Source organism: Alosa alosa, chromosome 16 (assembly GCF_017589495.1).
Source record: "Alosa alosa isolate M-15738 ecotype Scorff River chromosome 16, AALO_Geno_1.1, whole genome shotgun sequence".
Taxonomy (NCBI): Eukaryota; Metazoa; Chordata; class Actinopteri; order Clupeiformes; family Clupeidae; genus Alosa; species Alosa alosa.
The window spans coordinates 24,154,118-24,217,738 of NC_063204.1; the positions used below are offsets into that span (position 1 = coordinate 24,154,118).

A 63,621-nucleotide genomic window follows, 5' to 3' on the forward strand; every position below is an offset into this window, starting at 1 on the left:
GGTGGATGACTGTGTTTTTTGCAAGCGAGGCTCCTTTGTCTTCCAGCGCGTGCTAGAAAGAAGTGCTGAGATGCATGGAACACTGACACACTGACACTCATAAGAAGAATGCAACAGGATTGCTCTCCAACAACAAAGGCTTGATTTTGAAGCCTCTGCCACAGTGAACCACTTAGCTGTGGGCCATAGACCATAAGAGTGAAAAAAAGATAATCAACCTAAAACACAAACACATAACATTCAGTTTGAGATCAAAGACTTTGCTTGTTCATACTCTTGCTCCAGACAGACACACTATACAAGAGGCATTATCCCAAAAAAATAAAAGAATCTATGTGTAACACTGCTTCTGGAATACCACCTACTGGTGATGGCAGGAACTACAGCATGTAACTGCTTACTTATTTTCTTTCAGTGCACATTGTGCATCATTATTCCATCAATACAGGCTGATAAGGACATTCAACAGTGTCCGATGACCAGTAAGCCACTGTCAACTGGTAATTTACAAAAAGGTATGGTGTGTCGTGCAGAGAGAGAGAGAGAGAGAGAGAGAGAGAGAGACTATTGCTTATGAAGCCTGCAGCACAACGAAAAGTACACCCTGGTGAGCTTATCATTGATTTTGCGGTGCTTACTTTACTCTCCATTTTAACCTTCAGTAGTCCCTGAGTCCCTTGAATTAGAGGGAACCACAATCAATACGAATCCTAACAGCAAGGAGCAAATTGTTGTGTTCAGTGGTGAATAAAAAGTTGGTGCTCCCTCAATAAAAAATTAACCAATATGTTTGACAATCTTACATATAAAATGCTAAAATGGACAAACCACAAACAGAACAATCGATTATTTGTTCCCCAAACTTAGGTAGCCTACCCCTATCCATGTCCGAGTCTTTTTTTTGTTGCTGTGTTTTTTCTCTGACCTGGAAACCTAATGACGACCATACAGTACAGTGTGGCTATGTTAGATTTGAGAAAATCAACCAGTTAAGCGAATTCGTCAATGCTACTCTAATTCATATTAGACATGACTGACCCTTTGACCAAAGCGCTGTGAAGATGTAGCTTATTGGTACCTTGCAACTTGAAGGCTACACGAGTATTCTATGATGGCACTTGCAATTGGTGACCCATCGCAACTTAAAGGTAATTAAATGCACTGTGAATGTGTGTGTGTCCATTATAACAGGAATGTGGCGCCAGTAACATTTCATGAATGAGGTGTCTTGCTAACACATAAAAACATTATGCTCAATGGATAGGCTATCACAGACGCCATTAAGTAGCCGATCTGGGAGGGAGAGCCTACCGTAGCAAGCCTAAATAGACTTGCCTATTAGTACTTGTCTTTGGAAAGATACGATATGTCTTTGAGAGAGGGGGGGTGTACTGATGGATATATTTGCCCTCCGATGTAAACCTAATAAACTAGGCAACACAAAAACGCTCATGGGCATGTCTGCTTACACACATGAATCTGTCATTTATTCCCAACTTTGATATTTGCAAGTTTAACCAATCCCCTATTGTTGAACAAGACTATGGTCATATTCGCGTTTATTACTTTTAGGTGACATGTGCAATAGGCTACACATAGCATAGCCTTCTGCTGCATAAGATATAGCCTTCTGTGGAACACAGAACGAACGTTGTTGTCCAACGGGGTGAGAATGTCCATTTCCAATCATACGTCTTTTTTTGTACAAGTAACGTAGGCCTACTTGTAACTTATTAGGAACTCAATACACAGGATTTTAATTTAATGACAGACTGATAGGATTTTTTAATCAACCGTTTCATTAAGTTTCGTGCCTTCATTCAAAAAGCAATTAGCCTGCTCATTTACGAAATAAACTGGCACCTCACAGTTACAATTTCACCCCGTCGCCCCATACCCTGATATGAACAATGATTGCCAAAGTTTATAATATATTAACCGGCGCGGCTTCTACAATGACACTTATTCTGACTGATCGGTGTTGTGTGGGAGTTGTTCCATCTCCAAGCTCGTTTGACGGCGCCACCGGAGCCGCGTATAGCGCTGATTTTAAGAGTAACACATATTTCACCCTACCTTCATTGTCTGGGTAATTCCTCAATCCTAGGCACGGTCTGACAGCGTAGAGGATAAAAATGGACGGATATATCCAATACAAAGCCATGATCAGGCTTCTCGTCGCGCCCGCATCCCTGAGCGCAAAGTTGCGTTACCAAGCCTTCAGCAGCGCGAGTGAACTGGTAGAGCTGAGCCAGTGGCGCGCGGAGCGAACGAACGTGGAGAAGGAGGATCCATCACGAGCCCGTTGCACTGTCAATCACAACAGGAGTGGCCGAACATGTGTGTGTGTGTGTGTGTGTGTGTGTGGTGGTGTGTGTGTGTGTGGGGGGGCTGGGAGTAGTGAGGTGAGAGAGAGAGAGAGAGAGAGAGCATACGATTTGATATAATTTCCTAAATGATTTTTCGTACTTGCCATTGCAAAGTGCACTAGGTCATTTTGTCTGTGCACTAGAAGTATCAAATGGTTTCATCCTCGGTTTTAGTACATTAATGTGGCTGTGTTGCTGCAAATTAATTACACAATTACATTGTGAAATGTCTCATTTCAATGAGGAACAAATAACCATTATTCTAATAACTATATTTGTGTAGCCTTGTTGCCGATATCATGTGCATTAGGTGCAGGAAAAGAGAACATTACATATTTTTCGGCTAGAATCACAACCTCAGGTTGCATAGTGCATGGAATATCCCTTTGTGGATGAACTGGCAGACCCTGACTGACTGCGAGCAGCGCATCCACTTGGGAGAGGTAGAGCCAAGCCAGAGATCGCTGTTTGCTTTGCCATTCTAAATAATGCACGCAGTTTCTGGGCCGGCCAGAGCGGCGCGTTACGTCAGACTGTGTCAGGGGCGATTATGCATGCGTTGATAACCACGAGTGTGTTTGGGTTGAAGTCACTCTCGCTGCCTCGCGGAGTCTTTCCGTAACAGGGAGTGAAGTTCAATCCAGAGGAAAGTCGCCTATTAGGCTACAGCTCCCAAGTTGTAAGAGCGATCGTCTTGGTTAACTTGAACTATTAATCTAAGTTCAATTTCATTCATAAATTGAAGCAATTAATATTTGAAATATATGTACATATAGCGTTAAAATATATTAAATGTATTCTATATTTCCATTCAATGTGTACTTCATATCAACAAGCTGGGAGTCTGAATGAGATGTCTCTACTGCATAATCCCCCCAAACAATGTCTGACAGAAAATCAGCCTGGGGCCTCAGGTGTGTGTGTGTGTGTGTGTGTGTGTGTGTGTGTGTGTGTGTGTGTGTGTGTGCGTGTGTGTGTGTGCGTATGTGTGTGTGTGTGTGTGTGTGTTGTCATCTTTTTCACAGATATCGCTGAGGTTGATGCATATTTAAAGGTGCTCTTTAACCTCCTTTTTCTTTCTGCTCCAGCAAAGCTGACAGCAGAAGATTCTGCCTTAAGTGGGAAAGACTAAAACATACAAGGGGGGTGTGGGTGGAGTGGAGTCAGGAAAGCTGAGAGTACACTGTGTCATTCTGCTATGAAATGTCACATCCTCCACACCAGTCCTCTCAGCTTCATGGTCAGTGTCCTCTCAGCTTCATGGTCAGTGTCCTCTCAGCTTCATGGTCAGTGTTCTACACTGTCTCTGTACATAGCAAGCAGTACCTTTTATCTGATGATGCCACCATGCATTTATACAGAAAAGAGGAGATCTCTATCTTCCTGAGCTAGTCCAAGGTGCTTGATGGAATGATTTATGTCAACTAGTTGCTGAGGGCCTTTTGCCCTCGGATACGCTGGCTTGTCACTAAACAGTCCAAGCGGCTTCGATTTGGTGCCTCCCGTGAACTGCCTGTGTCTGTCACCTGCCACCTTGGGCTGTCCATCTCAGATCTGTTACCATGGCGAGGAGGCTGTAGGTGGTGGTAGAAATGGAGGGAGTGAGGGTGATTTTTGAACCACACTGTCTTTCAAGGCTGTCCGTGAATCAAAAAAAACATTTTGCCTCCGGTGTGAGAGATCTGAGGAAGTTCTATGAGGAAGTTCTCTGAAGAGTATATGAACGAAGAACCGAAAATCCTACTGTTCCATTCAAAAGTCCATTGTGACAGAGAATTCATCATGACTCATAGGCCTCATCTCCCGAACACCTGAGCTTGCTCAGGGCTGGAAGGAGTGCATTCATGAAGTGATGTGGCTGAGTTTGGATGTGTGTGTGAGTGTGAAGTGAGTAAGTTCAGACTTTCATCCACTGGCATTGATGACAGCCTCGAGGGAGGGAAGAAGAAGCCAAAAAACAAACAGAATTTCACAGCTTCCTCTTTCTCTCTCTCTCTCTCTCCCTCTCTTTTCCTCTTTTTCTTTCATCAGTTTCTTCCACTTTGCATTCCAGCTGCTTCCACCCTCACTCCATTGTTTGTTTATACTTTATTCAAACTGTGCCTGTCTGGTCTGTTCCTGTTTTCTGTCCTTGTTCTCTCCTCTCCTTTCCCTCACACTTCAGCCGAGCCCCGTTGCTATGGTGTCACCGACTACACGGAGACTCTCTGACATTCCTAGGTGTTGAGAAAGACCAAACCGTGACAGCTGAAGGCCTGTCAATTGTATAAATATTACTGTCTATCGCACAAGTTCACTGTCACTCACACTGCCAAGTCCTGATTCAGTGACTCAGTGCTGGATAGTTTGGTTAGCAGACCTCAGTTGTGTTCCAGACCAGTTTATCCTGACTTTCATTCTCTGCATCAGACGTGGGGACAGGTCTGAACACTGAGCTTAGCACATGTTCACAACCTCGTTATCACCCCCAAAAAGTGCAGCGCCCGTTCAGCGCACCAAGCCTCTGCCCAGTCCCCCCTTTTTCTTCCTTCTCCACCCCCCCCTCTCTCTTTCTCTCTCTCTCTCTCTCTCTCTCTCTCTCTCTCTCTCTCTCTCTCTAACCATCTCCTAACTCCAGACACTTTTCACAAACTCCGCACACAAACCAAACAAAAACAAGACAACCCCCCTTTTGTGTCGTCCTCATCCTCTCCTCCTCCTCTGTGCCTAACCGCGCTGCCCCGCTGGCTGATCGCTGGCCCCCGGCAGACCCCTCCCTCCCAGAGGTGAGAGGGAGTGTGGGAAGAGACACCCCGCACAATGGGCCCGTCAGCGGAGGGGCGGAGGGGGCCCCACTGTCAGCTCCCAGCCCCCGGGCAGACGGGGCAAGGCTCCCATTCAGATCCCCGGGCCCCGGGGTCACTGCCAGGGGCCCCTGCCAGCTCCGCGAGTCTGCTTAGAGCTCACCGAGCATTGGGTCAACCCTGCCCAGATGGCTCCCTTTCTGCACTCCAATTGAGCGCGGTGATCCCGGGGAGCTTTAGAGGCCCATGAGCTAAACGTGACTGAGCCAGTGGAGAGCAGAGGCCAAGTTCAACGTGCACCCGGGGTTGACAGCCCTGACGTGAGGACATGCACACAGAGCACTGGCACTCAGCACTGAATAAGGGCTATGACAGCCGAATAGAAAACTGACTTTCTTTGCAAACAGCTGTAAACAGCTCTGTAAAAACAATTTGTTTTATGGGACTAGTTGAAAAGACTTAAGTATTGCTTTAAGTAATTCGACCAGGTTGCACTTTTGTAGCACAAGCCCTCAGGATGTGTTAGGATAGGTTAAGTCACATAGGAATAGTGACTGACAGAAAGAGCCTGAGGTGATCTCACTACCTTTGGTTAATTGGCCATACTATATCTGACCTACGCTGCAATGGTTAAGCCTGCATTTGCAACTCCTCCATCTGGGCCAGCTGTGACATTTTGCCTTTGTATTTGTTTATCAGTGATACACTCTTGGCAGTACAGACCAACATCAACAACAAAAAAACTGAACTGAAACCTGAAACGACTAGTGTTGACTGCTGGAACAGGCCGTGGATAAGGGGCTGTAAGACTAGTCAGTTGGATCTGAGCGAGCTGACGTACGTCCACACAATACTCTCAGAAGGTAGTCATTGCCAGACGTTTACTGTACATCTTACAAGAATAGCACACTAAGGGTTTCTTAAAATGTCTATCTATTCTCTATTCTGAAATGTCTATATATTGGCCTGGTATTAGGTGTACACACTCACAAAGACACACAAACACACTTAGCAGAGTCAAAACAAGAACTTAAGGAGGCATAACGACCAATACACAAAACATCATCAGCCATGCAAGGGAGCTGTCAGAACCGTTCTCATTCATGTCTGCCTTAAGTTTGAACCCTCAGCAAGCTCTAGAGAGGGATGTGTGTATGTGTGTGTGTGTGTGTGTGTGTGTGTGTGTGTGTGTGTGTGTGTGTGTCCAGTTGTGACATGTGTGTAGGTGAACAGTTCTGTATAATTCTATTTGTGTTCTTGACTGTCATGTGATTGTGTGTGTGTGTGTGTGTGTGTGTCTGCATATATGTTATTTTTTAGTATCAATTGATTTCTGTTAAACGCAAGAACTCACAAACTCAAGCTACTTTTTTTAAGGTTGAATGCATTGTATCATGCCTCTCCTGTGTGTACGGGTGGATATGTGGGTGGATGTAAGTGGGAGAGAAAGAGAGACAGAGAGAGAGAAAGAGAGGGGGAGAGAGAGAGTACTGAGAGTGTGTGTGTTTTTGAACAGCCTTTCCTGAAAGAATCTCTATTGTTTCTGTCATTACTGAGGCATGCAAAAGAAGCTAAACAAATCAATCCCAAATGTTCTGGCACCAGCCAGCCTTCAAAATTACTCTAAATCTCATTATCAAACAGCTGCTGAGGCTAATTCAATCAATACGTTGAGATCAGATATAATGTGTGTATGCAGAACGTGGGTAAGGCCACCGGCGGCGCCTGCTTTTGTTGTACTGATAACACAATTCTATCCATTTAACCTGCTCGTATTCTGTAGAAGTAGAAGGGGGTGGGGGATTGGAATTTTCAGCTAATTAGAACTGACTCCTATCTTCAGAAAGAGACGGAGTTCAATGTTTATATTGACCATAATATGTTTAATATCGCCTTTTAGAAATATAGCCATTTTTGAAAGTAAAACAAAAATGTTTTAAATAAATCATGTTTATTGTTTGGTGCGATGACATGTACTTGTTATTAAAGTAAGTTGGTGAAGAATTGAGAAAAAAACATTGTAACAAAACATTAGCATCTTCTGTTTTTAAAAACCTAAAAAAAACATGTAGAAAGACATGTAGACAGCCTTGTTTTGAAAGTGTCACAATGGTCAATATGTCCACAGCCTAAAACCTCATGGACATCAGTGATAAGGTGGCATGTGAGTTAATCGTTGGGCTTAAACACAGACGGAAGCCAGACTCTATCTCTCATTTAAGACCCTGAGGGGTCACCAGGGTCAGGGCCTCTCGGCTGACACCGACACATTTGCTGGGGCATGTTACCAAACAGAGTTAGATCCAGGTCATACGCTAGGTCAATCCTGGAAATCCTCACTGCAAACAGGGAGGCTTTATCATAAACATACAGAGACATATGCGAACACATATGAGATCAAACACATGCAAACATGCCCACAAACACACACACACACACACACACACACACACACACACACACACACACACACACAAGCGAAAAGGTTTTCACTAAAAAAAAAACAATGCTGTCCTTTGGGAATGACCCCATTTAACCTCTTGGCACCCCAAAGACCCCAGATCTTTTTGGCACAGCCATATCTCTGTTACACAGGTTTGAACCCACCTCTTCATGCATGCAACTCCACTTTAATAACCACATTACAAACATTATAGAAACTGTGCACGGTGTACAGATTACTTTAACAGCCAATTATCGCTTAAGCCAACACCACAGCATTTTAACCACAACATATCTAATTGTACAAAGCTTGCTTACTTTGTCCACTAGAGGAGGAGAGTGGGCCATTTATGTAATGGTGTCTATCTGCTCAAGCAGAATAAAGCAGCACAATGGATTCTTGAATGGTAGAATTAGTACGCCAGTCTTTCATGCTGTTTCTAAGACAAGGCTTTATTATATAGGAATATATTAATGAAAACACAGCAAAGAATTCATTATGAATGGGGGGTGGGTGCAGGTATCAACCCATTCAGCTCTCTGTTGTATACACATACACCACAGGTGAGTTAAAACTCAAACCACTGTATGTTACACACTTGCACCCATAAGTACACAGCCTAGTATTGCCAATCCTGGTAAGAGATGACTGGCCATTTAAGAGACACCAGTGTGCCTGTGGTTTGTGGACCTAGTTTCAAAACACACCGTAATATGCTGGATGTATGTGAAAAGGTCTCCGTATTGATCTGTGAAGCTGGTTTCTGTGGGTCTGTTTGTCTGTGTGTATGTGTGTGTGTGTGTGTGTAAGAGAGAGAGAGAGAGAGAGAGAGTGTGTGTGTGTGTGTGTGTGTGTGTGTTCATGACATTACTGTCTTTTCATAGATAAAGAGCAGACTTTTAGAGTCAATATTAAATTTACTACAGCTAAGGCTAAGGTTACTACAGATTACGGATTTTTTTACAACTGTTTACACACCACACATTTTCAGATGTACGTACATTTGCGAACGTAGCGTTATAAGCGCCATGGACAAACCACAGATAGCGAAGGCTGTCGGACTCAAGTTTACATCGTATTTATCAAACTTTCGATTCATAGTGTAATCTGCGCCTTTCTCCGCCCCCTACCGCAATTTACGAACGTCCACAACTGAACGGCAGAGCTATACATACAAGCGCAGTTGAATGAAGTTAACTGATGACAACATTAAAAAGAAACAAACGTTTAGCGATCATAAAATAATACCATACATGATAAGCAGGGAGATAATGGAGATCAGTAGTTCAAACTACTTGTGCACATAGGCTATGGAAGATTTGTCAAATCTAAGTTTAAGTGAATGATGTGAAAGTGAAAGTAAGACATTCGAAAGGCCAACGAAAGTTAAGGTTGCTTTTGATATAGTACAAAGACACAAAACTATATATTCATAGACCTATAGACCTTTCAACTGCAGAAACATACATGTGTGTTCCTAAGTCATTTCCAGAGGCACAGAAAGATCATTGAGCTAATGGTAATGGGGACAAACAAAAATAAAAAAGACAAGTTTTTAAGGTTTTTAATTGCGCTGAAGTCATTTTAATTTCAAAGTACCTGCATTGGTTTTAAACATTTCAACCGGAAATCCTCTAGGAACAGATTGAAAGGGTCTATATAGCCTATATATATAGAGTATATCTATTCATAGGCCTATACTAAGGAAATGATCGGATGATGTTCAGTAAAGTAATGAGGACTGAGTGTGAATAAGTGGCAAATTTGTGTTTGGTCACAGGTTGTGCCTGAAAGACGAAATCAAGTTACCATACTTCCTGTTAGATGTTTGTGCATTAGGTAGAAAACTGTGTGTGGTGCTTTGCAAAATGTGTTTTAGGATATTAAAAAACTGAGTCAAACACTGAAAATTAGTGTACAGTTTGGCAGATTTGGTGCGGGGTTATGGTTATAGCAAAGATTTAGAGTAAGCAGTTGAAAAAAAATGAATATGTGTGCATAGTTTGCATGAGTAAATAGCTTCTGCACACACACATATATGCTTGTGTGCATGTGCCAGTTTTGTGTGTGTGTGTGTGTGTGTGTGTGTGTGTGTGTGTGTGTGTGTGTGTGTGAGTGTGTGTGTGTGTGTGTGTGTGTGCGCGCACACGTGTGAATGTGTATGCCTCGGTCTATGTGTGAGGAGGCATGTGTGTGTGTCTGCAGTGTATGTGTAACAGTGTGTGTGTGTGTGTGTATGTGTGTGTGTGTGTGTGTGTGTGTGTGTGTGTGTGTGTGTGTGTGTGTGTGTGTGTGTGTGTGAGAGAGAGTGTGTGTGTGTGTGTTTGTGTGTGTGTGTGTGTGTGTGTGTGTGTGTGTGTGTGTGTGTGTGTGTGTGTGTGCTTCTGCTTGAGCGTGAGGGAGCAGGTGTGTGATTCTCAGAGCATTACACAGGTGATGATGAGACCAGACACCAGCAGCAGGTGTTTCATTTCACTGCGCTCCCTGCTCCACAGACACCGCACCTACACACACAGTTCCCATTCCCACCCTTTCACACATTCCCCTCTCCCACCCTCTTTCCATCTCACTAGCACATTGGTGACACACACACACACACACACACACACACACACAAACTGATATACACAACATGTAGTACTCACATGAAAGACAGTGTTTACATTTTAGGTATCATTGCAAGCAATAAGTGGATGAACCTATTTGCACAAACAGTCATGCACAAACAAACAACTACTCAAAACAACACAAACAGACACACACACACACATGCAAATAGCTCACATGAACACACATACCAAGTGAGACCTCATTCACCACAAAACCCACAGCAAGTTGATTTCCTGTAGTGTAGGGGGTCTTTCTGTGAAAAAGAGGTGGGCTCTCTGTGAGCCGAATGAGCAATGGAAAAACAAAAAAACAAAAGCAAAAACAACTGCCACCTCTCTAATAGTATTTAGAACTATTTAGAATAATTTCCTTCTTTACTGTTTTCTAAAACCTTTTAAATAGGAAAGGTACAAATGACGAAATGAGCCATGTTTACCCTAGTTTGGCCCATTGACACATGTGCTAAAGGACAGTTCAAGACTGTGGAATGACATTCTCCCAATTGAAAACACCTCTGTAGGCCATGTCATAATAATTCATACTTTATTTAGTCTTTGGCTATGTAAGCTCATTCATCACAACTTTAAAAGTCACACATTTTGGGGTAGACACTCCCAGCAATAGACAATCCAATCAGTTTGTGGTAGTATATTTCCCCCTGGTGGGTCCTTTGTAGAAGTACCAAGCTGATGTTTTTAAAGAAGTCAGTATTTTGTTGACAATTTATATCATGAAACAAAATTATACAAAAGGGGATAATAACCAATTTCTCAGGCCATCACTTATCTCAATATAGGTCATAGCAAAGTGGTTGGTTTACTGGTTTACAAATGAGGCCTCCACTGAAGTGATGACAAAAATGGTTGTCTATGAAAGGACAACCGCATGCTGTGGTTTTCAGTGACCTTGATTGTGCTATGCGCTGAACTAAACGCTACACTCTACCCAAATAGTTCAATGTAAATTGCCTGCTGTACTGAAGAGACATGAGTAGATTATTTCAGTAATATATAGAAAAATATCTTTATTAATGGTATAGAAACAAATACATGACCAGTGACTGAAACCACATACACATTACACAACAAGAAGATGAGCATTTATTTGATATGTTCCTATACAATATATATATATATATATATATTAAGTTTTTTATAAGTATATACTGTTCCTATACAATATATATATATATATTAAGTTTTTTATAAGTATATACTGTTTTGATCCCGTGAGGGAAATTTGATCTGCATTTATCCCAATCCGTGAATTAGTGAAACACACTCAGCACACAGTGAACACACAGTGAGGTGAAGCACACACTAATCCCGGCACAGTGAGCTGCCTGCAACAACAGCGGCACCCGGGGAGCAGTGAGGGGTTAGGTGCCTTGCTCAAGGGCACTTCAGCTGTGCCTACTGGTCAGGATTCAAACCAGCAACCCTCTGATTACAAGTCTGAAGCGCTAACCAGTAGGCCACGGCTACCTTACATCATAGATATATAAACAGAGATATGTTAAAAATATAAAATGAGGGTACACAAGCAGCACACATCTTCACACACTACTGTGTATGACAAGTTGTTGTAAGATAAAAACTGGTGTCATGCAGGAACTTTGTGAGAAACCACAAAATTGACACAGAAATCCACAAACACCTGATTAATATCATAAACACATTTAGCTTTTCAGAGTAATTTTGTACATGAAGAATGTCCATATATTTCGAAGTCAATACAGAGGCAAGGCAAGACAGAGAGACAGAGTATGTGTCCATTTGTGTGGTCAGTTGGGCTATTGGGCCTGCTGCTTCCGTGCCCTCCGACCGCCGTGCTTTTTCCCTTTTCCTCGTCCCCTTCCTTTCCCCTTTCTCCGTCGCTTTGGGGGGCCGTTGCCTCCAGGCTGCGGAGTGTTGCTGGACTCTGTATTCGCCCCTGACTTTGCTGCCTCCTTCTTCTCATTCACTATTCTCATGGCGTCCTTCACCCATTGGCTGTCGGGGTCAGCACAAATACGCTTGCTCTTCTTTGTCACTAATCTGCATGGACAAGAAAGGAGGACTGGTCAGACTTCTGTGAGACAATGTTTATGTTAACAAATTGCAGTCATTGTTACATATTGTCATTAAAAAATGTAAAAAGATCTTCAGCTTAGAAAAATCTCTCTAGACTCGTTTTCTTCTACGAAGACATAGAAGCATGAAAGAAAAAATAGCAAAAGACCACCAAGAAGAAGAAGGCCAAGTCCATCTCCTTGTCAGGGCTTTTTTCACATTATTTTATCTGTTATCTACATGTGTTCATTTTGCTTAAAGAGCATATGCATTGTGTCTTCTGTTGCTTTGTTGCAATCAGTAACATCAGTGGTTTTAGAAAAGATCCCGCACACTGTCCATTCCACATGCACCTGATGAAATTTACCTGACACAACGTTTCGGTTAAATTTACCTGATGAAGGTCTGACACCGAAACTTTGTGTTTTATTCAAATACTGTCCATGTTTGCATGCGGAATGGACATTGTGAGGGATCTCTTCTAAAACTCTAAAAAGATTCATGACACATGGTCTTCTCCAACGCACCTATCCCCAAAGTGTGCAAAAGCTTTGCCACTTTGCAATCAGTAACATGACATCAAAAGCGTCAACCTATAAAGGTTTTGTCTGTAATGAAAGATTATACTCACACCACTGCATTTATGGGGCAGATTCCTCCCTGTTGCTGAATGTGGTAGGTTTTCACATTACTGGGCTTCAGTCGCACCGAAGACAGAGCGAGGCAACAGTTTGTGGCTGGGCTGCTCACTGTAAGACAAAAACATTAACAGAGATTTCATTAACAACATATGTATTACAATCTAAGCAAAATATTAGTATTACACTTTATACATATTATATAAATACACTAGTATATTTTATGTTTATATGTTTCAGAACTACATTTATATTATATAATGAATTTTCTTGGAGCTTGATTCTTACCAGCTGGTAAGATGAGACATATCGAGATAAGGCAGCAAACGGAGAAAGTGAAGATGTTCATCTTGTCTGTCAGCCCCTCGTGTGAGTTTAGAGCACTGACTCACCTCTGAAAGACAGCAGTGGTTTTTGTAAGCGACAGGACTTTCCATTAGCCCACAAGCATTCGCACCCCCTACCTCACAGAAAGACAAAAATGTGTAGGGGTGGGGTTGAGGTGGGGGGTGTCAATGTAAATGTGGAATTTCTTAGACAAGCTGATCTTACCAATCAGTGGTCATGACCACCCTGTGTCCTTTCCTGCAATGACCATTTTAAACAGCCCCAATAGAGATTTTACTCAAATTTCCCCTCATAAATGAGGTGGGTGAACATCACAACATGACTAGGTGATATGCAAAGGAGTTCAAAATATGATTATAGATATGAGGATAACATGGCTCAACCTGCTTTACTGGGACACAACAATGAAGTTTTCCATCACAAAGTTCTGTATAATTATAAACAAATATAGTTGTGCACCCACCAGCAAGCATAATACCAAAAGTCTGATCCATAACAATAAACCAACTCTTCAAAATGTTCTGTGTCCGAGAGAGTTTAAAGTTTAAAATTCCCATACCATCAGTGATCCATTCAGTCAGTTGCATCCATTGCATCCAAAAACTTTAGGGCTTATTGGTTAACTTCTCAATTGCAGAAGGAGTGAAGAAGGCTTCATTATTTCAATGTAGTATTAGCCCGGAATGGTCTTACCAGATTGTCTGAGGCAAGCTATTTGCGCTCACAACAACCCCGTAATTGACGGTGGATCACCACATCACCAACCTTTATATCCCTGCCTGGGATATAAAATCTCGGGTGCTTTCCTCTTGCGCAACATCAGTTCACTCAGGTCACTCCATAGTAATCTTTCTTTTTCTCTTGGAGGAAACTGCACCCTCCACGCCCAATCATTAAGCACTTTTGGTGACATGTAAACAGGCTATGCTAGTGTAACGGAATGTCACGGGTGTTTATGTAAACTCAAACCTATAGCTTCAGTTATAAGGGACCGTTCGGTATTTATGTCAAGTCAAGTCAAGTCAAGTCAAGTTTATTTATATAGCACATTTCATACACAGAGGTCATTCAATGTGCTTTACATAAACAAAACCAAACGATAATAACAAATAAAAGCATAGAAGGGCAATATAGTCAAAGAATAGTTAAAAGGTAAAGATCATAATAAAAAGAAAACATAAAACACAAGGTAAAATCATTTAAAAATAAAGAATAATTAGTAAGCAAAAACAAAGGCAAAAGTAGTAAAAAAAAGTAATAAAAGACAAAGTAGAATAATTATCGAGGCAGATTCAGAATTTGTAACTCGGCACAGTTAGCAGAAAGCGTCTGAGAACAGTTTGGTCTTAAGTCTAGATTTAAAACTGGCTTACAGTTGGGGCCTTTTTAATGTCATCCGAAAGTTGGTTCCACAGCTGAGCCGCATAGCTTCACCATGTTTAGTTCTAACTGTAGGTTTTACTAGCAGGTTTTTCACCTGGGACCTGAGAGGACGAGAAGGTGTGTACTGCTGAAGCATGTCTGACAAGTATTTAGGTCCTGCTCCATTTACTGATTTATAAACAAGCAATAGTGCTTTAAAGTCAATTTTGTGACTTACTGGAAGCCAGTGCAAGGACTTAAGAATTGGAGTAATGTGGTCAGTTCTTTTAGTTTTTGTTTTAGAGTCCTAGCTGCTGCATTTTGTATCACCTGAAGCTGTTTAATAGTCTTTTTAGGAAGGCCTGTGAACAGTCCATTGCAGTAATCAACCCTGCTGGAGATAAATGCATGAATGAGTTTTTCTAAGTCATGTTTTGACATCAGCCCTCTGAGTTTGACAATATTTTTGAGGTGGTAAAAAGCTGATTTAGTTATTGCTTTCTGGAATTTATGGAATGGACCACCGGAGGAAAATAGGGGACGGTCATGTCTTTTTATTCTTTGTTGAGGGGAGGGTCACCCATTTTTTTCATTCTAGGAGGGAGGGTCACCCAACTTTTGTATTCATGAAAACAGCAATATTTGGCCACCTGGCCAAAGATGACATTAAGCGTTTATTCTTTATTAACGCCTATTGTAGCCTAAGCTAAAAAGCTTAACGTGGCTTAATGTCCAAAAACAACAATCAGTGATCACCAAATTTCTCTCATATTGTTCCTCATAATCACTAGAATCTTTATGTTACCTGCACGTGACAGCATTTCTTCAATCTCCTTCACTGACACATATGGAAGCAACGTCCCAAAACAACGATCAATGATCATCAAATTTCTTTCTCATATTTCTCCCCATATCCCGAAGTTTTTTTTTTTGTCTTTTGGAGCACGTCCGAATCCCAGGACATAACGCACTGTAGGCTACCTCATAATAAGCTCGAGATATAATTCAAAAGGGGGCAGATAGACCTAGGCTACACTTAAAACTAAAAAAGATGAACTTTTAAATTGCGATCAGTGACTGGCATCGGGTGAACGAAGCTTTTCGAAGTTGAACATGCTATTAAAAACTATTTGCGCACCTCCATGTCACAGGAGAGACTAGGGCCTAGTCCACACATACGAAACCGATCTTTTTTTTCTCCGTCTTCCCTGAAACCGCATCAAGAATATTTGCGTCCAAACGGATCCATCTCAACACGACTCAACACGTTACTTCATCCCCCAGGCCTATAGGTGGCACTGTTTCTTTACAGAAATTGACCAAAGTTTGTGCTTTACAAACAGACAGAATAGGCTATGACGAAATAGCTAGTGTAAGGAAACCAGAATTGTTTGTGTGGACTGATGGTGAACTGTCAACTGTAGTCAACTGTAAAACTAATAAACTTTATTTTCACGGTTTGTGAAGGTGCAGTCCCGTCCTTTATTTGGCTAACGAGGTAGGCCTACTAATCACCTTTACTTTCTTTGGTTGTAGGATAGTCCGTGATTCACATTAGTTTTGGCTATCACCGCAATTAGGCTACTAAACGCGCAAGGCTTACCCAAGTTCTAGGCTATTCTGTCGCCACATTTATAATATTGCTATAAAACCTTCGTTAGTAACAGTCAATACGTTTGCCTGCATCAAATCGCGCATTTGCATTCAGTGTGCTACCATCGGCTTAACATGAGTTCTAAGCGTCTTTGTATGCTTATATCTGATTTCACTCGACTGAATGCATGTATATATGTTGTAAGACATGTAAAATAAATGAATGACAATGGCACTACCCACAAATTAATGTAGCCTACACGCGACTTTCCTAAAACTTAAGTTCTCTGGCGTCACTGACAGTAGCTAGAATGCATTAAAAACACCGGAAAAAACAGTGTTCAGTCCACCAAGTCATAAGCTATCGGGCTCGCGCAGCACCAGTTGTGATATTTATCTTAATGGAGTGTAATCGTAGGTAATGTCATATATGAAAACTAGTATTGTTAGGCAATACTATAAGTGCAAGTCCAGGGCAGCTGAGGTGTGGCGATGACATCATCGATACGCAAGCAGGATGTGCGGTTTCGCTGTCTAAACGAACTCAAACGGGCTACGGTTTCAGATTTCTCCACTCTGGAACCAGGTTTCAGAAAAGTGCGGTTTCGGGCAGTGCGTTTACAGGATTCGTTTGGATGCTCGGCCAAGACGAAGCAAAACCTCTGCGTTTAACCTAAAAAGCGACTCCGTGTGGACGGGCCCCTAGGGCTAGCCCTTCTATGAATTCAAAAAGACGTTAGGCTATAGGTCTATGGGTCAAGCTGGCCTATGATTTCATGGCTGAGTTTGCAGCAAAGTAAGCAAGAAAACGTTTTTTATTCTGAGTCAGGATATGGCGAGTCAATGTAATTTAAATGTTAGCCTACAGACCAGTTTCCATAGTGCATATCTTATCAATAGTTTGAATGTCGAGTGTGTTTCTGCTCATTGACAAATAGCGTTCAGCACAATGATTCAGCTAATGTTATAGGCTATACAATTCCCACTCTTAGACAAGCTGGTGTAGCCTATAAAATGCACCGACAGGTAAAGTAGTAGGCTACGTGTAGTAGGCTATCGCATGATTTCATGCAAGTCAAAAGGCCTCGCACCAAGTTCACGACGACCCTGCTCCTCCTAAGACGGCGGAAAAAAAGTTCAAATACGTGACAAACCTGGAACAAGTTGACAAGTACACTGTATGTTTCAGTCCCGGTGAAGTGATTATTATGACCGCCGCTAGCGAAGCTAGCTAAGCGGTCATATAGTGATTGTCAAAGGGTTTTTTTTTTTTTTTCGTCATCTACTTCCTGAATTTTTGGTCAACGATACCCGGGACACCGAAACACCGGTGCACATGAAATGTGGTGGGTATGTAGCCATACTAGACTTTTACGGGAAAATTTTGTTTGGTCCCCAGGGGCCACTCCTCCGTGCTGGGCCCCCCGAAACCCAAAAAATGCAGTTTTTTGTAAAATAACTACCTGAACCGTGGCACCGAGGATGAAGAATTTTTTATGGTATGTTGGTCTCAAGGGCCCACATCAGCCTGGCCCATAATCACTCATTTGTGATTTGCACAGTGTTATGGTTAGGGTTTTAAAAAAGGGTCCTATGTTCCCGGTCCCATACAAAGCGGGGAACATAGGACCCGGGGAACATAGGTACATACGCTCCCGCTGCTTTAGCAACACACCTTAAGCTAGACTACTGTGTAGTGGGTCCCATTTACAAGTGGCTACTTCATTCGCGCTTTCTGTGATTCATGGAGCTGATGTGGCAGCTTAAGTCCACTTGATACTGTAAGGCGTAAGCCATTGGTTTCCAAAGGAGATTTTATTTGTGTCGCCAGCATAGACAATTTATGTTGTAAATAGGCCTACCTTATACCTGTAGCTTAGGGAAGCTAACAGCTTTCTATTAGGATCTAGTTTGTTAGTTACAGTTTTGCCATAACTCCCTGATGCATTTTTGCATTTAAAATAGCCAGAGCGTGGATATCTCAATCGGAAAATTAAACAATATCGGGCGCCTACCATGGACTAGGCTGGGTGAACCCACCCTGATCTGCCGGCGATTTATTTTTTGATTTCTTAAAAGATTGAGCTTGGTCTGGTGAAAGCCAGACTAGCCATGGACCTCAGTTACACAATGCAAGGGAACATGAATCAGCCTATATTTGCACGAACAATAACGAACAATAGCTCTTCAACTTGGCCCGTTAAAATGTGTATGAACAGTCTAGCGACGCATTTCATGAAGGCCCATTTGGACATATCAGTTATTTGCATCACTGGTTAGATATAAAACTGCATTTCGTTTCAGACTACTAGAACTTAATTTGTGCATTGACAATAAAGTATCACATGAACTAGAGATGAATAAAATCCTATGTAGAAGAAGAAACATTCACAAAAAATCCATTCATCCAAAAATGACCTTTGTTTTTGATAGCTGTTGAAAACTGCATGGAAAGAGATGTTTTTGTTAATAAATAAATAAATAAATAAATACAAATATAAAATTATGCTGATACCTTCTGCTTTTCCCAAAAACAATGTAGCCTACAGATGTAAGTGACCTTTCATCAATCCAGTTGCAATGGATGAACTGTGAACTGCCCTACTTGTGATTGTTTAGAGATTTTAAAGGTTTTATAACAATGCTACAACTCCTTTGCTATTCTACAATCTATTCACCTTTGCAGCACCAGTAGGCTACTTTCTGTGCACACACACACAGGCAGGCCAAACAAGCATACACAAAAGTTTCAAGAGTGGGCGATGGAGTAAAAGATGGAGACAAATTGATTAGTGTGATTTATTTTCGCGGAACGGATGTACAGGACTGAGCGGCAGTCATATTTTGTACAGCTATGCGGTACATCTAGTTTGTGAAATTGTGCAAACGACAGCCTTTTCAAGGCATTTCAAGGAAGGAGTGGTAGCATGCAAGCTCCCTAATTGACCCAGTACGGAAGGCATCAATAAATTGTTGGGGAGGGTCATGCGTTTTTTCTCAATCACTTTGGAGGGTCATAGAAAAATTTCTTGCTGGCGAGGGAGGGTCACGTCTTTTTTGACTAACGCTCCCAAAATTCCTCCGGTGGCCCCTTAAATAAATAACGAACAGTCCCTAATAAGAGGGAACAAGTAGAGGCGGAAATCATTTGTTACACCATGTATCAATCTGGAATAAAAGTAGTCTGGAAGCAGGGAATAAATAGTTGAATATACCATAATAATTTATTACGCCAGGCCAGACCTTAGTACCTCAAACTAGGAAACACACATTTAAAAAAAGAAACTAAAAGCAAACAAATTAGGCCTACACACGGGCAAAACAGCAACCAGCTGATGGCACCCCTAAAACACAGACACCCAGATAAACTTGACATAGGGAAAGGCAGTCAACATTATAATTAGGCAGCAAGGAATCACTGCAATCTTATGGAGCATATTACCTGAGCCGTCAATATCTACCCACACAAAATGCGGAAGTGTAGCTGCCAATGAGTCATCTAATGAAACAAAGGAGGACAGTATAGAGACCTGCTGCTGAAACTTAAAGGTGAACTGTATAGACCCTTTCAACAATAAAAACAAAAACAATGCTTGAACGTTCTATTTGGGCCCCAATCTACTTCCACTGCATTAAGATAACATATGGAATGTTAAAAAGGAAGTCTTGTGGGGCCAACTATGATGCTGATAATGGAACTCTCTTGAAAGGGTCCATAAATACCTACATCAAAGTCTGTGATCGATCTGATGCCAGTAGATGCACACCTCTACCGCCATTCACCTCCGTGAATGCGTTCGTGCTAGAGCGCCATAGAAGGAAAATGTCCTACAAGTGGAGTACCAAGGCTGGTTTAAATAGCCTCAATCTAACAAGCAATCAGCTCATCCCTCCCCCAATCAAGGTTGCCTGCTCGATTATGCTACTATGCAGTATTTCACTACACTAGCGTCATGGTAACCCAAACAGGACAACAGTGTTTTTTAAGGACATCCCACTCTCTATACCTGGCAATGAGTCACAGTATCAACTGCCCTGAACGTAAATGGGAAAATATTCCAATTACAATGGGCTGTTAGCTTCATTCTGATATTTCAAATTAGAGCGCAACCAATTTTAAAGGGGGAATAAAGGGATTTTAAGGGCCGATATACCGACTTCGATGTTTGAGTGTGTGTGTGTGTGTGTGTGTGTGTGTGTGTGTGTGTGTGTGTGTTTGTGTGTGTGTGTGTATGGCGGTGGGGTTATGGATCCTGCCTTTCTGTTAAGATCTGACCACAAGTCTTTGTCGACATCAACAGGTGATGTCCTCATGGGCTAGGCAACGGGGAAAAGATCTCCTTGTGTGCCATATCCACCCTTGAACTGACCTCACCTCAATGTCTGCATGACGTACTACACTGTGCATGGGTACTCAATGTAAAAGTATAGACTTGAACAGGTACAATAACTTACCTGAAGTATATTTGTAGTGCTAAGCCTCAGACTGATTCGTGTTCAGTTTTCTCTGTAAGTGTTTTCAGGTATGTGTGTGGGTTTCACCAATTATCAGATGTGCTTGCAAGTGTTTTTCCAGTGATAGTATCTAATGTAAGAAGTGTGTAGTGGTTCACAATAAGTGTGTTGCAGAATTGCAAATGATGTGCAAAGCAGAAAAAGTGTATAAGCTATGTTTACACAGTGTTTAAGGTACTGTATGCTACAAGTTTAGGTATTGAGGCTTTGGTCTAAGCATTCGTTTTTACTGTGTAAGCAATGGACAAAACTGCAAAGGGGGAAATGGAGGCCGCATGTGTATAAAGTAGCAGAAATTGGGTGACCACCCACCAGACTCTGAAAGTAAGGACAAATTGACAAAAATGAGGACACCCTCCAATTTCTGCTAACTGTATCTTTTATCGCCTCTTGTTTCTATGTCTGATTGTCATGTCTTTCTGTGTCTGTGTTCTGCGCCTATGCCTTTCTGTGAGAACTACACATTGATTGGCAGGGCAGACAGGGAAACTCCAAATAAAATGTCAAAAGTAAAATGTTGAAACTAGGCCTATGACAAAAACTCTTGTTTATGAAAGAGCATTTGCAGCTATAAGAAATGTTTAATGACACGTCATAGTGACCACATGAAAGTAGAGTTTAATGTGAAGAGCTTCACTGCAGGATGTTGCAAAAGACCAACCGTGCCATATCCATCAGTAATTCTTTTGAGGCGTCTAATAGTCTCACCTTGCTCAAATAAATTGCTATTGGAGATGAGACTGCATATGCACTATTTATAAATAGAATAAGGGTGTTGTAGGCTGCAGTGGGTTTTCTTGTCGTGGAACAGCTAAATCAAGTGGGTTACACACACTCATCTGCAGTTACACACCTCCCATTCCTTTAGCACTTGGGCTAACCCACGACTAAACCCACACTTACAGCACTTTCACTCTGCAGCTACAATTTTGCATGATGACCCCCCCCCCACACACACACACATAGACTCAAGTGTTCACGTGAGTGAAAGAACAAGTTCAGACCCAAGAACCACATACGTTTTAACAGCATCGTTTATTAATAGGAGCATTCTACTGCGTACAGGATAGAAGCTAACAAAAGAGACATACCACAGTGAATGGAAAGGAACCGGTAATTAAAGGTGCATGTTAAACTTTCTCAGAATCCTTTGCGTATTATGTGAACTTCCGGCTGAAGGCACCGGACATACATCATGGCCTAGGGTTGTAGGACGTAGGTGGAGAAGTGCACTCAGTGGAGCCCTGAGGTATTTCTGACTACCTGACCACCAGCACCCCACGCTCTGGTTAACCAGAAGTTCAGTGAAAAACTTGTCAAGATGAGTATTCTAGTGGTTGACCAGCTCTCCCAAAAGCTTCAGAGCCTGAATGCACATGGAAATGTTGAGGCTATACTCTATAGTTAAAAAGAAGTATGGGTAGGCTCTTATGTTGGTAAAAAAGACAATGAAAACATATATATCTAACATATATGAGGTATATATATATATAAACCTTTTAAAAGCAGCCCACTTTTGCTATGATGACAGACTCTTGGCATTCTTTCAGCTACTTGAGTTAGCACCTGGAATGACTTTCCAACAGTGCTGTAAGAGTTCCCATGCATGTTGAGCACTTGTTAGCTGCGTTGTGTAACATATGTAGTTTATTTTTGTTTCCATCAAATTAAGCTCTGATGTACCTAACTTGTAAGACTCTACCACACGAAAGATGTTTCACTGAAAATAAATGCCACATGGCAGGAGCACACATTAAGACATAACATTGCAGATGATTGAAGGATGCTGGATGTAACATGGTGTGATATTTAAAAGTTGAACCCAGTACCCAGTTGGGGTTCGAGTGCTGATTTATCTAAAGCTTTTTTTATCCAAAGCATCTTACAACAATCAAGGTACAATAAAGGTACAATAGGGGCACTAGGATATTGTTGTTGTTGTAAGTTGTTGTAAAGTAATAATAATGATGATAACTTAGATTTATAGAGTGCCTTTCAAGATACCTATGATCGCTTAACAAAAAACAAAAAAGGAGGGGTAGGGAAAGGGGGTTAGAGGCCAAAGGCCTCAGTGAATAACTGTGATTTTAGGAGTCTTTTGAACACGACTAGGGAGTGGGCACTGTGTATGTTGAGGCCTGGGTAGTTTGTTCCATAGTGGGGACAGCAGCACAGAAGGCTCTGTCCCCAAATGTCTGATGTGGGGGGTGGTAAGCTGATCCTTGTCAGACGACTGCAGGGAACGTGACTGAATGTAAGGGTGGAGGAGATCAGTGAGATACTGGGGTGCAAGTGTGGGGTGCGCAACTTGACTGGCATCCAGTGAAGCTGCATGAGGATGAGTGTGACGTGCTGCCAGGGTTTAGGCATGTTGCACATAATGATAGCATGTGTCATTTGCATGTTAGCATCACATGAAATAGTTAAATATTGAGTGGGGATTTCCTCATGTTTGTCCATTGATCTGAATAGGTTAATTCGGTTGCACATGTCCTCATTCAACAGTAGGCCCTTGTAGTCATCCCTTTCATTTACACCAAGCAACCTACTCGTCAGGTGGTCCAGTCCAATTTGAAATCTGATGTGTTACTCAACTATATTTTAAGACCTGACCTGTCCAGGACCACCTGACCTTCCTTGACCACCTGGCTGGAGTAGAAAATGACTAACCAGGTGCCAATTAAAGGAAAATTCCGGTATTTAGCACTTTGAGTCCCTTTTCTGGTTTGTTTTGGATTAACTAGAGTGGTGGACACCAAAATGTTGACAATTGGTCCTGTGAGTGATGAGTTTGAATAGCATGTGTTTGAGTTAACATCACAAAAATGATTGTGGCATTGTGCTAGGACAAATTCATAATTTAGACTTAAGTATTTAAAAGTATCCCTAATTTACAGTAAATGGAACCCCAATCTTTTATCAGACGCACAGCTGACAACAGCACTCCTGATGACACTCGACAACATTAAATAGTAGGGACACTTTCATGAACAAGTACTATAATGTGGGGATGGTCACAAGTCACGTTTTCCAAACTCGTGGGAGCATAGTGTAGTCTTTCAACAGACATACTGTAATGAAATGATTACAATGACCCTCAATGTACTGTGTCAGTGACATGTCCATGCTATCCTATTGCCCCTAAAAACACATTGACATTCAGGAATTCAGCAAATGTGTACATTATAGATAAATTAGCTATTATTTCTTTACTTTTGTCATTGTCCTTATCTGCAAAGGGCTCTCTAGTACCCTTGCCAATGATTTTAGTCATGTTTGCCAACATGTCCCTGATCAAACGGGTATTTATGTGAGAGTGCCAGTTTTCTTCAGTCAACTGATGACAGGAAATGACAGTGATGTACAAATGGTTCTCTGTAGAAACCTGACTTTAATCAAACACATTACAATAATGAAGTAGCTTTCACAAAGCATAAAAATAAAATTTATAAAAAATATTATATACAATACATTTTTAAAATGCATTTCAATACCAAAAAAAGGTGTATGTGCAAAGAACAAGTTTGGGATTTTGGAAACAGGTTTAAGCCTCAACCCTTCAGTAAGAATATGCCAGCTGCTAAGATCTGCTTCCATCCCCCAAAGTGCAAATTTTAGGAAATCCCAGTAATTAATTTACTTTAAAAGATCTGCATACATGAACAGTATACAACACGTTTCCTGAGGACACAAAACAAACTCAGGATCTAAACTTGTTTGAATGCAAAATTGTATATTTGTCACAAATGATAACTGATGTTATTTTAAGCAGCACTTTCACAAAGCGCTGTTACATAGTGTACATCTGAATTATGTTGTATAGTTAGAGCAGTGAGTCTCTTCTCCTGCACATAGCAATGGCATTGCTGTGGCATTCCTTGTTGACTCTGTGCCATTGGTGGACAGAACCTCTGTTGTCACTGTTGTAGTCTGTGTTGTAGCCTGTTGTTTCTTTGAGTCAATGTACTTCAGAGCTTTTTTCACCCAGGGCTTCTTAGGGCTGGAACAGACTCTGATACCTTTCACTGTGGTGAACCTGAAGTATTGAAGACACATCAATATATTAAAAGTGTTATCCTTTTCTTATAAGATATAGCCTATATTAAAATGTTTCATATAGATAGGCTATAGTACATTATATACAAAATGGTTAGCTCTGTATGAGTTCAAGTATGTATGATTAAAACTATGTTTGTAACTTACACAACAGCCTCAACTGGGCAGATTCCAACTGCCTGCCTGTGGTAGCCTACAATATTGGACTGGCGCAGAACTGTTTGGGTGGTTCCCTGACAGCATGCTGTGGATATGCCTGCTGGTAACAAAAAATAAAAAATGTATATTATAACATAAGAAAATTAAGAAAGTGAAGGCACACTATTCACAAGACACAAATTATATTGCATTGATTGAGGCCTGAGAAAAACAAAAATATATACAAGGTGTAATAGATCGGAGCCTCTCACCTCTCCCCAATGTGGCAAAGAGCAGCCCGGTGGCAAGGCAGAGACAAATCATTCTCAAACAGCTTTCCATCCTTGTCAGGCTGAAGACGTACCTCCTAATATGATCAACTTTGACATGTAGCAGTAGTTTTTTAAGCATTCAGCAAGACAGGAAAAAATGCATCACAGAATTAGTCTTCCGACCTCAAAGTACCTTGTAGTCACCCACTAAGCCCCCCCTCTCAAACCTTCCACTCCCCTCTTCCTGTGGCAACCCACACAGCAGTGAGAGTTGGCGGTAGGTTACTGTGTGTGAAAGGCTCATGAGGCTCATGTTAAAATGTTCCTAAGCACAACAGTACTCAAAGAAATCAAATAAAAGATTGATAAATGAAATTGATATTACACGATTACATAAGAAATTAAGATAATAGAAATTGATATTACACGATTACATAAGAAATTCAATTTTTAAATATTAACAAAAGTGCTTCTGAAGCACAGAACCCTGTTAACAAAACAACACATTACTAAAACAACACTACTGGGCATGTTATGTATGTCAGCACACCTTTATCTTGTCTCTTATCTCTTGTCGTGAGCAACATGGTGACAAGAAGCAAACAAGGCTTCCGCTTGTGTGATCAGGCTGCAGAAGACAAGCTCAACATGTGGTCAGCAGGGCCATGAGCGGAAGAGACGCACATTTTCTAAGAACCCACTGCACTTAGCACAGTATTGTGCATTTGGTATTAATGTGATCTAATAGCGCTTGACGTATCAGAGACATCAGAGAATGACACTTAGTGAGTGAATAAAAGTGTTAAAAGGAACATATATGACAATAAACTACTGACCATCATAAGACAGAAGATTTTTAGATTATCAGATAGATAGATATTTTATTTATCCCCAAGGGGAAATTCAAGACTAAAGGTTAAAGTAAACTTGTAAACTAAAGGTTGGACCATAAAGTAAAGACTCAGAAAGCAGAATCCAATCCATGTTCAGGTGTTTGCAGACTAGGTCAAGACTGGACAGGCAAAAGCTAAGCTACAGCAAGGAGCAACAAAGGCACTCACAACAGAAACAGTTAACAGTCTAAAATCCCCTAATCACGAGTCATGAGTCTATGTGTAGTCCATCCCTGTGTATTAACCTCATAGCAGACAAACATTTAGCAACATCAATGTATAAACCTTGTTTAATAGGCAGGAAATGACAATATCAGGCATATGTGATGGCCCTTGTGATTAGGGTTGCCAACTTCCTCAACCCCAAATAAGGGACACTTCACTTCCAATGCAGGATAAGTATATTAAGTTGGTATAAACATCCTTCATTCCTGTGGAAATAGAAGCTTGTAAAGATGCTAGCTTGATATTTTCTGTTTGCAATTAAAAGCGAATTATGAACCGATAGCCACCTAGCTATCTGAGTGGAAAATGTTTCAATTGGCATAGCCTATTCATGTAAATGCTTAGTTTAAGGGAAACAGATTATTGAAGACTTCGAGACTCACCAATTCAATTCCATTACACAAAGGCAAAGACCACTCTTCATATTCTATCACAGTGCCTGCAGCCTATGTCAAAGTGCCTTCACATTTTATAAATGGTCAGTAGCCTAGTGTGAACTGGATAACTCCCGCAATCTCCTCGCGTTGTTTTTGTTGTTCTCATGATTTCCTTTTAAAAGTTTCTTATATTAAAAGCTGAAATCAATTACCATCAATGACAAGCCAGCTGGAAACTCCAACCCTCTCTCCCTCTCGTTCCCAATTAAAATGAGTAGCATAACAATCAAGTTAGATCTGGTGCATAGGCTAATGGGGACTGAGAGGACCCAAAAAGTATCATTATTACTGTATGTAAGATGCTGTTGCTGCGTTTTGACATTGTAATCATTCTCTAAGAAGAGTGAAAAGCAGTTTGCAGTAAAGCTTCTCTGGCTAAATTGTGGTGCCCCTTCTGGGCACTTTGTTCCAGGGGCATTTACGGTAGCCTAGTTAACAAGCCCGATGAGCTATGATTGAAAACAACCAGGAATGAAGGGAAAAACCTGGACTAGGGAGCCTTGGCACGGGATCAGAGTGTAGCATAGATAGAATCACTTGTAAATGTGCACAGTGCCATGCTGACTTCCAAAGAAACTGTCACCTATCTTGAATGTTTATGGGCCCCTTTATGTTACCAAGCTTTGCTCTTTTTTCTGAATGTGCAGAAGGATAGACAGTGATGGCCTTGACTTGAGCAGGTGACATAATGCAGTGTATGGGCTGCTCTAGGTGATAGCAAAACCATGTGGCTGTATTTGTTCATTAAAGATGTCATACAGCTACTTTTATGTAACCTGACTCTCGCCAGATGAATTTCGTTCCGCCTAGCTCCACTCACATCTATCTGGGATTGCTTCCGTTGAGAGTGATTTCGGCATCAGATTTTATGGTAGAGCCAATCAGGACGCAGGGCGGGAGTTTCATAGATGTGAAGTAGCATAGAAGCGACTGTAAGACTGTTCTCAGCGTCACGGGTTGGCTTCGATGTGAGTGGTTGAAGTAGCACGTCAATAGATGACAGACAAGTGGCTTATAAAAGTCAAAGTCAAAGTCAAAGTCTGCTTTATTGTCAATTTCTTCACATGTCAAGACATACAAAGAGATCGAAATTGCGTTTCCTACTATCCCACGGTGGAGACAAGACATATTTTACCAATTAGGTCCACAGACAAACATAACATTCAAGTAAACAATATAAAAAGTAAAAATATAAGAAGGCACATACAATGAAGAAATAAGAGCAGCAAAATTTGGTAGAAATTGTGCAATTGTGCATACAGTAGACAGTCAATATAATAGTGCAAAAGTCAGGCCAATAAATGGCTTAGGTAGTTTTGTTTGACCTAAGTATGCAAGTGGCATTGTGGTGCATGTTATGTAAGAGCAGCAGAAGTGTGTTCAAGTTGCAAGTGTGCAAGTGTATAAGTGGAGTAGTGCAAGTGGAGTAGTGCAAGGCAGCCATTGTGGGTCTAAAAGTCCAGGATGTTATGTAGCTGAGGGTGGAGGGGGGGGGGAGAGAGTTCAGGATCCTAACAGCCTGGTGTATGAAGTTGTTGGTGAGTCTGGTGGTGCGGGAGCGCGAGGCTTCTGTACCTCTTCCCAGAGGGCAGTAGATAAAACAAATTGTGTGGGGTGACTTGCATCACTCACAATTTTGGTCGCCTCTTGGGTGAGGTGGGAGGTGTAAATGTCCTTCAGGGAGGGGTGAAGCACCAATAATCCTTCCAGCTGTGTTCACTATGCGCTGCAGGGCTTTCCTGTTGTATTCAGTGCAGCTTCCCCCCACATAGCGATACAGTTGGAGAGGATGCTCTCAATGGTGCCTCGGTAGAATGTGGTCATGATGGCTGGTGGAGCACTTGCTCGCCTGAGTTTCAAGAGGGAAGTACAGGCTGAGCTTGAGCCGCCAGTGATGCAGTGTTGGTGGTCCAGGAGAGGTCTTCACTGATGTGCACCCCCAGGAATTTGGTGCTGCTCACTCTCCACCACAGCACCGCCGATGGTCAGTGGCAGGTGTTGGGTGTGACCCCACGGAAGTCAACAACAATCTCCTTGGTCTTGCTGGACGCTCAGCAGGAGGTTGTTGTCCCTGCACCACGTGGTCAGAAGGTCGACCTCCAACCTGTATTGAGTCTCGTCGCCCTTGGTGATGAGACCCACCAGAGTTGTGTTTCAGCAAATTTCACTATGTGGTTGTTGCTGTAGGTTGCAGTGCAGTCATGCGTCAGCAGAGTGAAGAGCAGCGGACTGAGCACGCAGCCTTGGGGGGCCCCCGTGCTCAGTGTGATGCTGCTTGAGATATTGTTGCCAACACGTACTACTTGACGCTGTCGGCAGAGAGGCACAGGGGCTGCTCGTGTGGAGGGGGAGGGGTCTTCTGTGGGCAAGTGCTGTTTTGTGCTTCAAAGCGAGCAAAGAAACGGTTCAGATTGTTAAGCAGAGGGATGTTGCTCTCACAGCTCTGTGGCGCGGGCTTGTAGTCCGTGATGGCCTGAATGCCCTGCCATAGGCTTTGTGCGTTCCTGCTGTCTTTGAAGTGGGTGGTTATCTTGCGAGTGTATTCCTTTTTTGCTTCCTTGATGCCACGGGACAGGTTGGCTCTCGCTGTTCTCATGCCAGCTTCATCCCCAGCTCTGTAGGCTTTGTCTTTGTTTATCCAATCATATGCAAGGATTTTTGATAAGGCCCAGCCTTCTGAAACACCACTCCAATGGATCGATCCCAGATGGATGAGTGGAGCTAGGCGGAACGAAATTCATCTGGCGAGAGTCAGGTTAACTTTGATGTGCTAGAAACAAAAAGTGTTACAGTCAGAAGTTGACTGCAGCTGGATTGCCCCTACAAACTGAAAAATGGACGAATTTCTGAATTCACATCAGTGTTCATGCGTTTGCTCTCAAACTGGATCGGAAGTGACCTCAATGTGCTTATATGCCACATACTTCCTTCCTTTTCAGCCAGCTCAAACATTTCCGATTGACCATCATCTGCATTGTTTTAGGGCTGTTTAATGCTAAAGGATTTATGAGTGTGTCGAAGTTGAATAAAGAGTTGTACCGTGGGCATAAACAAGATGTGTAGTGTCAGAGTGAACAGGAAAGGAGCAGAATATAACAGAAGATGCTGTTGCTGACGCTCCACCAGAAATAAATGTACTGGCTGAAATGGCCCTCTGTGGCATACAGTCCATTCATGTTTTGTTCAGGTTATGTGCGAAGACGTGATATGTCCACTAGATGGCAACAACGTATTACTCACACAGATGCTCACAAAGACATGGTCACGTGTCACAATCTCAAATGGCCCATGAGGACACTTCAAAGACACTCCCTGACAACATGTCTGTGTTCAGAATATTTCCTTGCAACATTCCATTCTCACTGTATGACACTTTCCAATTGACCGTTTATTTCTCTTTCCTAAGACCTAAGCTACTCAATAACAATAACATCCATCACTAAAGTTCAACAGAAGCTATTTCATCATGTGTGGACATACCAGAAGAGCCTACAGTGCTTGCAGGATATGCAACAGCACCATCAAAAGTCATTGACCTCTGATAGACACCCATGACACTTGTTCAACTATGGTGACATGATGCAAACTCTTTATGTTCCATTATAAAGAGAGGGGTGTAAACATACTAACACCTTTTATTTTTTTGCCTTGTATATTTTCTAATATACAAGGCCATAATAATGTTTTTTGTTATTTTTAAAACAAAATACTTTTCCAGTATTCTTGTTAATAATGATATGGTCATATTGGTATTTGTTGTTGTTGTTGTTGTTGTTGTTTTGAGACATTTAATTCTTGTTCTGTTTATTTCTTTTATATCTGTAAAACACTTTGTACATTGTTTAGAAAAGCACTCTAAATAAAGATTATTATTATTATTAGTAGTAGTTATATTAAAGACAAGTTGATACAACTTTGCACTGAATTTCTTTATTCCTTGCTTTACTCCCCCTCTCTCATTCAAACACACACTTCCACCCACATATGTAGAAGTGAAAGATTTGTATCTTGCTGTGTTGTGGTTACCCAGATGTAGCGGTAACAAGAGCATGCATTGTGCATTCTCTGGTGTCTTCTGCACTTCTCCACCACACTGCCAGCCTTACATGCCTCGCAATGCTCTCATAATAAGACAGTAGACATGATGACAGTAAGGCAATAGACAATGGATGTAAAGACAGTAAAAAGGGACAGGATATTGCGAATGTATCTCTTTTAAAGGAAAAAAGTATTTACTTTTGATCAAGCTTGGCCTAAGAGCAACTTCATGACACATGGCATGAGACATGTGGCTTAGAATTGAGGACATAAGCAGATTTTATATGTTTAACTACCTGTACTGCTTTGTATTGTAGAGCCCAAACTAATCTAATAATTATGGCTTAATTGCACTATCACGTTTGGCATCTGTTGTGACTGTAATGGTGTTGAAATGTTTTGGGCCTTAGTAGACTAATGCTTTTTAGTTCCTTAAAGTGAATTACCTTTTTTATCCAATCAGTAGGGAAGATTTCTTTTGCAACAACATTGCTATTACCTGCATCATTTTAGTGCACCTGTTTATATGGACCCGGTTGGGTGTCACACCTAGTGAATGAGAACATTGAAATGGTGAAGAATTTATGTGTATGTTGAAGTTGAATAAAAGGTTGTACCGTTGGGCATAAACAACATGTTTTGAGTGAACAGAAAGGTACAGAATAACAGATGTTGTTGCTAACGCTCCACTGGAAATAAATGTGCTGGCTGGATTGACCTTCTGTGAAATACAGTCCATTCAAGTTTTGTTCAGATGTGCAAGGACGTGATACAGTGCAACCAGAAAGTTTTCAGACCCTTTCAAGTTTTCCACATTTTGTTATTTTTCAGACTTATCCTAAAATGGATTCAATTCAATTCAATTTCTCATCAATCTACACACAATACTCCAACACTCCACAAAAAGGTATTTTTAGGCACAGATGGACTCCAATCAAATTGTAGAATTAAGCAATATAGCACGAGTGAGAGTGGGGTTGGTCATGGATATTCCCACGGGTGTTGTTCGGCCGTAGCCACGAGGCCGGAGGCCGAGTGGCGCAGGCAACAACAGCCGTGGGAATATCCATGACCAATCCCACGATCACGAGTGCTATATTGCTTTTATACAACAATTCTACCACAAAATAAATAATCTGAAAACACCCCAATATTGTTTAAAAATGTTAATTTCGACATCGTTCTTACGCATCAAAAAACAGTTCCCTTTTCAATAGACAGCGTCTTTGTTGCTAGGTAACCAACATTCCAGATCCCTCTTTACGGGTCTTTGTGGTTTACGTGTCTTCTTGAAAGAAATGTTGAAAGTCGGGCTGAAATCACATAAAACATCAAAAAAAAAAAGGGCTGAAATCACATTCATATCTAGCTTTGCTGCATGCATGTTACAAGGACACTGGGCCATGTTATGTAAGGGACATGGTACTGCAAAAAAACGGAAACATAGCCTACATTGCAGAACCACTCAACTTTATTAATTTATGGTGAATAAATGTTACACTACTGTGCACAGCCCCATATGTTTTTCTGACACGATGCTAGCACGTTAGCAGCGGTTAGCTAACTATGCTAACGTTAGTTATCTACAAGTCTCCTCCAAGTGACAATCATATTATAGGCCCTACATCATGCTGGCAATGCTGAGAACAATTAGCATCCTCGTTTATCTTACTTACATTGAGTTGACTGTGTAGCTTAATCCACAGATGTGGTGAAGCACTGTTTCGTTATGGTTTGCTAAGGAGTAACCCATTGCTTAAAATAGTGGAGAGCTGGGATGAGAACATTGTGTCAAATCTTCGCATTGTATCGCGGAGTGATTTATTATTAGCTGTGCAAAGTCTGAGTTGAAATGTCCAGGGATATTCCAACTCATGGAACGTCTCTCGGCCAATCAGAAACAAATAAATAGTTCCATAGAACCCAATTGTTGTATAAGACCATTGATAGAAGTAGGATGCACCAGAGCTCAATTGCAAGCATCATAACAAAGGATCTGAATACTTATGTAAATGGAATATTTCAGTCTTTTATTTTTTATAAATGTTTTTTTTTTTTTTTGTGGAGTGTTGGAGTATTGTATGTAGATTTAATGAGAAAAAAATTAAATCTACCGGTTGCAATGTAGATGACAACAGAGTTAGATAAGTGATACAGTACATACTAAAGATCTTAACACTTGTAAGTGCCAACAACACAATAATTGAGTGCAAATGAGCTTTTTTAAATTACGAAAATTGACATTCTAACACACCTTATGTGGGATTTTAGGGACTATGATGAATAGAACTGAAATAGATGACGATCAAAAACTCATGAAAATGCACAATCTGGACATTTTATCATAACTTGGCTTTTGATGGTTGCCGCTTTGGCAGTAGGGGTTAAAGGGAAACTTGGCAACTATTTCAACATAATAAACCTATTTAGAGACTACTTGCTCAGACCAGCCTCAGACGAGACCAGGAAGTGACGTCAATTCCGGAAATAAGACCCACGTGAAGTTTATTTAGTTTTATTTATTTGGTGGCATATTCATGGTCCAGCGCATATAGCCTAGCCTACTACAGACAACCTGGCACTTCCAATGCCAACACATCATGTTGTAAACCTTTATTAAACAACAAAGCGAGCATCACAAACATTACTATTTGAACTTGAGTTAAACAGACGAATCTGCCACCAGGTATCGGAGGCTAAATCATCAGCTGAACACATCTGCAAAAGAATGGGGCGGTTACGTTAACTCCAGAGGCAAAGTAAACAGTTCAGCCAGGTTAACATGAAACATTGGCCCACGGGTACTTGCCCGGTATGCCAGAGGGCCAGTCCAGCCCTGTGTACACATTGTAATTATACTAGTCACAACATGTAAATAGGCCAATGTCAGAGTTCTTTTGTTGCTTTTGAAAAAAGGTTTTGTTGGTTCTGCCCATCTCAACCTCAATAAGCTACAAGCTAGGCAAATGGTTGGTTCATTAGTCTTAGTTACAGCACTCACAGAGATGAGAGGGGTATATATCTCATTTAACTCTGGGGAGATAGTGAATTAGCTAATTTCCCAAAATGTGTGCATATGTCCTTTTAAAGGAGAAATCCAGCGAGTTTTTACATAGATCTACTGACTACACTCTGGGGGCATGTTCGTGAGCTCCCATTTACATGCCCACAGAGTGTAGCACTGTAGCTGCCTTGCTGCATTAGCTGCTGACTGTAGCAACTCAAGCTAGGTAAAACAGATTGTTTTCCCTTTTTTTTTTCCGTACCGATAGTACTCTGTGACCTAATGAAGTGGAGATCTATGTGAAAACTCACCGTTTTTCTCCTTTAATGTCCAATCTGAAAGAATATCAGCTGTTTAAACAAAGTCATTCTTTTCTACCTTCAAACTGTTGAACTCAAGAAATAAAACAGTGGATAACATCAGAAGGAAAATTACTGAAGCTGGGGTTATGATATGGACTCTCCCTGTCAATCTGCAGTATGTTTGTTGCCATTAGGCCCCGAGTCTTATTTTGTTGAGGTTCTGTCAACATATTTCTTTTCATTACCACTGAAACTAGATGTACCGCAGAGCGGTACAAAATATGACCGCCGCCCAGTCCAGCGCATTTTTCCCACAAAAATAAATCACGCTGAAAGGCCTATATGATTCTAACTGTCTCACTAAATTGCATTATCAACACTCAATTCTCACTGGTATCTGCTAGACAACAAGTACTAAAACATGATTAGTTCATAGATTTCACATGTAAAATTGATTTTATACAACCCCACCCCCATCTTGCCTGTTCATAATTCTGAGAAATTCTTGAATTGTGTGCATGTGTGTGTGCACACGTTTATGTTTATGTGTGTGGGTGTGTGTGTGTGTGTGTGTGCGTGCTTGTGTGCGTGCTTGTGTGTTTGTCCCCTGGAGGCAAACATACGGAAAAAATTGGTCATCCTAGGCCCTACGGTTCTCAAGATATTCACAGAAAACTGTGTCTGCCCTACCCTCCTTTCAGGGGGTCCAGTCCAGCGGGGGGGCTACAGATCAAAACGAAAAACGATGGTTCCATGCTATCCATGTGGGGTTACATGACCACCAAGTTTCGTGTACCCCGGTCTTTCAGTGTCCCGGGAATCCTTGACGGAAATTTGGACATGCGAAAAAGAAAAAAAAAATCTGACTAAACCTATATGACCGCCGCTTCGCTGCGCGGCTGTCATAATAAGCCTTACAGTAATCTGCAAAGAATTTGGATAGGAATCACTCATAAAATATTAGCAGCCAGAACATGTGTGTGTGTGTCCAAAAGCTCTATCATAAAATGAAAGACATTTAACCCTCGTTTCATGCTTACTAGTTTTGAGTTCCCAGTCAAAAATTACTTTTGGCCTATAACTTAATATTAATATTGCTTAACTTATTATAACTTAATATAATTCTAAATCAATACCACATATTATTATCTAATGTTGTAATATATCTTTGTATCAACTTAATTCTCTTGAATATTACAAGTTTTCAACTTCCATGCCCCCCCCACGCGCTGGCGCCGACCCTGGAAGAGGTTTATATTGGGACGTCTAACATGAGGGGTCAGCATATCTAATCTGTTGACTGATCTGTCTCTTGCTTTCAGATGTTTTTCCAGGTAGGGAAGGGATAGACGAAAAAGGCTTTTAGAAAGAAGTATTTTGTAGTATTTTGAAAATACAAAAATACAGTATTTTATTTTGATATTTTTTTTAGCTGCTGTATTTTGTAGCTTATTTTGATACATTTTTAAGGTGGGTATTTGGTATTTTATTTGGAAATACATTTTGATGTATTTTAGCCCATCCCTGATTGCTATCCAAAGTGGGTTGATATACTCACAATGCATACTGTTAATGAGAATGCTCTAAACTGAATAATGCTGTACGACTCCTCCACCTGCCGATTAATTCGGGTGGTTCCTCATAACACGTAGGCTACTAGTTTGAAAGTAGGTCAGACATGCTGATTCGGAATGCGATACTCACCAGCGTGTTAAACAGTCAAGCAAATTCCTATGCTACAGAGGGTCAGGCTGTGCTAGGTTTTCGCGACCAATCTAGACCATTGCTGGCAAACTGCCCAACGCTGTGTAATGCTTGGTCAGTTCATCATAACTTGCCATCTCCCATTTGATTTAGTTTCTATGGTGGCGATAACTAATCCTAGCCATTCATTGCTAGCAGCGTTACCTAGACTGCTACTCTGGTCAATAAGTAGGCCTACAATAGAAAGGCTATGCGGGTCAGAGCAAGACAATTTATTTGTCAGGTATAAGTTACTCCTCCAATACATTTTAGAAGTACATCTTAATGAATAATGCGAAAGTTACGAAAACAGGTTAAAGAAACAATTAGGAAATCATACAAAACAATCAGAGAATGAAACATACCCAGCTCAGAGGATGATGGCTACACACCTAGGGTGTGGGAATTCTGGCTACAGAGGCTCCTAGTATAATGTGTCAACTTCCCTTAAATAGGCTACTCAGTTTATGATTGGTTGCATTGGAGGTCAGCTGATTTGGGATCATATGAGGAGTACTGCTGATGAGACTTGAGACCGATTGTTGTAGTGAGAGTGAATCAATCAAGACATAACAAGGAATACATTTGATTACATTTCCTGTCCCTATATTATGTTTGAGTACTGACTGCCCACTACGGTTTTACTACTGTCCACAGCCTAATGTCTTACTATTGTTCTACTGCTACACTGTTTTTCATGCTATATTAGCACACATGTGTACAGTCGAGTTTTGTATATTATATTTAGCCTTTCTGCTGTGCATGTTGTGATGTCTGTAGGCTACTGAGACCTTGAATTTCCCCTTGGGGATCAATAAAGTCAATAAATATCTATCTATCTATCTATATCTATCTATTAACTGATTTGATTAAATTTCCTGTCCCTATATTAACTGTTCCTGTGGACATGTGACAAGCATGTGACAGTAGGCCCACACTTAGTACCTGATCAAGAGTCCACATATGGTTTGGATTATCATTGGTAATTAGGATTCTTACATGACCCAAAACATTTGGGTCAGAGTGGCTTCCCACTCAACCCAGCTCGACACCAGTGGTGTAGTGGTAAAAAAAGAGGTGGGTATGAACTTTGTGATCACGGTAAGGTGGACTGCGTCATGCCGTAACATATTTTTAAAAAGCCATTCAGAACATGTTTGATGATGGTGGAGGTTATTGTCCAATGTTTATAACAATACCAATGGTTTAAAATGATTTGTAGAGTGTTGGTATATTGTGAATGTGGATAATACAGTGTGATTTTTATTTTTTGCAATTGGTGAATAAACTCTTTTGAGAGGTGGATAAACTCAAATGAGAGGTGGATAAACTCAATTTCTGAAATTTCAGAGGTGAATAAACTGTGTTTACTTGCGTTTAACCTCCACTACATCCCTGCTCCACACAATTCTCAGGGCTGTTATGAGTGTAAGATGAGTCAAAGAACAGGAATGCAGCCCTTGTCATGGCTTGGAGGGACTTTCCTGCAGTGGTTCCTCCTTATGACTGTGAGTAAAGGCCTCTATATTGGGAGCCGAAGTGTTATAATTACACCTGACGCAAAGACAGCTGTGCAGCTGTGGTCACACAGAGCTGTGTGAGGATGGAATCGTTCCAAAACTGGATGCTTCTGCTGCACCAAACAGCATGAATGAAACTTTGCCACACAGGAAGTGTGCATCTTCCTGTTAGACGTAAAGGGAAAAAGGGAACAATGCACTACAAACGATTTGAATAATTTCACAATTGACATCTTCATTCATGTTGATTCACAGTCCTACTTGCAATATCTGTTCAGAACTCAATGGAATGGTTCGTAGAACACTGAATGAATTTCATAAATTGCATTACGCTATCTGAATGACAAGTTCATCCATGTACCTCATTTATGTTACAATACTGACAATTATGTAAGCACATAATGTAATCTGAAAACTGCTGCCCTGGTTTAAAAAAATGCAACTGATCTCAGCTGGTATTCTGTCTATAATGAAGTGGAATGGAAATTTCTAAGTGACCCCAAAAATGTTCCTCATATGTATTTACTTAGTTTGTTGTGCTGTCCCTGGGTCAAAAATCTAACAAATAGGCCCAAAAAAGATCAGTTATACAACTGCAGACCATTGCCCCAATCACGTTAAATTAATGAAAGTGAAACCACATTCCAGTATCTGTGGCACTTTTGCCTTGAAAATTGGAAGTACACCAGACCAGTATTTCAGTAGAAAATAACTGTAAAATAACATGATGGAATGAGGAACAATTCCTAAACGTGATTCACAACAAAGAGGACATGCTTGTCTTGAATCGTTGGCCATTGAATCGTAGAGACTAATTCCCTATTAACATAATTCTGTACAACCTTAGGCAAGGGGAGGGAATAAAACAAAATGTTCAATATTGTTTATTTCTCAATTTTAACCCAAGAAGCTTCTGTACATGTGGTTTGTATGGTATCAGTTGGCTAGATCAGTGTTTCTCAAACTTTTTCAGACCAAGGACCACTTAACCAAAAAAAACCCTCATGGACCACCTAGCTAAAAAAAGAGTAGTACCTACTTCAAAAGTATATTACACAATAGGCCTATTCACTGAACCACCTTGCTTATTGTCTTTGCACCTTGCTAATTGTGTCAGAGGATTAATATGATTTAAACTGGCATAGCTTACATAGGCAATATTGCAGAACTGTTTGGACTTACATACAAGTTGGTTCAATATTGCATCTATAGGCTACTATATTTTACCACGTCTGCTCACGGACCACTTGGGATAGCTTGCGGACCACCAGTGGTCCCCGGACCACACTTTGAGAAACACTGGGCTAGATCACTGGGAAGGGAACTCATGACTTTAGACTCCTTAAAAGCCACAGCAATAAATCCATTAAATATCCACGCAACCTCATGTTTTTGAATGACGGGGTATATTCTACAGACATGAGGGCATGTTTAGTCTGTTGTGGGGAGGACTTTCCAGGGATTCAAGGAAAAATTTCCAGACATCAACTCCACTAAAACCCCTCCTCTGCTTACACGCAACTCCACTGTTTTTACTCCACATGCCAACTTCATGCTCCCGTGGGACACTGCTGCCAGCCTGATATGCTGACTCTCCTCTTCAGGATCAAACTCAAAGACTGAGGAAATTATCTCATCTCCCACTGCTGAGAGAAGGTCACTTATCACTGAGCAGAGAGGAGGCCTCCAACACAGAAGATTACATCAGATCATTAGGTTGCTAGCCTAGGGGTGTAGGGGCAGTGGCTTGCATGATAATAAGGTAATAAGTAATATATCCATATATGTCTTGTCGGCTCAGGATTCAAGGAGATGCTACTCATCACTTAGTCTTTCCATTCATGACAAGGTGTGGGCTGAGTCTTAGAGTTCCCCATTTCAGGCAGTAATAAAAAGGCAGTTTTCCCCAACCTAACCAAACCACAGGAACTGAACTCAGACAGAGATCATCTGTAAGTCACTGGGTGTACATCGGAGCTACACAAACCACCATGCCATCAACGCCAATCATGCTGCATCTGCTGAGCCTCTTTTGGGTTGGAACACTACTGCTGAGCTGCATGCAAGGTAAGCTATCTCATTTATGTTATGCTATTATGACCATGTTGTGGTATTCGTCTGAAAATCATTGTTAAGGAATACTTGACAGCTTTTATTGCCACGATGTAAACGTCAATGTGCTCTGTTTGATTCATTCAAGTGCATGCTCAGGATGACAAGGAGGTGACCTGTTGTAAGAAAACAAGTGCAGCACCCATAAAGACTGATATCACCAAGTGTATCATCCACCCCAAGACAAATAAGTGCACTGCTGCAGTCATGTAAGTGGGAAATATGCTTAGCTTCTTTATCCTTCATATATCTCAACAACATGTTTTGAAATTGTTGTAATGGTTGTAATTTAGATGAAAACAAACTCTGATTCTGATTATCTTCTGCCTCCCTTGTCTTACAGATTTTTCAGTGAAGGGAAAGTTTTCTGCAGTGGAACACATGCAAAGTGGGTCAGGACCAAAATACATGAACTGCAAAAGGTTAGCACAATAGTATATATGCATGTAATTTGTCACCAGTACTGATTTCCAATATCTATCCATAATCAGGTCTGCACTGTGATGCACAAGTATGAAAGTACTGATTTGTTTTTATTCTTCTGATCCATCTGCAGAAAGGAAGACCTTGTTTGGACTGGAGGAAAAATGTCACTGCTGTGAACATGTAAACAAGGTTTTTGTTTGCCTCTTTGTTTGTTTGCCTGTAATCTCCAGTGTCACTGTGACAGATTGACCATTCTGTTTTAGTGTCCAGATTATTAGCCACAGAGATTACTTGCACCTTGGGGGTCTGTACCTGCACTGACTTTCAGGAGGCTGCTTTGATTTTTGAACAGCTCTTAAGGATTTATTTGAATTTATTTTTCCTCCTGTGTGTAACTGGATGAGCAGCTCTTTCACTTATAGAGCACCAAAGCATTGCACGTTTCATGGCGCTTTACAGAGTCTTAAACATTCAGAGAGAGCCCATGAGAAACAGGGGCGAGGAAAAACTCCCTAAAATTGGAGATACATTTAGGTAGAAACTTCAAGCAGATCCACGACTCAAGGGCCTGACCCATCTGCCTAGGGTCAGTTACAAGGCAGTAAGGTCTGTATACATGATAAATGAATAAGTTAGTTAGGTGTAAAGAATAGAACATGGTGTTTAAAGCCACCTGAGGTATATGTTACAAAGAGGTTAAGATGGTTTCATACATTTAGTGTCAGAAAGTTCATATAGTCCAGTGTAGGGAATGAATTGTCCATAGGGATTAGGAGTTATAGGTCACTAGGCTGCGCGGGTCAGAAATCCAGGTAAGGGGACAGCAACAGGTGATGGTAGGGCAGTCATAGGGATGGGAGTTCAGGTGCGATGGGGGCAAAACACAAGGATGGCTGATGACTGGTAATGGTTTACCTCACTATGGGAAGCACCAAAGAGGTATGTTTTGGAATTGAGGGAGGAAGATTATTCCAGAGGAGGGGTACGCGGTAGCAGAAAGCTCTGCCTCCTACTGTAGATTTTTAAATTCTTGGTATTACAAGAAGTGCAGTATTCTTTGATCGTAGGGGTCTAGGTGGCTTATATGGGACTAGAAGACCTTTAATATATTCAGGTGCCCAGCCATTTATGGCTTCGTATGTTAGAAGTAATATTTTGAAGTCAATATGACTTTTAACAGGTAGCCAGTGTAAAGATGCTAGGATGGGATTTGTAGTAATCATGTTGTTTTTATTATTTATGGTCTTATATAAAGCTCACTTTGACTACAGTGGGTTTTTTTTTCCGATGAAGTTGGTATTTATTTATGTATTTATTGTGCAGTAACATTCTAAAAATTGTGTACATACATTTACTTGAATGACATATATTTCTAAGTCTGAAAAGCTATATAAAGTAAAAAGCTGTGCTAACTTGACATTTTACACATTGATATGTTATTTATGTTCGTGTCATCCTTCTATATTTATATTTCCCTAATAAGATGACTGTTACTTGGTATATTTAACTGCCCAATGAAATAAATAAATGTTGAACTGAATGTTTTCAATACTGTGATTTGTGATGGGAGATAAAATAACACTCCACATAAACTATTGGAATGTAAGTAAGTTAGGAGCAGTTGGACTCATATTTATGTAGGAGTGTAGGTGTGGAACTAAAACTCAGAGTCAGAAACACAGTCATAAAAAGTCAACACCCCCAACTGTATTTCATATTGTTTTAGATAACTCCATTACTTTGCATTGATGACTTGATGTATAAGACATGGATGTTGCAAGCAAAGTAGAATCACTAAGTTGACACCTCCCTAACTGGGGTGCGTTTCCCAAAAGCATACTGTAGTTGCTAACCTGTTAGCAACTTATTTGGTTGGCAAGTTGTGCCAAATTTCCCAACTTTTTACTGTATGGTTTCATTATAATAATAATAAGAACATATAGAGTCACGTACAAGTTTCCTGTCTAGCTAGCAACCAAAGATTGTCTGAGATATATGGTCAGTACCTGTTTGGCGGCTTCGCCCCCAATTTCAATTGGCTGTTAAGGGTGAATGGTTTTAGTATGGCTACAAAAAGCACAACTTTTGTGAGGTTTGGCCTGAAGATCATCTGTGTCGAGATTTGTGAAGATCGAACAAAATTTGTGAAAATCTTTTAGTGCTTTTGATGGAATCCGATTGCGAATCGATTACGTTGACTTCACAAGTTGGCATGTTTCAGACTCCCACAATATTAACAGACATCCCTAGTAAGTTTTAATTCCAAATACATCACAGGTACAAGCCAAAATCTCCTCCTAATGGAGTCATGAGTCCATGTTTCAAGTTTGGTTATGATCATTAAAAGGTTGCTGAGATATGAGCTCTCTTCCTGTTTGGAAGCTTCGCCGCCATTTTCGATTGGCTGTTACGGGCGAATGGTTTTATATATGGCTACATATATGGCTACATGTATATATGGCTATAAAGCACCACTTTTGTGAGGCATGGTCTGAAGATATGTCTGTGCCAATTTAGGTGAAGATCAGATGAAATGTGTGACCTGTGAAAACGTTTTAGTGTTTTTGATTAAATCCAATAGGTGGCCGAATCAATTACGTCGATGTCACAAGTTGGCCTGTATTGGTCTAAGGATCTCCCACAGTATTACCACCTGTAAGTTTAAATTCTAAACAAATCAACAGCTAGAGGCCAAAATGTATTTTTGCTCATTGCAGCGTCTCCTAGAGGTCAAAGGTCATCACATTTCTTGAGTGTCTTCCTCATGGGGTAATGGGTCCATGTGCTTAGTTTGGTTTTGATACATGAAAGGGTTGCTGAAAAAATTAGCTCACTTCCTGTTTGACGCCTTTGCCGCTAATTTCGATTGGCTGTTACAGGTGAACAGTTTTAGATTTGAAGACAAAAAACACAACCTGTGTGAGGCATTGTCTGAAAATGATGTGTGTCAAGTTTGGTGTCGAACGGGACAAAATTTGTGATCTGTTAAAATTTTGTTTCACTTTTGACAAAATCAAAAATGGTGGAAAATCCATCATGGTGGAAATGGACGGCATAGGGCATGCGTTGCGTGTTACACGGCATGCATTAAACTCAGCTTGGTCCAAGGATTCCAACGATACCTGATCGGGTGGTGCTACAGCGCTCGAGGTGCTGACATGAAACTTGTTGAAATTAATTATGGGACTGTCCCCAATCAGTGTGCCAAATTTCACAACTTTTTACCAGACGATTCTATGGGCTGCCATAGACTCCCATGGCGGAAGGAAGATGATGCATAAGAAAAGGTATACACAAAGGGGCTTCGCTGCTTGGCCCCCAATTAAGTCAAGATGGTAAACCCCTGCTGTGTCATAACAGTTGGAGAGGTTTGTCTAAAAGGGAGCTCTGTGGCTTTTACCATGATTCAATCTAAATATTTGTGAAATAACACATTGTTGGTTTGACTCTGATGAAGACCTTATAGTCACTAGCACCATTAAAGCTTGTTAAAATGATTTGTGTGCTCCGATCCTTCAGGGCCGTCGGACTGGGGGTAAAACTACTGATTATAGGGGCCCAAGGAGAGAGAGGGCCCTTGAAAAGTCTGGAATATATTTTATTTTACCTGGATATTTTAATTTCCTGATTAAATTTCATAACATGGGGGCCCATCAGGACTGCCTATGCAGGGGCCCAGGATCTTGTGCTCTGCCCCTGCTTTCCTTCCCTGGGTTCAGTCCTTCGAAGTGGCCTAGGACCTGCTGCACATTGGTGGACATTGGTGTGTTCATTGTAATAGGTGCAGTCTGTAGTTCTAAACCTATGCACTTTTTGTCTGATTCAGCTAATTGGTCATCACAGATGGATTTGGACATTGCTGCCCAATGTGTATCTGACTCAGAGACCATTATCACTAGAAAGTAGATCTCCATACATTTCCATTAGTGCTGTCAAACGATTAAAATGTTTAATCACGATTAATCGCTGAATTCCTATAGTTAATCACGATTAATCACATATTTTATCATATGATTAAAATTCTATTATTTTGCATTTCTGAACTTTCCAGGAGTCCATATAAAGCAATTATTGTTTATCTTGATTGGGATTCAAATGAAAGTAAAGCAAGTTACTTTATTAACTGAACTTTAAGACATAGTAGGTCTATTTGATTATTTCAAATCAAATTTCAAAAGATGTGCAGCAGACCTGAGGCAACACAATATATTCTTCAGAAATATAGCTGATTTAAACTGAAATAAATGCTACTGCAGAAGTGCATGCACAAAATGTAGGCCTACACAAATTATAAAGGGCATAACAGAAAATATTATATTCATACTATATTCATTATCTTTGAGTTCAGTTGAAAATAAGGAACTTTTCAACATGAGTGCATTGCCATTTTATAGGCCTACAGTCTATGGTGCACTGTCACTTGGCACACACATCAACGCCGAAGTTTTTAATTATTTCAAATGGGCAAGCCGCAAGCTTGTCAAAACGTTAGGCTAGCATTACAGCTGTTTAAAGCATACATGAACTGTATGCTAGAACAAAACTAAAGTTCAATTTTAAATATTATGTTGTTTTGTATTTATGTGTCACTTTGGACAAAGGCGTCTGGTAAATCCATAACCATAACCATAACCATAAAGGGAACTTTAGCCTTTATAGGGCTGTATGAAGTTGTAAAAAATTCACAAATTCTAGTGTAAGCTCTACCATGCAAAGAGAAGCAGATATTTTATCTAGACATAATACAGAAATTCTACCATCTTATCTGAGCCTGAGGCCTGAGCTCATTTAAAATGGACTGATATATAAAGTGGAAGGGTCCTGTGGTTAGACCAATCAACATTTGCAATTCTTTTTTGGAAATCATGCGTCTGGGCTAAAGAGAAGAGGGACTTCAACAACCAACGTGTCCAACTGCAACTTGTTATAGTGCTCAGTTAAAAACCCAGCATCCATGATGGTCTGGAGGTGCATTAGTGCCTATGGTATGGGCAGTTTGCACATCTGGTAAGCACAATCATTTATGAATAATGTACACAGATTTTGAGCAAAATGTACTGTCATCCAGACAATGTCTTTTCAGGGAAGACCTTGAATATGTCAGGAAAACATTGCCAAAATTAATTCTGCACATGAAAACAGTATTTCTCCTTAGATGAAGAGTCAGTGCTAAAATAGACTGTCTGTGGTCCAGACCTGTCAAATTGGATGTATGATGGAATGAAAAACATGATTAAGAAGATCCCAGAGTGTTGAGCAGCTGAAATTCTATAGAATGGGTCTACATTTTATTATCAAAACTCTATGATCTGGTCTCCTAAGATCTTAAACATTTAGAGAATGATGTTAAATGAAGTGAGGTGAAGCAACACAGTGGTAAACAATGCCCTTGTCCCAACTTTTTGCTGTCATGCTGGCAATGATATGTTGTCTTTTGACTATTCTCAATTAAACATAATTTGTAAATCAATTTTTAATTCACATTTTACAAAACCTCTAGTTGATACATTTTGTCCTTTACCAGTAAGGGAAAGCTAACTCAACCACCTAAACTATATATTTCACAAGCCTATCATCTAAATTTGATATAACACAAATTAAGACATATGCATTATAGCCCCCTCTGGCCCTCTGGCTATAATCAGTGTAGCATAGTGTAGTGATTATAAGGAGCTGGGCCAGTAGCCTGAAAAGTTGTGGGCTCATGTTTGATGTTTACTGTACCTTGAATTCTGAAGAAGACATCATTTTTTCATCTTCAGTCAGAAGAATTTTACATACAAACATGCTTTGACTGCTACACTTGATACAGCTATTCATAACTCACAGTCTAAATAAAAGTTTAGACTTGAGGACACACAAGTATATTTTGCCAGGTGAGAAGTTGGCTCCCTCTTGTGGCCATTGATGGAACTGTTGTTTATTAAGCAGAACTCTACTAATCAAAATTATAAGATTTTACTAGCATGAATTTACAGCTCTTTAGCTGTAGCAACTGTTTGAACTGGATTGCTAGTTATAGTGAATCAGCTCTAAGCTATCAGGTAATAGCTTGAACTTAAAGAGCTTAAAGTTGGATCCTTGATCATGAGCATGCATGAGCACCCCTTAGGCACTCGTCCAGCATCAATTACCGCAGCTTTGAGGGACAGCCAGGTGCTACAAAATGGCTTGTTCTCAAACATTGTAACTTGAACAGAACAATTGGGTAACACTTTATAATAACTGTACACAATTCATCATTTGTAAACTATAAGTAAATGGTTTGTTTATCATCTGTATTGCTCATCCATTATTTCTCATTAGTAAAGCATTTGTACACACAGTTATAAATGGTTTGTTCATAGTAAATAAGCCTATATCTAAAATATGTTTATAAATCACTGAAAATTAACGTTAAGGGTTGTTTTAAGGACATGTTTGTGCATGTCACAATTGTGACCGTCATCATGTTCACTCATGCTAAGAGAACGCTGAACAAAGTTAACATATTTCAATTGCATCCCTCCATACTAGACACCTTAAAGATTATGTGTACCAAAAATCTTTGTCCTATGTTTACATAAACATACTTTTCTAAGCTTTAGTTTGGGAGCTTTTGGGCAAACATTTTCTGGTCAGGGTGCAACCAAAACATAAGCAGCTCTGGCCATGTGACAAATTACACTACACATTTGGCACTGCACATATTTAACTGAGACCCTTTCAGGTTTCTAGTTTTGGGAGAAATTTATTGATAATTCATCCAGTAACAGTTTTAAAGGCACAAGAGCAAGATTTTTTTGTACGGTCACTATTGTGACCGTTGGGATTAAACGGGTTAATACACAGGATTACATGTTAAAATCCCTTGTGCCAAAATCCAAGGTAAAAACACATTCAGAAGCCCCTGCTCAAGTTTAACTTTAAAAAGCACATACCCACAAATCCGCCAACAAATGGTCACAAACACAAGACAAATGGCCCATCCAACAGCAGTACATGTCATTGTGGTTATCAAGTGGGCACCCTCATTCACCGATGTTTCGTTAAGTTAGGCCCACGACACCTCATGAAGGCTTAACAGTGAAACCAGCGTCCTGGAGACACTCCCCTCCATGCTGCCACCATATTACCACAGAAACTAATAAGTAACAAAAGCTTAATAAATGATGAATTGTTATTTGTACCATAACAGTTTCAGTAGCTAAGAAAAGTTATTTTCAGAGAAGTTCCCAACTAAAGCTTCAAATGTTGGTTAAATCCCTGTACCATTTCACTGACCAGAGACGTGTTGCTTACATGAAATTCAAAATGAACATATATTTTCCATGAAATGGTGAAATTTGTAAATTTTCCAACATTTGATGTTGTGAAGTATGTCCTTTTTGCAGCTAAATATGGATTCATCACTTTCTGTTTAATTCACATTTTACACAATGTCCCAACTTTTTATTTAGGGTTGTATTTATGTAAACCCAACAACATATTGTGTGTATGTGTGTGTGTGTGTGTGTGTACACACTGTTTTGGAAACCCCTTTTGAATAATACAGGTTAAGCAATCTACGAGTTCAAATCATTACATTTATTACCACAGAATTGCACGCTGGTTACATAGGTTCTCAACATAACAAACAACAAACAATACCCCTGAGAAATTCTAAAATCACTCATGCATTCACATCAATGTTACAATCAAATCATCAAAATATTAAATCCACCTATCACTTATTTTATCATTATATCAAAAAACAAACAAAATAATACACTCAGACTTAACAATACTTGTGGTCTATGACAAGTGGTCCACTAGTATCAGAAGATGATCCGGAATGGGTGCGATATGCTCTCTCCATGCAACTCACCAGTCTGGCATTGTGCAAATTGGGCTGATCATTAGCTCAGTCAAAGGAACACCAACCTCCATGTAAAGACATTTATTTGCAAAATGTCACTTTTGATTCAGTGTCCAGCCAAAAGCCAGGGTAGATGGGCTTAGAAAATGTAGCCTGAACTGTGTGCAAAAGGGTCATTATGTCAGAGACACCGTAGAAGGACAGAACCCCCGCTTTGTAATCCAAAAACACCCCTATCCTGGAGGAACCGGGAGTTGATGGCAGTATAGTTTCCTCACCATTGTATCTGAAGAAGTAATTAGAGGCCGAGCAGCTTAAACACCAAGACTGGTCATTGCATCCAAATAAGGTCTCGTCACCCCATCCTTTCCTGTCAATGTCTTTGTAAGAAACAGCAATATTTACACTTTGTCCTGACCACTCAACCTCCCAGTAGCTACGTTCACTAACAGTTTCTTTGCACAGCACTTGTTGCCAGCTGTTAAATCTCTCAGCATGGTCTGGATATGTCTGTAGTGACAGGTTTCTTGAAACCACTCTGTTGTTGTTTTCTAGAATAAGTGATGGATGACTTGTGTTGGAATCCATTGTGAAGTGACTGGAATCTAGAACAGATGAAAACAGTGAGAAAACAACAGACCTTTCACTAACATAAGGAAAAACCATGTGTCACGTCACATGATGCGAAAGAATATGAGCAGTGAATACATGTACATATGTGTGTGTGTGTGTGTGTGTCTTACATTTTAAGAATTCTTCCCTGGTCTTGGGCTCATTGGGTAGGAAAATCTTTACATCTCTAACTATAGAAGACAAAAGGCCAAATAAGCATTTTCAAGCCTTCAAGTAGTAATTTTTGTTAATGTCAAATAGCAAAAGTAGTACAATACCATGTTTGGACAGTGATGCCAAATCTTTCTGAAGTAAATTCACAAATCTTTTCTTTAATTCAGAGACACTGTCCTTCACTTCTTGAAAGGACATATTCAGAAGCACAGTTGGTCTGGACGAAACCTCAGAATTGGTGTTGGCCCGTAGTGATAGGAAACTCTGAAGGAAAATACACAAGGTTATCATCTAATGGACATTTCTGGATAAATCAACTTTGTCACTGACCGTACCTGCAGAAAATGGATGTGATTGTCTGTGTGTGGAAGTTGTTCCAGCTCAGCGTCTCTCTTCTTCAGCCCTGCAATCTCCTGATCCAGTTGCTCCAAGAGTTCTTCACCTTGAATCACCTCAGCCCTCTCCTGATCTCTGATCAGTTTTATTAATTCAAAGCGTCTTCTCTCAATTGCACTGATCATTTCTCTAAAGGTCGTCTCACAATCGTCTACTGCTGCCTGTGCAGAAGTCTTACAAGAAACACAGGAAAGAAGAGTTAAGGTGTTTTAGAAATGAAATGATTAATTTTGATTAATTAATTTGAGAAAAAATAACTGATTAAAAAAATTAGTGCAGATTAATCGATCGATTCCGTATGACCTTTGACCCCGAGCCATTCTAGTCAGTAAAAATTAGACTGTAAAAAGAAGGAGAGAGAAGAAAACGTGCTGCCTGGATCATTGATTGGAACATATACTTACATATACTAAAGAATGGCCTGATGGTGTTGATAAAAAATAAAGTGTTCAAAATAAAGTCTTCTGCAATGTCTGCAGCAAGGAATTTGCATATCACCGGAGTTCATCAACTCTATAGTCGCACATCAATGCAAAGAAATAAGTGTTGACATTGAGGGGAGTGTTAATTAATTGTCATCGTGTCCCCTAGGTTATATCTGTGGCCTGAAATGCCTTGTATGGGGAAAAAACTTCTTCCCGAAGCACATTTGAATTTATTTCCTCAGCATATTAGGTCATATCATATATTATTATGGCAATTATTTGAACAGTGAAAATAATAATAAGAGTTTTTGAACTGTAATGTCACTAATGCTGATTATTCAATGATTCATTTGAATTTAAATATTTAAAATACTTTCACAGAAAAAATTATATATGCGATTAATTTAGATTAATTAATCACAGAGTATGTAATTAATTAGATACATTTTTTTAATTGATTGACAGCCCTAAAATAAATAAATGATGTGCTTTTATACTTAATTTTTAGCCTAGTCAGAATTTGCATGGGACTCATGGGTTGTAGCCCTATCCTATTGTGTGCAGAGGGAATTTGAAAGACAACCGTTTATCCCGCCCTCAGGTTGAGCCCTGCCAATGGTATGTCCCCAGACCCAACATTTGGATGTGGGTCTGGCTCATCAGGCTACCCGAACCATCCTTCTTCTCCACAATTGCCTTAACATTGTTTTCTGTTTGATTTTTTAAGTTATTGCACTGTCAATATCTTCTACAACAGACGCGATGGCAAAATCTAAATGTCTACCTTCTAACAACAGCATTTTTGTTAGGGAGAATTGGGATGAATGAAATACTTTGTAATTAAAGGTCATTTACAAAGACATCGTACCATACTGAAAGGTAATATTTTGTTCTCTGTCAAACACAGTTGCATTTTCAGCTCTGAACAAAACTGTTCAGGAGTTCTTCTGGACCGAACCGCTCTGGTTCGGGCATAGTTGCTCCACAACGGAAAAAGTCCAGACAGAACTTCCCGACCTCAATTTTTATGGGCGGGGCTAAGTTCGGCTGGCTTCCAGGCTAATTAATTTCAGTAATTTTGTACATTTACAAAATAGAAGCAATTGTTGACTAAAATGTGTTCTCTTATACTGACCTTGATATTCTTCAGGACTGATCTCAGCTTCAGGAACTCCCCCTCTTTTGCCAGTATGATTTGTTGGGATTTCCTCTGTGCCTCTGGTATCTGTTTCTAAAATAAAAGGTTGAAAACAAAAGGGTCATTCTGTGTCAAATCAGATAAGATTGTTGCTAATATGTAAGATTGTTGCTAATATGTAAAGTACCAATATTGTACCAAGTCCCATTCACAGAATAAATGCATGCAGTTGCAGGTGTTTTGGCAACACCAAACCAAAATAAACATTTACAATAAACAATAGATTTTAGCGCCCCCTCAGGTGAAACACAGCAAAGCAATTTGCTCCTTTTATAATGGTGTTACAGTAGGCTATGTTCCCCAAAACACCTGTAAGTACATGCATTTATTCTGTGAATGGGACAATACTGGTACTTTACACACTAAATGTCCATATACTAAGCTATTTCCACATAGATTTGTATGGTCCGACTCTGGCTAGCTACCCCACATACCATTTCAGTTGTATGAAAATGACACAAAACAAACACGCCTTGTTTTATCCTTATTATTGTCATGGCCTTTTGTTTTGGAGACTTCAAATTTTGGGACAACATCAACAAAGGATTATATTTGTAAAGTAAACACTGATTGATGGCAGGTGTGTCTCAATAAAGGAGTTTTGAGACCTCAATATCACTTTTTTTGCATGTTATTTTTCTAAAACTAGAAACTTCTATAAAACCAATGAGACTGTGGTACAAACTTTTAATGATTTAAATCATACTAAGAACATATTTGTCTTCCATTCTACAAAGTTTGGTCAGGCTAGGAATAATACTTTTTAAGATATGAATGTCCAAACCTCCAAGATAAGGCATTTTACAGAGTGTAAACAATCAAGGGCAAAAAGACTGAAAACAACAGAATTGAAAAAAAAGAGAAAAATTGCAGGTTTTAGTTAGTTAACCTAAACATTGTGCAGACAAACTTTAAGGAAAATCGGAGTCGGTGCTGCAACCATTTTCCTGGATTTTGTCTGATTTGACACATAATGACTCAAAAATAATTGTCCTGGCACAAGATTAAAGTTTTAAAACATTGGACACCAAATGTGTGTATTATCTTATTTTAGGGTGCTCTGAAAATGAGATCCAAAATGATTTTTCAGATTTGTGAGGTCTGCTGTTCAAACACCGATATGAGTTTCCTTTCTGTTTATTGTTTTTTGAGAGTGTTTCTACTTATCTCAATGAGGGGAAAAGCATATTTGTATGCTGAGTACAAATATGTCTTCTGAAGGCCTCAACAGAGCCCAGCCATAACTCCAATAAAATGTTGATCAACATTGAGGGACAGCTTTGACCAAGCAGGATCATCCAAATCAAACGTGACGATTTTGCTACATACTATTCCTATTTATGTAACAGCATGGAACATGTGAGCCTCCTACATGGTTTAATTCTTGAGGTGTGGGCTTGTGAACTTTGACAAAACACAGGCAGAACCAAATCGACACCCCCCTTCCCCCATAAAACTGGCTGTAACTTGGAAAGTATTGAAATTACATAAAAGTAATTGTACAGTGTGTCTCCTGGGTAACATAGGTACGCCTGGTAATTTTTTCAGATTTTTTTGAGATCTAAGTGCGTGGGCCCTGGTTGAATTGACATGGAATGACCCAATGGGAAACTTGGCAGGCTTAGCTATATTTCCCCCTCTGCTGGAGAAGTTGTGCATTATGCTATTTCAAACTGAAAAAGGTAATGATAAAGCACATGGATTTGTTTACAAGCTAGGGAAAGGGTTAGCATAAATTTGGCAGAACAATGTGGATGTTAGAAGATAAGAAACACAATTTAAAACAAGTTTCTTGTTTCTCACTTCCCTTACCGGGACTGTAGTCCCAAAGTTGCAAGGTTGGTTTTCCGCCTGGAAATGCTAGGGGAAACGCTATGTCACCATTTTCACTGGAACAGGTCATTTGGATCCAAATGATTTCTAAACTGGTTCATTAAGTTGAAATAGTTACCAAGTCCCCCTTTAATACCAAACAACAATGCCAAATCAATATAATACACAGGACAGAGCAACAAAGCATAACTGGCTGGTTACAGTCAGTCACAACACATGCTGCATGATGAACCGATAAGGCACTATGGTAGACCCCAATCTGTGATGCCACCTCATGTTCAATTGAATTGATCTGTTGCTGTGCTGTAGCAGAAGCCTATCACGTATCGCCAACATCACAGCTGTTTATCAACACGATTACCTTTGTGTGCTTCATGTGGAATATAACATTTAGGCCAAAATTATTTGCAGCCTGTAGCCTACAGAGCTACTCTCCTTACATTATTTTGGTGGCATCTACAGTATGAGGATAGGCTACCTGTACTGACATTGGGTAAATAATGTACATGTTTTGGTACCCAATGCATGAGTATGAAGCTAATGTTCCTTCACTTTTAACCAAGAAAAGATCACTGTCTCACCTCTTTCACTGCCCGCTCTGTTGATGCTGACACCATGTTATGTCCACTGTGTTCATCCATAGCACACAGCACACATATACATTTTTCCTCAGTGCGGCAGAAGACCTCCAATAACTTATCATGATGAAAACAGATTATATCCTGCATTTTCCTTATGGCATTAATAACCCTGTGATTTCCTGGATTGAGATCATTGTGAAGTTTGAGGTGAGTGCCACAGTACGAGGCCAGACAAACCAAACAGGATTTGACAGCTTTGCACTTTTTCCCAGTGCAGACGTCACACTCCACATCTCCAGGTCCAGCATAACACTGAGCAGGAGGAATAGCCTGGAGTCCCATGATCTTCAGTTTGTCCACCACTTCAGCCAGCATTGTGTTCCTGCCCAGAACTGGTCTGGGTGTAAAGGTCTGTCTGCACTGTGGGCAGCTGTAGACTCCCTTCAGCTCTTCCTGATCCCAGCAGTTTGAAATACAGTCCCTACAGAAGCTGTGACCACAGTTAATAGTCACAGGATCTTTCAGTAGTTCAAGACAGACCGGACAGCTAAACTGGTCTTGGGTCCACAAAACGTTTGCCTGTGCCATTTTGGATCAATATATCTGTGTCTTCGATCCTCTGTCTCTCTGTTCACACGTGTAAGTCAGATACAATCAGTTTCGTCTTTCTGAAAAAGGTTAAGAAGTGGGAGTGGCCTGCATTCATGGCACCTGGGAATGACAAGGACCGCCCCCGTGATTACTTTGTTTTTCCCACAGCAAAGTGTTCATGTGCTTTGCCGTCGGAATGTGTGACAAACACGGATGACACAACAGGTTAAAACATAGTCTACGCTCACTAATCCTAAATAAACAACTGTATTTGCTTAAAATATAGTGCAAGACGCTTGTCAGGTGACAAAAACGGAAAATTCCCAAGTTCACATTAAAACTGTTGGACATAAAAGGCCACATGGACTACAAACGAACTACAACGTGACGACAAAAATGATGACGAGCTACTGTAACTGCTAATAGGTCATTGCTATGCATCTCCTAAAATGTAGGCTATTGTCAGTTGCCTTGTCAACCCACAAAGGCAAATAATAGTAGCCTAGCCTAATATGACAACATTTACTTTTTTTTATTTACCAAAAAGTCTGTAGGGGAGACCGGGGCTGGTTGGAACAGGGGCAGGTTGAAACACTGTTAATATCCAGGCTACTAGAGGGAGCTGCAACAAAATTCCAACACTAAACTGACGGCCTTATTGAGTAGCGTAAACTCACGTATGTAACTGGTCTCCAGGTCATTAACCCTTTAGGTGAGAACAACATTTTAATTTTGTAGTGTCAAAACTTAGAATATGCACCTCCCACTAAATACATCCTAGAAGGGTAATAGTTAGGGATATAAAAAAAATATAGATTATAATTGTTTGCTAGGGGACTCATCTATAATTTAAAATGAAGTTTGAAAACCTGAGGTGACTGATATTAGCAGGCTAACAGCATTTGTGCAAAAAAGTTTGACCTAATGTGGGCGGGGCAGGTTGGCACACTGATTTTGGGGTTGGCTGGCACATACATTCCCTATGGCTATTTTGTGACAAATCTATAAACTTTGTATTTTATGCATAAAACATCATCAATCTTTATTTTAACATTGTTATTGTAATTACTGAACATAGTTTTACATTTGGAAGCATTTCAGACATTTTTAAACATTTGAAGTTAAAAAAAATTCGGTAGGGACCAAATTGGTCTTGATGGTGGGCCCTACTGAAGAAAAACACACAGGAAAGACATCAGCAAAGCCCTACAGGCAGTGATATAGATGAGCACTTCAAACAAAACCAAAAGGAGTACTGCAAAGGACTATAACATAGGTGTTCCAACCAACCCCGACTACATGTGCCAACCAACCCCGTGCATGGGGCAGGTTGGCACACGTGCACAACACCACTTTAATCATAAATAATTCAAAACAAGGGATCATTTGTTGACATTGAATGTATACATTTTGTAGATGAGATCCCAAGCTTTCAGTTCATAACAATTTGACCATTTCAACGCATTGTAAGACGGAGAAATATAACCGAGAGTGAAAAGTGTTCCAACCAGCCCCGGTCTCCCAATACAGGCTAAACCATGTAGACTAGGCATTAATTCAAGTATAGCTTAATCCAAGTAGGCAGCTGTTTTATTTGTCGTCTTCCAAAAATACAAACCGAGGACCCTCGTGCCCAACACTAAACTTGTGCATGAGCTGTCATCTACCAATCAGCATGTAAAAACCAGTCAGGATTTGAAGGGTTAGCTTCAGTCACATTGCTGGTTTTCAATGAGTAAATGTGATGTACTTGCACCTGAGTACATGTGTGTGTATTTTATTCTTATGTCAGGAAATCCTAGTCATGGGCACAAGCGCTGGTAGAAGGCTAACAAGTTTTCCTGCAAAGAATACAAATGTGAAAAAATATATGGCAGAGTTTTCTGAGTCGTATCAAAATTGTTCAGAAGTGCTGTTTTCAAGGTAATTGTATGTAATTCATACCAGCTGTAGAAATGCCTGTTATGTCCTGGAGAGCATCCTCTAGTTTCTCACTGAGCTGAGAAAGTCTTACTATAACCTCATCAAGTCTTCCTCACCTCATCAGTCTAAAGTCCATCTAAAGTCCATCTAAATCTGGTCAGATCAGATCCAAAGCAAAATGTAAAAAGATCCATATAAGCTTATGAACATACAGTATTTATGTTGATGGGCTTAAATCAAGTGCATTTTCCATTGCTTGGCAAGGATATAAATTGGAACTATTTCTGGGGGCAGAGGAAAAACTGACAAATATCTAAATTAACAATAGAAAAAACGTTTGATGTCTTTAAATTTGATTAGTTGCAAGTGGAACTGTTGTAAGCAATATAGCACTTGTGATTGTGGCTTTGGTAATGGATATCCTACCCATGGCTGTGGTTCAGCCATATAGGCTATGCATCATATTCTAGTTGTGATTTTCACTTATTGAAAGCTGCTCCAGCTCAGCATCTCTCTTCTTCAGCTCAGCAATCTCCCGCTCCAGTTTCTCCATGAGATCTTCAGCTCGACTCACTTCAGCCTTCTCCTGATCTCTAATCAGCTGTGTCACCTCAGAGTGTCTTCTCTCAATGGAGCGGATCATTTCAGTAAAGATCCTCTCACTGTCCTCCACAGTACTCATCACTGACGACTGTCAAACTCCTTTTAAAATCGATCATCATGTGAAAAGATTATAATAATGCATTTTATTTGTATGAAGCCAGACTTCAGCACCTCTTTTTTTCTCTGTGAGCTTATTCTGAGTTCACATACAGATTTAAAATCATAACAAACAGGAGAACCAATCTAGAAAAAGAGAAAAAAATGGTTGTAAGAATATAAGCATAATAGACTTACTTTTTTAGCATTCATAATTTCACTTTATGTATTTCAATCAATTTCAAGCAATTCAATATTTTCAGAATTTTAGTACTGAATGGGACAATAACATTTGTCGTTTTGCATACAGTACATGATCTCCAAATACAAAGTTTTGCCCTCAGAACCAAAAGGCTTTTTTGCTGAACAGTAATAAGTTGCTTCCCTCTAGTGGCCATTGGTGGAACTGTCACTGATGAAATCAAACAACCACAAATGTAAAAAAAAAACAATAGTTATTCAACATAATCACATACTCTGATCGTGAGACTACTCATGTTATCATGTGGACATTGAAACTGCAGGGCTTTACATAAATCAATCCTTACTGAAATAGGCCTACAATATCAAATCTTATTAGGGTAATTATACCTCATTATAACCACCAGTGTTCAGGCTCTCTCCTGAACACATAGCCTACATCTTTAAATGCATAAACCCAGATGAAAGTGAGGCCAGTATTTTTTCATGATTTCTCTCACAAAAAATAAACAACTTTTTTCACAGTTTGTTTCATTAGGGCTTGGACCAAAAAACAACAAAAAAATATTACATTTGTGTTAGAAAGTTAAAGTTGACTGGTATTTATAGCAGATACCTCTATCTAGCCTATCTATGACATGGACTCGCAATAGGCTAGAACTGCAATTGTCAGACAGTAACATTACCACTGCTCCTCCACACCCATTATCATATGACAAGCCAAACAGGACATATTTGTTGATTCTGATATGTACAGTATACATTAAAACACCAAACACCTATACAACAAAGTCCGGTTTATGAAGTGCACTATCTTCAGGATGTACAAATGACAAATTATGAATGCATTAGACATGATATACAGACCATAATGAATCAGATAATTAAAAATGAATAAACATGAATGTGAGCCGATCTCAAAAAATACCAAAACATAACTGGGGTGCCGGGGAATTCTGAAAGAGCTTGTATCCTTAGAAATTATGATGTTTTTATTATGCGTAGTCCTGCTTTATTTGACAACAAATACATGTCTGAACCAAATCAACGTGCATTTGACTGAGACAGGTGATTGCGAAGGCAAGTCAGGGTCTGAAATGAAGCCACATAGTGAGGTAATGTTTGGGTCTATCCAGTATGTATGGAAAAGACTCATCACCCCTGATGACATCCAAACAAAATGGCATAGCTAATGGCATAGCTTCACTTTTCTGTCACAATATCTGATACAAAAACCAGGATAAAGCGGTTGAGTGAATGTGGTCTGGACTTTGTGCAGGAGGGTCATTTTGTCACCACTGATGCCGTAAAAAGACAGAATTCCAGCGTTGTGATCCACATACACTCCAATCATTGTGCTGGGAGTAACATTGAGTTGAGTCACCTCTCCATTGTGTATGAAAGAGCATCCAGTGAAAGAGTGGTAGTCTAAACTCCAAGAGTGCTTATTGTACCCAAACTTAAACTGTTCATTTATTCCCTTCCTGCAGATCTCTTTGTAGGATACTGCTACAGAACCTCCCCATACTGGGCTCCACTCCACCTCCCAGTAGCATCTTCCAGTCACAGCCTCCTTACACAGCACCTGATGATGGTCAAATCTCTCTGGATTGTCAGGATATGACTGCTTCTTCTCTTTAGCAGTAACCTCCTTATTACTATCAGACAAATGAAGATATAGTTGTGCTGTGTTAGGATCTAGATTGAGTTGAAACAAGTCTGAGGAGGAAAAAGATATAACAGTTATTGAGATAATTATCATTATATTTGTCTTTCATTAATGAAGCACTACTGTGTAGTCTAGAACCTAAAAATAAAGTGTGCACTGAATGTACTGTAATAGCACTTTGAAAAATGGGTACAAAAGTTCTACCTTGAATATAATTATGTTCATACTGTTTGAGTAATCTGTAACTTCTTTTTAATGAATAGTATAGTAATGTGTTACTTATTTTTAAAGAAAGTATTATAGTACAGTAATGTGTTAATTATTTTAATCAACATTTTGTAATGTGTTATTTCTTGCTAATCACAGCTCTGCTGTAGTGTCTTCTAGCTGTAATTTGCATTATTCTTACATTTTAAGAAGTCTTGTCTGGTCAAGAGCTCATGGGTAGAGGATATTTGTATGGCTTTTGCTGTAGAGACAGAAGAGATCAGTTATCAGACTGGTTTTACTCAGATAAAAACAAAATGTACCTACAGTACGAAGGTGGAGTAGTACAAAATGTTCTTTGTGTATTCATTACCTCTCATTGAAATCTGTTCTACTCCATGCTTAAGTACATCTTCTACTTTATCTTTCAACTGAGATACATTTCCCGTCACTTCTTCAAATGACACATCTGAACAGAAACTGAGGTTGGATGATGAATTCTCTGGGTCAGTTAAGGAACACAGAGACTGAAAACTCTGCAAAAGCAACACAAGCTGTTATTAAGGAAAACACATGACATTTTTGTGTAATTTCTTTATCATATCTTTGCCTAAAGATTACCCGGAGAAAGCTTGTATGATCCTCTGTTTGTGAAAGCTGCTCCAGCTCAGCATCTCTCTTCTTCAGCTCAGCAATCTCCCGCTCCAGTTTCTCCATGAGATCTTCAGCTCGACTCACTTCAGCCTTCTCCTGATCTCTAATCAGCTGTGTCACCTCAGAGTGTCTTCTCTCAATGGAGCAGATCATTTCAGTAAAGATCCTTTCACTGTCCTCCACTGCTGCCTGAGCAGAGTGCTGTTTGGAAATAAGTAAGTATAAGTATAAGTATAAGTATAAGTATATATACTCTTTTGATCCCATGAGGGAAATTTGGTCTCTGCATTTATCCCAATCTGTGAATTAGTGAAATACACTCAGTGTACAGTCAGATACACAGTCAGATACAAGAGGACATTTCAATTATTTTGCGACTCTGTTTCATAACTGCCATAAAGGTTTAAAAGGTTTTCAGCCCTATAGGCTGAAAAAGCTAGAGGCCTGGGAAGAAATCGTGCACTGTCAGAATAATAGCCTAAGTATCAAAACTACATAGCATGCCTGCTGGACTCCCATCTCTCTGGGCCCACATTCTGCTCTGGACACCGTGGAACCTCCAGACTGTCCCTTTACCTTTCAGATTGGAACTCACCTTAAGGGACTTAATGGCCTCTCTCATCTGCTGCAGGTGCTTATGTCTTTCTTGGATTGTCTGCTGGGTTTTTCTGCAGCTCTCCTCCAACTGTTTCTGTGAAGAGGTAACATTAATCCATTTGCAATCTCACCACATATTGTGAGATATTTTATTAACACATTGTGCAGGTATTTAGTGTTAATACAAACACACCCTCTTCAATCATAAGCCAGGGGGTAAAGTTCACTATCTGGTTTGCAAGGCATGGCACATATCATTTTAAAGTGCATTTCATACACAGAGGCAATTCAGTGGACAATCCTTTGTTTATTGTAGTCTTACCTGTTTTTCAACTCGCTCGGCCGCAGCTGAAACCGTATCATGTCCTCTGTGTTCATCCATGACGCACAGCACACATATGCATGTCTGATCAGTGCGGCAGAAGACCTCCAGTAGTTTATCATGACGAGAGCAGATCAGATCTTCTAGTTTAGCAGCAGCATCAACCACTTTGTGTTTCTTCCCTGGGTTGAGATCATTGTGAACTCTGAGGTGAGTTTCACAGTAAGAGGACAGACACACCAGACAGGACTTGACTGCCTTTCGTTTTCTCCCAACGCACACGTCACACTCCACATCTCCAGGTCCAGCATAACACTGAGCAGGAGGAATAGCCTGGAGTCCCATGATCTTCAGTTTGTCCACCACTTCAGCCAGCATTGTGTTCCTGCCCAGCACTGGTCTGGGTGTACAGGTCTGTCTGCACTGTGGGCAGCTATAGACTCCCTTCAGCTCTTCCTGATCCCAGCAGCCTGCGATACAGTCCATACAGAAACTGTGGCCACAGTGTATAGTCACAGGATCCTTTAGAAGTTCAAGACAGATTGGACAGCTAAAATGGTCTTGGCCCCATACAACACTGGCTTCTGCCATTTTGGATCACTCACTGTTCTATTCTCCTACAGTCAAGTTGGAGGCAGAACTGACTTTTGTTTCTGTGGAAAAGGCTGGGCACTGAGCAGAGGGAGTGGCCTCCAGAGAGAGAGAGAGAGAGAGAGAGAGAGAGTGTGTGTGTGTGTGTGGAAGTGGGAGGGACAGCAGTGCAGAGAGCACTGTAAGAAAACAACACTGCATCAGGTGGAGTGTTGCATTATGGGGGAAAAGAACAGATAAGTAAAATATGACATAGAAAGACAGATGTAGGTGTCTGTATTTGATTGACCAGAGATTCTTCCCTCTGCTGAGTTTAAGAACTTATTTTGAGGAAATGTCAATTAAAAGGTATTCATTAAATTAGCTTGAATGTGTATTAAATGAAATTTGTCCACAGATATCCACATTTCTGTTCTTTGTTGTTATCAAATTCATATTCAAATTATTTTATTTGTTACATACATTTATACAAAGAACAGTGTAATGGAATGCTTAGTCTTATGACTTAAAATGACTGTGCAGTGTGTGGGCTATATTAATCTAGAAATGAATATAAAAAGAAAGGAAATGAATAGAAAATAAACAGAAGATAAGAGGAAACATGTTACTATAATAAATAAGTATGCATGAATGTCAAATATGCTTTTGTGGTGTAAGCTGATGGGCATGAGTAAGTGAATTGAGGTATTGTCATCATGTTATGGGCTCCAGGCTTGAACCCACCTCAGTTTACAGCCAAGTCAGTAATATTCCAAGACAAGTGAGTATAGTGGCAGGTTACTGTTGCTGCCCAGCTCCTAGCAGCAGGGCAGGTGTGTAGCCTGTCTGGGCACTAACCAGCGTAGGTGTGTAGCCAGCCTGATCAGCTCAATTTAGTAAATTGTGCGCACATTTTACTATTGTGCACACAATTTACTATGCACGCACGCACGTTTTACTAAATTGTGCGCTGATTTTACAAAAATTAAAATGAGAGCACAATTTAGTAAAATGAGCGCATTATTTGGTAAAACATGTGCACGATTTAGTAAAATGAGCCCACAATTTAGTAAAATGAGCTCACGTTTCCTGGATATACACAAAGAAATATCTTGCAATGACCCTTCCAGGGTTCCATACTTTTTTGTTTGGGGGACAGGCCGCCCCACTTTCTTTGTTTCCAGATCTGTTTCGACCTCACTCTGACCGTCACTACGGTCTAAAAAAGGAATGATCACCTTCGTTCTGCCTATCACCGAGACCATATGTCAACAAAGTCATGCCCATGACCTCCGGAAGCAGAACGACTCGAGCTTGTAAATAGCGGAGATTGCTCCCAGTTCAGTCTCTCACCTTGATCGCCTCATCTGAGACCTGTGATACGTGAGTACGTACTTTCACTGCTTTCTTGCTTTGACTGTGTTTGTTAGTCTGCATGTGGCAGTAACCTGTTTTTTTCAGGAAACTTCGTTTAACTTTGTTTAACTTGTTGACGCCTTTCCTGAGTTCACCTTATACCGCGACGGCGCCTTGGCTGACTGCTGCAGGCCGTTTCAGTGTTATTTTCCTTTTGTGTGTGCCAGGTTTCGGTTGTTGTTTGTTAACTACTGTGTACCTTATCTGGCTGTTCGCTGCTAGTTGGGCTTGGTGTGAGCCTGCTGCGCGCTTCACAGACCGGGCGCGTGGGCCACCCGTTATTATTTCTGTTTACTGCTCTGGCAGCCGGAACCTGTGTGGGCCTGATCAGCGCCAGATGTGCTTACGCTTAGGCTTAATGTTACTGTGTGCTTCTTTGTTAGCTTTGTTGTTGTGTGCTAGGCTACTTGCAAAAAGGTAAGTTTAGCTGTTTGTGTTCGCTAGGTGCAGTCTTGCACCAGGTGCGGGCTGCTGTGTGTCTTTTCTCCAGTTGTCCACTGGTGTACGCCGGCGCGTATGCGTCACAAGACTGGTGGCCGCCTTCTTTGTGTATCTGTTGTGTACCCGCCACTGCTGTCCGCGAGCTAGCTGGGCCAGTGTGAGCCTGTTGCTTGTCCGCGACGCTGCTTCAGGCCACCCCGTACTGCATTACACCACTGCTGTATCTCTTTACGGGCTGCTGCTTGCAGACCCAGTGCGTTGTACGGCCAAGGTAAGTGCCTTATTGTATTGTATTGTGTTGTATTGCATTGTGTTTTTCTGTGGTAGGCTATGGCGGCACACTACTGCAGAGTCTGTAGGGCCACGATGGCCCCCAATGACGGGCATAGAGAGGGTCCCGCTTGCCTTTGGGGGCCGCCACCTCCTGGAGGATGTCGACAGCCCTGCAGCAGCAGCCTGTGACCTTCCTAGGGAGGAACGGCTCGGCCCGGTTGACCAGGCATGTGGCCACGCGGCGGACGGACAGGCGGCGCCACCCGACCCGACCATCCCACTCCTCATAGGCATGGCCGTGAAGCATACGCCACACGCCAGAACGGCAACATGAGTCCCCTTCCAGGCATGATCAGGTGGAGGTCCCTGGACCTGCTAAGCGCCTGCTCCAGCTGCCGCGGACCGAGGGTAATGGCACGGAGTCGCTTCAGATTCTCTCAGCCTCCAGGCTCTGGCTAGGAGGATGGACAGGCTGGAGGGTCTTCAGGGCACGCCATCCCCTTCTCTGCCCCTGGCCAGGAAGGTGTCTCTCCCATCCAGGCCTGAGAGCCATGGTGCGGATGTTGATCTGGGTGATGTGGATGTGCTGTCGCTCCATGCCCCTCGCTCTCTACGATCGATGACGAAGGGACGGCCTCCTGGATGAGCTACATTCAGACATGGTGGAGCCAACTGATGAATCCACAGTGCCAGGGGAGGTCCCCGTCGGCTCCTTGATGTCACAGGTGTTGAGTGCCTCCAAGATCCTGGGTCTTCAGGCCCCTATGCCAGACATGGCTTCCCTTGGGGGCGCCTGGGAAGGCGCCTCGCGACAGCAGCCCACCACCCTGTATACCCGCGGGCAGTGGATTACACGAAGGTGCTGCGGACGGCATGGGGTAAGTCGCTACAGCCCCAATTCAATCCAGGTTGCCTTCAGCTGGCAAAGGCTGCCTATCCGCCGACTCAGGGCTAGGGGATATGCCACCGGTCGAGAAGTCCATCGCCGCCTGGACTTCCCTGGGGCCTGCCAATGCATCTCCCAATCCACGCTGCCCAAGGTAAGGAGTGTGCCAAGACGGACCGCCTCATCAGTCACTGCTTTGACGATCAGCACGGCAGCCCAGATGGGCAACGCCCCTGGC

The 63,621-nt window shown here is 40.8% G+C and overlaps 3 protein-coding genes across 4 annotated transcripts in view; all 3 read right to left on the minus strand.

Annotated features, from left to right (window-relative positions):
* Positions 1-2,297, minus strand: part of LOC125309295 (ephrin type-A receptor 3-like) — a 69,784-nt gene extending 67,487 nt beyond the window's left edge. Inside the window, 1 exon segment of the mRNA XM_048266101.1 lies at positions 2,077-2,297. Within this exon segment, the coding sequence (XP_048122058.1) occupies positions 2,077-2,164 (88 nt within the window). The 5' untranslated portion in view covers positions 2,165-2,297.
* A 9,348-nt stretch (positions 2,298-11,645) lies between these two features.
* On the minus strand, positions 11,646-19,713 carry LOC125309715 (eotaxin-like). 2 transcript variants are annotated; one of them, XM_048266794.1, is made up of 4 exons: positions 19,640-19,713; positions 13,183-13,288; positions 12,888-13,005; positions 11,646-12,241 (listed from the first exon to the last, which is right to left on the minus strand). In XM_048266794.1, exons 2-4 carry the CDS (start codon positions 13,241-13,243, stop codon positions 11,998-12,000), a joined length of 423 nt encoding a protein of 140 aa, XP_048122751.1. In that variant the 5' UTR covers positions 13,244-13,288; positions 19,640-19,713; the 3' UTR covers positions 11,646-11,997. The 2 variants fall into 2 exon arrangements, with proteins under 2 accessions (XP_048122751.1, XP_048122750.1); XM_048266793.1 differs by lacking the exon at positions 19,640-19,713 and adding an exon at positions 13,802-13,948.
* Positions 19,714-47,423: 27,710 nt separating this feature from the next.
* Positions 47,424-60,436, minus strand: LOC125309158. The gene is made up of 13 exons (XM_048265885.1): positions 59,798-60,436; positions 59,474-59,569; positions 58,846-59,079; positions 58,598-58,760; positions 58,427-58,486; positions 57,539-58,067; positions 55,932-56,110; positions 52,935-53,524; positions 50,458-50,553; positions 48,837-49,070; positions 48,606-48,765; positions 48,459-48,518; positions 47,424-48,320 (listed from the first exon to the last, which is right to left on the minus strand). The coding sequence occupies exons 1-13, from the start codon at positions 60,386-60,388 to the stop codon at positions 47,797-47,799; spliced, it is 3,516 nt and encodes a 1,171-aa protein (XP_048121842.1). The 5' UTR covers positions 60,389-60,436; the 3' UTR covers positions 47,424-47,796.
* Positions 60,437-63,621: the final 3,185 nt, after the last annotated feature.

Bases quoted from the DNA above. Each gene is read 5' to 3' on its own strand.
- LOC125309715 (XM_048266794.1), bottom strand. From the start codon at position 13,243: ATGAACATCTTCACTTTCTCCGTTTGCTGCCTTATCTCGATATGTCTC. The intron at 13,006-13,182 runs GTAAGAATCAAG...TTTGTCTTACAG, and splicing joins ATGTCTCATCTTACCAGCTG to TGAGCAGCCCAGCCACAAAC. The intron at 12,242-12,887 runs GTGAGTATAATC...TTGTCCATGCAG, and splicing joins TGCCCCATAAATGCAGTGGT to ATTAGTGACAAAGAAGAGCA.
- LOC125309158 (XM_048265885.1), bottom strand. From the start codon at position 60,388: ATGGCAGAAGCCAGTGTTGTATGGGGCCAAGACCATTTTAGCTGTCCA. The intron at 53,525-55,931 runs GTGAAAATCACA...TATATTGATCCA, and splicing joins GCTGGAGCAGCTTTCAATAA to AAATGGCACAGGCAAACGTT. The intron at 49,071-50,457 runs GTCAGTATAAGA...GTTTCTTGTAAG, and splicing joins CAGTCCTGAAGAATATCAAG to ACTTCTGCACAGGCAGCAGT.